This window comes from Tachysurus vachellii, chromosome 1 (genome assembly GCF_030014155.1).
Source record: "Tachysurus vachellii isolate PV-2020 chromosome 1, HZAU_Pvac_v1, whole genome shotgun sequence".
Lineage (NCBI taxonomy): Eukaryota > Metazoa > Chordata > Actinopteri > Siluriformes > Bagridae > Tachysurus > Tachysurus vachellii.
This window is the reverse complement of record NC_083460.1, coordinates 20,368,337-20,435,203: the sequence shown is the minus strand read 5'-3', so window position 1 is coordinate 20,435,203 and position 66,867 is coordinate 20,368,337. Positions and strand designations below refer to the sequence as shown.

Genomic DNA, 66,867 nt, shown 5'->3' with positions numbered 1-66,867 from the left:
TAGTCTTTGCCAGATCTGTTATCAAAATCATTATAACTGAAATGCTGTTATTCTTTATTTTTGTGTGCAGGTGTAGAGTGGTGTATTAATAAATTAAATGCAGATTAGTTTACAGTTGTCGCTGCATAATTTGACTGGTTTCAAGTCAAGTCAAGTCAAGAAGCTTTTATTGTCATTTCAACCATAAACAGTGATGCCTCAAGATACGAGTGCTTTGACATACGAATCTTTTGAGATACGAACTGTGATTCGACCATATTTTTGTCTTAATATACGAGCAAATTTTTGAGATACGAGCATCCGAGCCGCCGCCGCCGAAACAAAGCTCCCCAACAACCACGTGTGCTCTGTTTCCCCCGCCTCAGCTTCCTGCGTCTCACTCGGTTAAAGCCGCGTTTTCACTGCACACGATAAACGACGGCCGATAAACAGGAAGTCATTAATTTCCTATGGAGAGTCACAAAGGCGCTGTGTGAGGTGCCGACCACCTGCGGATCCGTAATTTTCGGATCCGTTTTAAGCGTTGGATCCGTTAAAAAAATTGAACTTGTGCGACTACACCGCATCTGATATGCTGACCGGACAGGTTTTTATTAAAACGACCGGCAGATGTTAGTGAGGAAAGAGTGACAAAAAAGGCAAAAACAAGTGAAGAGAAAAGTGATGAAGAAAATTAAGCAAAATTAATGTAAAGAAAACAGAAATTGTAGCAATTAAGTTCAGTTAAGTTAAGAGAATTTCAGTTCTGTCAGGACCACTTTGTCAAAAGAGAATTTATTAGATGATAGGCATACAGTTAGTGTTGGCGGTATGTTTCTGTTCTGGACAAAAATCCACGTGCCTGTCCGTACGCATGCATGGTCAGAGCGCGGAGAGCAGCGACTAGAAAATAGAATAAACCCCCCGTATAACAGAACCATTAATTTATGCATAGTATTAGATATGCTCGCTTACGCATTTTTGGAAAGTAATAAATAAATGAATGGATAAATAAATAATTAAATAATTAGAGAGATAGGGAGAGAGAGAGAAAAATATGTGGAGATTTATGACGTAAACTGGTACAAGGAACACAGGTTCCGGCATGGTGGAGTCGGGGTTGGAGGAGGGAGTTTAGATCGCGGCAGCAGCGAAGCGCTAGAGCGGCTCTATGAATAGGAATTTAAATGGTCATGTAATATGGAGGTCTTAACCGGACTGGTGCGTGTCGTGGACAGCTGATTAACAGCTGATGCACGCTTGACGACGTGGCCTGACAGAACTAACGTGATGCTTGATTTAAGTTCGTTAATTTTAGTGAAGTTTAGTTAAGTTTCATTTAAGTGTAAAGTAGCATTAAGAGTGTACAGTAGCGAGTAAGTGAACGAAAGCAAAAGTGTACGTATGAGACAAAATTCCTCCTGTTTAATCCTCCCTCAACCTTCGTGCGCATCTTCCGTAAAGTAAAACCAGTTTATTTTTTTTAACATTCTCTTTTATTATTGTATGTTTTTATACAACATTTGTCATTTATAAATACAGGTACTGTACATTTTTCATATTCAAAACATAAACAAAACAACTGGAGTGGAATTTTGCGAGCTGGAACGGATTAATGGGATTTCATTTCATTTAAACGGGGAAACAATTTTTGAGATACGAGCAATTTGAGATATGAGCAAGGTCACGGAACGAATTAAACTTGTATCTCAAGGCATCACTGTATAGCTGTTGCAGTACATAGTGACCCTGTTCAGACTGCAGGTAAAAGTGGCCCAAATCTGATTTTTTTGGGGTCAAGTGACCAGGTCAGACTTCTTCAGGAGTAGTGTGAACACTCAAATCTTGCCCAGATCTGATTTTTTCAAATCAGATTTAGACCACTTCCATATGTGTTCCTGAATCAGACCCAAATCTGATTTTTTCCAATGTGGCCGCAGTGTGAACAACCAAGGTGGATTTGATGCGACTTTTACGTCAATCTACATCGACATTCGTCACAATTATGCGCCCGCGAGTACGCACTCAAGAGTGACTACGCCTACAAAATGGAGAACAGTGAAGGAGCAAGTCAGCGGAGGGAGAGTGAGGTGTTAGACCTAATTTGTATATGGGGAGATACTTCAATTCAGGCAAAACTAGAAGGATCATACCGTAACCGCTATGTGTTTGAAAGGATAGCAAACGAAATGGAAGAACGAGGACATGCTCTCTTTCTCTTCATTCTTCTCATCCTCAGCACCTGCTCATTAATGTTACGGCTGCCATTACACAAACATTTTGAAAGAAAAGCCCAAATGCTTACTTCCTCCATAACCTCGCCAACTTTTTAGCGCAACAGCGTGCTGCGTGTGATGTCATTGTTATTGTTTGTTTGCGCATGCGGGTCAGTTCGAAACAGCAAACAGTTCACACTGGTATCTGATATAGGCCACATTTTAAAAGGTATTGTGAACAGCCAAACAAAAAAATCAGATCTGAGCAAAATATCCGAACTGAGCATTAAGACTTGCAGTATGAACGGGGTCAGTGAAATGTTTCTCCAGGATCAGGGTGCTACATAAAACAAAGACAGGGATAGGACTTAGTAAGTCGTCTTAGCCACATATAGTGCAACTGTGCAACCTGGTGCAAACAGTGCAAGACAAGACGGACAAGACAAAGAAAGTGCAGGACAATACAAACAAGACAGACAAGACAGTGCAGGACAAGACAATACACAAAATACAAAAAAGACAGTACACAAAAAACAGTAAACAAAAAACCGACCAGTGTCAATACTGTATGTAAATACTGTAAGTTCAGACAATATTGCGTGCAGTAATACTAGAATGAACACAGTTTCTTAGCAGCATGTCCCTGAGATAGTGTATAAGATTGTGCAAAAACAGCATCAACTGAAATATTGTACAGTATGAGCAAAATGACTGAAGTGTTAGACAGTGTGTGCAAAGAGCAAAAAAGTAAAAAAGTGTGCAAAACAGCATGTAAACAGTTTGTAAACAGTAAGCATGTAAACGGTTTGATGAATGTAAGCATGTAAACAGTTTGATGAATGTAAGCAGCATGTAAACAAGTTGATAGATGTACATTAGAAGCGTGTGTATGTGGTGTAGGTCTGTGCAGTCCATACAGATGATGTGATCAGTTATTAAGGAGTCTGATGGCTTGTGGGAATAAACTGTTACACAGTCTGGTTGTGCTTCGGTACCTTTTTCCAGACGGCAGGAGGGTGAAGAGTGTGTGTGAGGGGTGAGTGGGGTCATCCACAATGCTGTTAGCTTTGCGGATGCAGCGTGTGGTGTAAATATCCATGATAGAGGGAAGAGAGACCCCAGTGATCTACTCAGCTGTCCTCACTATCCGCTGCAGGGACTTGCGATCCGAGATGGTGTAGTTCCCAAACCAGACAGTGATGCAGCTGCTCAGAATGCTCTCAATGGTCCCTCTGGAAAAAGAAGTCAGGATGGGGGGAGGGGGATGTGCCTTTCTCAGCCTTCGTAAGAAGTAGAGACGCTGCTAGGCTTTCTTGTGATGGAGCTGGTGTTGAGTGACCAGTTGAAGTTCTCCGCTAGATGAACACCAAGTAATTTGGTGCTCCTGATGATCTCTACAGATGATCCGTTGATGTTCAGCAGAGAGTGGTTGCTCTGTGTTGTCTGGAAGTCAACAACCGTCTCATTGGTTTTATCAACATTCAGAGAAAGGTTGTTGGCTCTGCACCAGGTAGTTAGATGTTGCACCTCCTCTCTTTAAATTGGTGTAAATGATGTAGGATGGCATGACATAGATTAATTCAGAATTGATATGACAATGTACAGATGAGCAATGATCACGTCACAGACATGACAGTAAATTGCATCGTACGCTATTATTTTTTACCAATTACTTAATTACTTAAGTTATTTCATCGTTTGAGCATGTAAAACCACTTCTTATAAAGAGAATTTCAGTAGCTAGCTAGCTAATTACTTTGACCCCACTGTTCAGTTCTAGCATTAAAATAATAATAATAACTAGATTTGTAAAGTTTGTCACGACAAACTTTGATGTTGGCTTTGAAAAAGCAAGTATTCGCAAAGGCCGGTGTTTATTGGAGGCGAGTGGACATAAGGATCAGTGTTACATTTGGAGGCAAGTAGACAGAAAGATAGGGTGCCAAAACATTTGGAGGCACATGGAGACGAGCATGTGACGTCATCCGAATACTCTTGAGGAAGTTCCCCACATTGGGCTGAGTGTTTTGATATATGACATGTCAATGTTGTAAAAGGTTTTTTGATTTTGTATATATTGGGGGCGGGGCTGCGCTACAACCGAAAGGCCAGTCGGTACACCAAGTTAAATCTTTGTTCAGAGTATCACCCTAAAGGAGCTGGCCGAGTTTGGTGTAGGTAGTTCGAAAGCTTGCCGAGTTATAAACCTCCAATGTTTATAATGGGAGTCTATGGGGAAAAAAGGACAATTTGAGACCCGGTACCGGAAGAACCGGTACTCGGATTGCTTAGAAAAGTAATAGCAACAAACTTCAGACCAGGGTCTACAAGATATCCGAATTTGGTGCATGTGGCTCGAAAGCCCTAGGAGGAGTTACTCTTGATATATTTTTGTCTAAGCTTAAATAGGAAAACAGAATGTTGGCCTCTACAAGTCAACATAATAAAAAAATTGAGTTTTTATAATTCTTTCTATCAATTTAATTACATCATAGCCACACTGTTAAAATTCGATCCCTTATTTTAGTTCAGAAGAAAGAGCGAGCGTGTTAGTACAAAGTGATCATGTTTAACAAATATGTGTGTGTATGTGTGAATAAAGAGTGCTCGCTACATTGAAGACATTCAGCAATAAGCTGAGATGCAGGAAGCAGACAGAGTGCGGTCTTCAGACACTAGAAGAAGCACTCTGAAGGAAAAACACAAAAATACATCAGTTGATTGCCAGATAAATTACCCTTATCTAACTAAGGCCAGTGCTCCCCATCAAACTCTCCTCTTCCCTTGGATGGTGAAGATTTTATGCCACCGCTCTGATTGGCTGTCACTCTTGGCACAATCTGGCCTCTATTGCCCTGCAGCTGTAAGCTCCTCTGCAGTCCACAACACTGGCACGAGCATGGGCAGCAGTTGTGTGAGGAGAGTAGATGCTGCATGTATTCTGTAGTGCAGGCCCTGCCACTACAGCACCCCCACCCAGCTCCAGTCTCACTGGTGCTGGGCCAACATGGCATGCTTGCATAAGTTTTTTTGTGCATTCCTATATGATGCTGGACCTGATACAAGAAGTTCTGAAATAAACCGAACTACAGGTGTTGGTGTGTTTCACCTTTGCCACACGCTGTAGAGAGACATGGTTAGTCACTAGGGTGCCATGCTATCCACCTTTGCATTAGTTCAGATCCTTAGTTGACCACCTTTTTGCTAGGGCTTCTCTTTCCAAACTATGTTTTCTGGGAGCTATGCCCATCAAAGTTCTGAAATAGAACAGGCCCCAGTCCTGTTTCTAAGTCAATGTGCACAAGGAAGTGGATTCTGAAGCCGTTTTTTGCAGGACTAGCGAGCTGATGAGGGTCTATGAGTTTCAGAGAAAGGACTTTATCCCTTTCATTCTGAGACAAACAGACCCACCAAGGTTGGGTGGTTGCCTACGTTCTTCATTGGCATGTCTTTCTCAGTCAAGAACCCCTAACAATCCCAACAATGATGCAGAGAGATTGAGAATGAGCTCAACCAGGGACGTCCTCTTCCCTCCTGAGTCCATGTGGCCATGTGCTCCTTTGCAGTCCACAACACTGGAGGCGCTGAAGGTCCAGCACCTGGGCGGCAGTTGTGTGAGGAGTAAGTAGATGCTTTGTTTAGGCAGTAGTGCAGGCTCCGCTGTCACAGTGTTGACAATATTTTTTTTGATGTTTAGGTACAGTTGGTTTAGCATATAATTAGATATGTAGTACAGTTTGTGCTAAAAAATATATTATGCTCCCTTTTTTCACTAAACAGAGCACACAAATCGATCATTTTAAACTGTTGCCAGTTCTGCATTTATCACTTTATCACTATATTCTCTTTGCCAAACTTAATGTAATGTAACCTAAAGTGTCACCTATTCTGTTGTTTATATAGGTATACATTCCTTGTTGAAGATGTAGATTTATTGTTTACTTACACATATGTCAGGTAAAAGCAAAATTTACAGCAAGGGAGAAGCCCGATGGCTGCATTAGGCCATTGGGCTGGACTTTGTACACGAAATGCTTTAGACCTACAACTAAGCACATTTTAGGGTCACTGTAGTTTCAGTAAGCTTCTTCATTTGTCAAAACCAGATTGCTCTGCCGTTTATTGAAGGTCTGGCAAATGTATGCAAAACATGATTGCTTGAAGTGGATGGTGAAGTTTTCATACTTGAAAAGAGAAAGTACCTGAATTCACCTTCATTCCCATGAGCAGGAAGACTCCTATTTCTTTGGCCACTCATCTAGAAGACCAATAAAACCTCAAGAATTTTTCCACATAAAATGAGTTACTAATATAATAAACCAGAAGCCAAACATGCTTTACAAAACCTTGCCATTAAAATATCTATCTAATGATATTTATTTTTATTTTTATATCTACTGAGAACTATATTAATATAAAACATTTTCAATTGAATGTAAAAAACACTTAAATAACATTAACTCACCAAAAAAAGCCCTTATCTAGAGTGACACGCAGATGTGCTTTTGAAGTCTTTACCGATGAATACATCAATACCGGTTCACTAGGTCACAGCCGAAGAATACCACGAGTCTAAAGCTCTGTTACAAAAATACAACAAGAAGTGCAAACAGAATTTTTATAAACAAGTGCTAGATTAATCATTTATTCAGTACTTTGAATAGGCACCGCCTACTCGAGGAGCTGTTGAGTTTATGATTGGTCAAAAGCTTTGTGTGTTAAAGTGCATTGGTTTAGGGAAGATGGTCAGTCACTCTGCAGTCTAATCAGTTGTATTAGCATGGAGCATGGAGCTGCTTGCCATGTCAAATGTCGATCCTACAGGGTAAGTCGTTAAGAAGTGATTTATGATTCTTGGAATTTACGTATGAAAAGTTTTTAAGAGCAGTTCTATCCTTTTGCTAAGATTTTGTATGCTTTTTTGTGTAGTATTTTGAGTATTTATACAAAACCTTGGACTTTTACACTGCATACACTGCCAATGCCCTTTAAGAGAATGTTTTGCAGTTTAAACACAAATGTCTTGCGTTATGAACTAGTCACCTTCCTCATTTTTAAGAACTTTTATGTCACAAGAAAAATGTATCACGTTCAGCAGATTTTTGTTTTGTGAAATGAGAACTGCTGTGCTGGACTCTTTAGGTACAATGCAAGATTGCAATGTGTTAGTTTAATAAAGTCACTGATTCCCTTAACTCTATATTCATGTGTCAGATGCATTAATAAAAGCACCACATTAATTATATTTCTAACGATTATTGTCTGTCTCTTTCAGTAACCCCATGTCCATGAGCCTTGACCAGACAATGGAAGAAAGACTAAGAGATGACTTGAGATATTACTTCATGAGTCCCTGTGAGAAATACAGAGCACGGCGACAACTACCATGGAAGCTGACAGTACAGATTTTAAAAATAGTCATGATTACAACTCAGGTATGAAGATAATTACTGGAATGCCTTAGACTTCTTTAAGATGCTTTACTACTACTTTACTACTATTCTGTAGTACCAGGAAAATGAGAATAGATACAGTAATTGGAAAACCTTTTGGTTTTGATTATCACACAAAAATAAGAGGTGCCTCAAACTGCTATTTGTCTAGTTGACAGACACAAAATACAATTTATTTGTAAATATGCAGTATGCTGAGCAAAATCTGAGAATTAGATTGTCCTCAAGGATAATCAAGAGTGCTGTTTGAAATCTCAGAGGAAGAATTGTATACAGTATGTTGTCTCTCTTTCTTTTGAAGCTCATCCTCTTTGGGCTTAACAACCAGCTCGTAGTGGCCTACAAAGAAGAGAACTTAATGGCCTTCAAGAATTTGTTCCTGAAGAGTTACAGTGGTGTGGATGAGGATGACTATAGTCTAGCTGTCTATACTAAACAGAGTGTCTTCGATCATCTATACTTCATCATAGATCAGGTTTGTCTTTGTTTTCTAACATTCAAGTGCTTCATCTTCTACTTTCATTTGAAATTTCGGGTTTTTTTTGTTTGTTTACTTCAGATTCACACACAATAGTTCTTCCATGTTACAGAGTAGTTACAAACTGCATGATGTGATGGCTAACACATGGTAAGATACGAGCAGATCTGTTGACATCTTATTGAAACGCTGCTCGATCAACATCACACGGCGGTACACTCGGTGGAAAGTGCTTCCTGTTCTATATACACTAGGCCAAGGGGTCAGCAACCCGAGGCTCCGGAGCCGCAAGTGGCTCTTTCATCCCTCTGCTGCGGCTCCATGTAGATTTGGAAAATAAATATTTAATTGAAATTTATTTTATTTTAGTTAGTTAGTTTTTTAAAAAAAATGAAATTCTAAGATAATGATGCTCTTGTAACATTAAAATAAACCGTGTTTTTGTCACTCAAAATGTGCGTCATAACTGTTGACTTGCGAAATCCGACACACAGAAGCAGACGCATTTTTGGTTTGCTGCAGCCGGCAAGTTAATATTTTGATGTCATGAATACGAAGAGGACTCAATTAGACATTGAACATTTTATTTGAAAGTTACCTTCAACCGTGGGGCACTGTGGTTTAGTGGTTGGCACGTTTGCCTCACACCTCCAGGGTTGGGGGTTCGATTCCCGCCTCCGCCTTGTGTGTGTGGAGTTTGCATGTTCTCCCCGTGCCTCGGGGGTTTCCTCCGGGTACTCCGGTTTCCTCCCACGGTCCAAAGACATGCATGGTAGGTTGATTGGCATCTCTGGAAAATTGTGTGAGTGCGTGAGTGAATGAGAGTGTGTGTGCCCTGCGATGGGTTGGCACTCCGTCCAGGGTGTATCCTGCCTTGATGCCCAATGACGCCTGAGATAGGCACAGGCTCCCCGTGACCCGAGGTAGTTCGGATAAGCGGTAGAAAATGAGTGAGTGAGAGTGAGTAACCTTCAACTCAGCGTTCTTTTTTGTTAAGGTTAGTTCAAACTGTTCAAAATATTTTTGTTTGCTTGCAGAAATAAAATTTCGTTTACTCAGTAGCCGTATATTATTTTGTTTAGACAGGAATGACTGAACCTTAACACCAACAATATTTATCAGAACATACAGTAACATTAGGTGAACTTCAGCATGACCAGTCAGGACCAGATGCCCTGTTTACACTTTGTTTTTTTTTGGCAAAATAAATTTAAAGATGAAGATTAAAATGAACAGCCACCTAATTATAGTCTCTCAGATTTACTTCAGTTTGGGTGTTTGTTATATTCTAGTAAGAATGATCACTTCACCTAGCTAAATAAATATTTATTTTGTGAATTTGAGTTTGTTACGTAGAAATTATATTCATACATTATTCATACATTTACTATTTGTGTCATGTTGACACGTGCTTCATATTTGTGGCTTTATACTGTAGCTCACGTCCACATCACGTGGAAGTAAAAGCCTCCCTCTTGCACTACTCTAGAATCACTCTGTAACGCTGTATTACATTTTCCAGATTTTTCGTGGGTATCTTTGAGGTTCTCTGGTTTCCTCCCACCAGTACAGTAGGTGGCTATGATCATTTTACAGTCCTGCAATGTTCTTCCCCTTGAGACATCCTGTCCAGGTGTATTCCTGCCTCATGCCTTCTTGTGTTTAGATCCAACGTGACCCAGACCGAAGCATTTACAGCATTTGCAGATGCCGCTGTCCACAGAGACTTACATTTTTATCTCATTTTGTCTCACAGCAGTGGCAGTGACAGTCGGTGGACCTGGGATTTAATTTAACAATCCTATTGCTAATTCAACACCTTAGCCACTAGGCTACTACATCCCACATCAGTAAACATCAGGATTTGAATGAATAAATGAATGCTATTGTAACACACTTTATTGAATTTTTTATTTTTGATAAAAAAAATTTGATTACATGAAAACCTAACATGAATGTGTGACCATAGGGTCTGAAAAAACAGGAAATAATTTATTGTTTACAGTATGTTTAGTTTACAGGATGTTCTGATCTGATGATTGAGCTGTAGAGCTTAAAGTTAGAGAAACAATAAAATAAAAACATTTCCACTGTGGTTAGTGATCAGTATATATCCTGTATTATTAATGTACTTATTTAAGAGGGGAAGTCTTATTATTGAGGGGGAAGTCGTGGCCTAATGGTTAGAGAGTTTGACTCCTAACCCTAAGGTTGTGGGTTCGAGTCTCAGGCCCGCAATACCATGACTGAGGTGCCCTTGAGCAAGGCACCGAACCCCCCCAACTGCTCCCCGGGTGCCTCAGCATAAATGGCTGACCACTGCTCCGGGTGTGTGTTCACTGCTGTGTGTGTGCACTTTGGATGGGTTAAAAGGTGATGTCCAGGGTGAAAGGGGTCAGCTATAATCTTCCCAGCACACTTTGTGTCCTTGCTGTTGTAAATATCACATTTCGAGCGACTTCACAATGGAAACTGCAGAGCCAGTGTGTCTAAGTAAATTCAGTGTGTGTTATCTGTCTTGCAGTACTCTCAGTTAGACGAGCTGACTGTGGGCTCTGTCAGCTATGCCGAGGAGGATGGAAAGATCTGTCCTTTGGTCATCTGTAAAGAGTACTACAAAAGGGGCAGCGGGAAGCATTCGGAAAAAGCCTATGATATAAATGCCCAAACGGAGTCAGGTTATTACCGTGTCGCTCACTGATTTTCATTTTATTATATGTATTTCTTGGGGTGATGAGTTCTTTTTCCAAATCCTTTTTGAGGTAAAAGTAATACTCATTTAAGGAAAAAAAATATGAACACCACAGCACTAATGGGGTCACTATAAATACAATTATAAGTCAGTGATATAAGTCACTTTGGCATTTCACATCTTTTAATACGTATGTTTCAGTTTGCCTAACTTTGGATACAAAATCTGCTGAAACATGGAGAATAACCAATGCCTCTTTTTTTGAAATTGACTTTTACAGGTGTGCACATCTGAATATTGTTCTTTTTTCTTTCTTTGTCATTAAATCTCAACCTGCTTAAACCACATATTTTTTTTTCCAAACAGACTTGTCAATATAGAAATCTCATTCCGGGTTAAAGGAATCAACCTACAAACCGTCCTTTCACATGAGTTGCCTGATTGTTACACTTTTGCTGTTTTGGTAAGATGTCGTGTAGCAACATTTGCATATTTGCAAATTAATGATGGTGCGCTAATCATCTCATTTCCCCCCAGATTACATTTGACAATCAGTGCCATAGTGGAAAAGTGAAAATGACCCTTGATATTGATGCTGTAAGCAGTGCATGCAAAAACTGGAATATTTCAGGACATGGTATGGGAAGATATATTACCTCACAATAAATGGGAATTCTGTTTTAATTTAATTGAGTAATTTGTAGCGGTTCTTAACCTGCGAATGCCTGGATTTTGATGTTTTAATCATTTTTAAGTTCAGCGACTGTTCCAAAATTATAATAAATATTAAAGGTGGGGTGCACGATGTTTGAAAAATGCTTCAGAAAACTGAGTCGGGCGACTAATAAAACAAACGTCTAGCCAATGAGCAGAAAGGGGTGTGTCTTGTCAATATGCGGCGGGGAGAGTGTTCAGTGCGCATGTGTGACATTAGCAGAAAGCGATTGAAAGATTGACATGGCGGATACTTGCCGTTACCTCTGCCTCGGGTTCTAGGTGTTGAACGTCGTCTTCCACATAAAACGGAGCTAAACTTTTCATGGTACAACAGACAGTACTACAAAAACACATTTGTATTACCATAGTATTACTCATTGAGTTCATTTATTGATAAAAATATACCCTCGGTCAGCTGCCCCAGCAGGTTCCGCCATAATATTTGCCTGGGTTGAGTATGTATGTGTGGGGCGGAGCTATCAAAACAGGGGTGACACCCATTTGGGTTAGGGGCATGTTTGTTTTGGTAATTTCAAATGTCAACATTGGCTTTCAAACATCGTGCACCCCACCTTTAACATTTAAAAAAATTGTATACTCAATATAATTAAATTTCTATCCAATTAGATAGGAGAATGAAATACACTTGTTTAGCTATTTGTGGAAAACATGTTTGTTGGTAGAAATATTTTTTTTTAATCTCTGCTTATCTTTTTCAGCACAGAAGAACACTCACTATCTTGTAATCTTTGATGCTGTTGTTATCCTTGTGTGTCTGATCTCTTCTGTGCTTTGCATTCGCTCTATTTTTCTTGCAATTAGGTTACTTCAGGTAAATTACATAACTGTCCATGAAGAATTAGACACGTTTAAATATTGATGTCCCCCTCAACCATCACCACCAACCTATAATTAATTTTTTTTTTATTTGTTAAACTGGGATTTGTACCCTTTCAAAAGTGTCGTATCTTTGCATGAACTTTTATGATTCTTTCTCTTTTTTTACAGAGATTTTCCAAGTTCTGTTTCTGGAAGTATAACCATAAAGTATGTGAGGAGGACCAACGAGAATTTTTAAATGGCTGGTACATCTTGGTAATAATCAGTGATGTCATGGCAATCGTAGGGTCCATACTGAAGATGGAAATTCAGGCAAAGGTGATTGTGGAATATTAATTAATAAGGAATTAATTTTTATTTACTTTTATAGGCGTACTACAGATTTCTATGCTTCTTTTTTGCTTTACTACCAAGAGAAGTATTCACTGTTATTCCCTCTTCTTTTTCCTCACAGAGCCTAACCAGCTATGATGTGTGTAGCATCTTTTTAGGAACATCAACACTCATGGTCTGGGTTGGTGTCATTAGATATTTAGGTTATTTCCAGAAGTATAATGTGAGTATATCTTCTTGTATTTAGTCTATAAATGAGACCCCTTTAGCCAACACTGTGTCTTATATTAGGATCAGCATTATTTAGAGCTACATACTGTACAGTATACGTACATATATCTTACAACAGACATTGACGTTATTTATACTAAGACTTATAATAAACTCATCTCCACTGGTGCAGGTTCTTATCCTTACTATGCAGGCAGCTCTACCCAACGTTCTCCGCTTCTGCTGCTGTGCAGGGATGATTTATCTGGGCTACACTTTCTGTGGGTGGATCGTTTTAGGGCCCTACCATGAAAAGGTAAAAAAAAGTGTGTGTTGGTTAGAAGGTTAACGTACAGCAACGTACAGAAGGTTAACGTACTGAAATCTAATTGGTCCCTGATTGGCCCCCGTTCCAACAGTCGTCGACGAGAAGAGCAACCGGAGAATTTTTCACAACAATCACAGATGCAATTCCATCCCCAAACAATTGGCGGCACTCGAGCGTTTGAAAAAGGAATGACTGCGGAAATGTATTTGCACCGTACTGAATAAATTATTTTGTGTGCTTGAATGTACCCTGTACTTGGCCCCTGAATGCAACATGTGGCCCCTTAATGGCCCCTGTTACAGAAAAATCCTAGAACCGCCACTGACGTACAGTATAAAGAGCACAGCACCTCTAAATGTTTTGACTGTGTGTACTGTGCTTGAAGTTGCAGTCCTGTGTGTACACTGTGTGCCTCTTTTGACCATAAGGTGGCAGCATTTGCACTTTGATTGTGAAAACTTACTGTTGCCTAGTTTCAGCACTAGATGTATAAAAATGACTTTTGTTTTCTTAATTCTGTGCAATTTTTCATGTACGTAATTATTCATGCAATGTTCTGTATGTCTGCATGGATTTGTGCCACTCGGGACAGTTTGAGGATCTGAGCCGTGTGGCCGAATGCCTCTTCTCCCTGGTCAACGGGGACGACATGTTCCCGACATTCGCCGAGTTCCAGCAGAAGAACACTGTGGTGTGGCTTTTCAGCAGGGTCTACCTTTACTCTTTCATTTCTCTCTTCATCTACATGGTGCTCAGCCTTTTCATAGCTCTCATCACGGACGCTTACGAGAGCATTAAGGTATGACGCTACTGAGCTACAAGGCCTAATCACAAAGTCAAATAGATTTCCAGAAGCAGATGTGGCATCTTTTCCATGTTTAAAAAATGGAATATTTCACTTTATTGTCTTGTTGTGTAACATGACCGCTTGCAACATATGGCTAACCCTCATATTAACAAGCTTCTCCTTTCCCATGTGGCTTAGCGCTACCAGAAAAACGGGTTTCCCATGACAGAGCTGCAGCTGTTTCTGAGTGTGAAGAAGGAGTTCCCAGAGGGGGAGGATGTAGAGAATGGAGAGAAAAGCAGCTCCAATAGCTTCTCCTCCTACACTATGCTGTGTGGCTGCAGAAGGTACACAGTCTCAGGCTTGTCCCCAGCCAGGCTAGGCCACAGTGGAATAAGAAATGAAATTAGTGGTGCGATGGATAGGTTGACACGCCCAACTATGTGCTGATTACAGAGGCATGTATGGCTAGTCAGGGAAAAAAATCTGGAGGAGACTTCTCCTTGACTGTGGGCAGCACTTGTGATAAGCAAGCTCATGTTGTGACATAGCATTTTCTCTGATCAGTGTTTTTCAGACGTTTCAGTCGATTTCACATAGATAATTTCAGTCACATACACTATGTCTCGCTTTTTGGGTATTTTGTGAAAGGACGAGCTATTTAAGACCATTTTCGTGAGCATACATGAAGCCTGAAAGTTCTGCCAAAAAAAAAAGAAGAGTGCTCAGTGTTTATTTGCTTTGTCTGTAGGGAGTGTCACAGAAATCCTTCCCATAATCTGATGCTTTATATAAACCACAGATAAAAGCCACTTATCCACTTATGTAGTTAGAAGTGACAAGCTATCAAGACCCTGAGAAGATTGCAGAAGAGATGACATAAAAAGTGGGTTTTACATCTAATTTGGGTTTTGTGCAGAAATGTATATCACTGGTCATTAGATTATAGAAAAAAGTGATGCATTATGGCCATGTTAATCTCTGAGAAACCTTGTTTAGCCAGTCAGAAGATGCATGTCCCCTTTCTCACTTAACCACTGATTGTTTTTTTGTGTGTGTGCTTTGCTCATCAGATTAATGATACTAATGGTAATGTCTTGTGTAAATGTTGTAATTTCAAGTTATCTGTCTATAATATCAACTACTTGCTAAATCAGTTAGCATCAGTCTTTTCAGATGTTTAGGTTATGATCCAAATCCGGATTATGTTTTTGTTCATTTTTATAAGTTATTAGCACTAGAAATTAAAATAAGTTGTAATGACAGTGGTAATTTCTTTTAATTATTAAGAATTTCCTTTACATTGCTTTACAAGTTATTCATTTTTCATTGCATGCAGGTTTTCTCGCAAGAAAGATAACAAACTGACAGATAGAACTATATAAAAAAAATTAATATTAAAATGTAAAGAATGTGATTGTGCAATTATATAGAAATGGTATTTTAGCAAATAGAAAGATAATAAATACAGCTAAATTATGACAAACCAAATATAATATTATTAAATCTATTTCTAGATAGTTTTATTCATTTTATGCTTTAAATGTTTTTATTCTATTTGCAAATCATTTTGCTTCATGCGAGAAATAAATGCTAAACATTTTTTGCAGAATCTTTTCTGACATTCACAGAGAGGTAAAAAGTGATAAATCCATGTATATGCTTATATTTGTTTGTTTTCTGTTTGCAGAGTTTCCACAGATGATTATTCAGTTCTCATCAGTTGATCTCATGATAAAGAACGGCAGAGATGGGGGCCCCGAATCATATGACTTGAGCCAGACTTAAGTCGCATATTTGAGACTTGCTTGACAAATATTAAAAAAAGACTCGACTTGACTTTGACTTGACATTCATGACTTGAGACTTACTTGTGACTTGCACATGTGACTTTCTCCCACCTCTGAAGAACGGTTCCCTGAACTGAGGCAAGGCTGTCTTCAGTGGAATATCGGTGATTGTGGACTTTTAAAATGCCTCCATTATAATGTGTTGACTGTATATCATCTACCCTATCGTTTACATGGGTATTAGGAACGGGAACATAACCCGCATTAACCAAAGGAAGACGGACTGGAATATAATTAAGGCTGAAGAGTAAAAAGATTTGCTGGGAAATTAATCTTAATGGGCAAGCACAATGTTATCTCTGCCATACTGTATGTTACAAATACAGGAAAAGAGGAAAACTATTTTACATTTACTCGTTAACAGAAGTAAGAAGTTCTGATCAATTTCAAGGAAATGGCTTCAATGCATGTTATGCTTCATTAACTATTAATACAGCTTTTAGTTATTGTTAAAAAGATTTAGCAATTCAGCAAACTCTAAGAGAAATAAGACTCTGGATTTCTAATAGAAAATCACCACCTGTCGCTTTTATTTATTTGTTTATGTAGATGGAAACATCACTTCTTGCGTCTACTCTCACTTCTTGTTCTTACTTAACTCACTCAATAAAAAGAAAGGTGAGAAATCAAAGGCAATAATGCACTTGCACAAGACTCCATTTAAATTTTTAGCCACCATTATATGTAGCTTGTGAACATGCAATTATATATACAGTATATGCTTTGCAATTGAATTTAAAAATAATTAGTTTTGCTCTTCACTGCTCTTCATCACTGCACCTAAATCTTATCACAAAACAAACACATGATCAGCTGGTAGCTTTGGAGTAAAAAAACAAATCCAAAAATATTTTCACTTCCTTCTAGATTAAAAACCAGGTGCTTTTTCATTGGAAGGTTTCACTTCATATTAGCATTACCTTTATAGCATTACAGAACCTGTGGTACAAATAACTGTTGAGGTTGGAGGTAAGGAAATGGGCATCATTCTAGACCACTAAGCAACCAGAACCTGACAAACAGAAAGTTTGAAGTCAGTCAAAACAACCTGTTACATGTTTGTTGTGTACATTTGAAACAGTTGTCTGTTTTGGATAACATGGGGCTCCAATTACGTTCCAAAGATTAATGGCTCAAATGTTTATCGGACTAATTTTTTCATGGCTTATCTACATATAGACGATTGTAGTGATTTCTGGGAGGCTCATGGAGAACACATTCAGCAGGTTCTGCAGTGCCTCCATTCAGCAGGCTTGACTTGTCAATCCAGCCAAGTGTGCTGTTGCCAATAAAACGGACCGTTTTGTAATAAGTAATGGGATAATGATGTGGACCATTTACATTCAGTCTCTTTCTGCCTTAAATGTTTGCATATTCTCATCCAGAAAAGGCTGTTTTCAGTGTGAAGATCTGGGATTGCAGAGTTTGCTGTATTTTAAAGCTATGGAGGAAAAACTACTAATGTAGTATACTATTGTACTAAAATCACCTATTCAGGGCTCCATGGAAAAACAACCAATTCACTTCATCATATACTAAAAGCCAGGGACTTTCCCTGTGGGTTTATGACCTTCCATTTCTTATATTTATTTATTTATTTAGTTAGTTAGTTAGTTAGTTAGTTAACATATTAATTTAGAATATAACAATATAAACAAGTCCTGTATAGTCAGCTACAAAGCTCAGTTAACATGTGGTTGACTAATTTAATTGAAGGTTGAATTAATTGATTTGATTCATAAATGCAGAAAGCCAAGTTAACATAATCAGTCAGATGTCAGAGAAAACCTACATTGGCATGATGACAAACAAATGAGAAGCCTGGAGCTGAGAAAATGCTATACTTCCCTCTGCACTACGGTGCTGCCCAGGTAAAAGTGTACAGAAATAAAGTGAGAAAAATAGTGTGTTGCCATATCTGCTTTTAAGATAATAAAGTACAACAATCATTATGTTGGCTTTGTAGAAGCCAAAATTCTGTTTTCCTATTTAAGCTTAGACAAAAATTTATAAATAGTAACTCCTCCTAGGGCTTTCGAGCCACATGCACCAAATTCGGATATGTTGTAGAACCTGGTCTGATGTTTGTTGCTATTAATTGTGATCCGAGTACCGGTACTTCCGGTACCGGGTCTCAAAGTGGCCTTTTTTCCCATAGACTCCCATTATAAAGTTTAGAGGTTTATAACTTGGCAAGCTTTCGAACTATCTACACCAAACTCAGCCAGCTCCTTTAGGATGATACTCTGAACAAACCTTTAAATTGGTGTACTTTAAATATGGCCTTTCGGTTGTGCCGCAGCCCCGCCCGCAAAATATGCAAAATCAAAAAACCTTGTACAACATGGACAGGTGACATATCAAAACACTCAGAACAATGAGGGGAACTTCCTCATAAGTATTCTGATGACGTCACGTGACGTCACGTCACGTGAAAATTAAAAATTAGCACAACATGGACTTGTGACATATCAAAACACTCAGCCCAATGTGGGGAACTTCCTCAAGAGTGTTCGGATGACAACACATGCTCGTCTCCACTTACCTCCAAATGTTTTGGCACCCTAGCTTTCTGTCTACTTGCTTCCAAAAGTAACACTGACCCTTATATCCACTTGCCTCCAAAAAGCACCGGCCTTTGCGAATACTTGCACCGTCAAAGCCAACATCAAAGTTTGTTACGACGAACTTTACAAATCTAGTTAAAATTGTGATAAAGAACTCCTGGTCATGAACCTTCCTGGAAGAAAATGTGGAGGCTGATTAGAGAAGCAGTATAACTGCTTGAACTTTACAAAAGATGGTTCATGCTAACGGCTTCACTTCTCTTCCATTGATTTATTATTGCACCTGGTGGTCAAAGTGGGAATTGCAACAAGTGCTAATGGCGGTCAGTGCTTGCTTTTTTAGAGTTGAGTTAAATTTAAAAAAAATTATTCCATGACATACAACATAAATTTTATAGCAAATAATCGGAATTAAATGTAGTGAATATTCAGAAAAAAAGCAAATTAAAAGAGCAGACAGTATGTCTGTAATGAAGATTTAGTTGAATGTTTAGGAAAGGGGATTTGGAATAATGTCAGCACATCAGAAATGCATAGTGTAACAAGTATTTCACATACTGAGTAATGCTGTGAAAAAAAGGAGACATTTATTATGCCCTCCTTTTTAATGCCCTATTCTTTGGGCCAGTTGGACCTTTGTGTTTGGATTTTCCCAGTGGACTGATCCATTTTCCTCTGCTTGGTCTTGTCTGTCAGGTATCTCTCTCTCTCTTTCTCTCTTTCTTTCTCTCTCTCTCTCTCTGCCTCTCTCTCACTCTCTCTCTCTCTCCATCCTCCAGCACAGCTCAAGGAAGTTATGCATCGATCACTGGCTACTTAGCTGTGTCTGTTTTTGCAGATTATCTCCTACCAGAGTTTTAGACTGATGGTATATAGTTTGTGACCTTGTTATCCACTATTGATGTATTTGATGTATTGACTGATAGAGACTTCAAAGTACTTCTTTCACTCTGGAGAAGTTCATCTTCCCAGTGCCATAAATGTCCAATGTAAATTTGTGATGTTTTCCCAGGTCCACGTTTAACTGCCAGTCTTTTAATGTTCCTAAGACGCACATCAGCACACATACCAGAGAGTGAATATTCTTGCCTGATTTTTTTTCAAAGGTCATTTCTGGGACAAGGTCAATATTAAATTAAATTAAACCTAAAGGGAACCTATCCCTCCATCTCCATGACTTCAGGTGTCCTTTCTTTTTAATTGTTTTTTTCAGTCACAATAATGGTAAAGGTAAAAGGTCAGTTATACTTCACAAGAAAAGCACATTTGTTTTGTCATTCAGTCTGATGGCTCCTGGCTTGATATTACACTATTATACTATCCATGTTCAAATGTGATGGTATCCATGTAGACATATATAAACATTTATCTTAACTTTAGCTTTTTATACATGTGTTACTTCTGACATTAGATACACATACAAACATTGTTTTAACAGATGAGTCAACAAGTCAGTGTCAATGAATCAGCTAATATTAACTAGCTAGACTTTCACTTCTCATTTAAAGAACGGTGATCGAAGCCACTGTAGCCATCCAGTCTCACCGTTCTCCACTTAAGTAACTCATTAACATGACAATTTCAAGTTGTTCATGAAACTCCCAGGAGATCAGTAGTTTTAAAAATGCTGAAACTCATAGCCGCTCACACCTAGCATGTGCAGTGCATTGTTTTCTCAAGATAAAGGGTGCAGCGCATAATTAATACATTTGCCTGCATTTGCTTAATTAAAGGCAGAAATGTCCCACAAATCCTGTAAGTCTCATGTAGAAGAACATGCAAACTCCACACACACAAGGCGGAGGCATGAATCGAACCCACAACCCTGGAGGTGTGAGGCGAACGTGCTAACCACTAAGCCACCGTGCCCCCCTTTTACTATTATTTTCTTTAATAAAAAAATTATTCAATAAGAAATTCAATTAAAAACATCAAGAAATTTTCAAATGAGAATTTCTGTAAATATTGAAAAAAAATCCTAAAGTATCCTATATGAAATGTCTCATAAAAATCCTGTATTTGGTCCAACAGGATAGTTACGTCTTATAAGGATCCTGTAGGACCACTTTTAGGCTCCCTTTCAGGTTTACAGTATATGGGAATTTGAAACTGGTGTTTCTTAGTAAACAAAGAAATAGGATAAAATACTTTTAAATTCAATTCAATTCAAATTTATTTGTATAGCGCTTTTTACAATTGACATTGTCTCAATGCAGCTTTACAGAACATAAACATAGAACAGAAGGTTAATATAAAGAATAATAAATATTAGTAGAATTCAAAATTCAAGATTAATATTAGATAGATTAGTTCACAATGTGTATGTATTTATGCCCAATGAGCAAGTCTGAGGTGACTCAGGCAGCAGTGGCAAGGAAAAACTCCCTTAGATGGTAAAGGAAGAAACCTTGAGAGGAACCAGACTCAAAGGGGAACCTCATCCTCATTTGGGTGACACTGAAGGGTGTGATTATAAATATACAGTCAAACAAATGTTGTATTGATGTTAAAGACCACATGGAGTTCACATCTCCTCTTTAGTATAACAGAGTCTGGCTGAAGCTGGTAGATCTCTAGATGCCTCAGGATTCTCAGAGTCATGCCTCATCTCAGTGGAGGTCCAAAATCATTGCATGGAAGACGATCTGAGCTGGTACAGTTTCTGGATGCCTCGGGATGGGTAGAAAGAGAGAAGAAGTGGAGAGGGATTAACATATCTGCTGTTCATAAAATGTGCAAGTCTGATATAATAGTGCACAATATTGTGGGATGTATTATGTGTACGCCTGACTAAAGAGATGAGTTTTTAATCTACATTTGAACTGGGAAAGTGTGAAAACACGCCATAATTTCAAATAAAACACAATGGAAATGAATCCTTTCAGAAACTCTTCATTCATTGATTATACAGTACGAGACAGCAGTCTCTGTAATGCAGTCCCTGTAATACGGTGTAAAGCTTTTACCTGTACACAGGTGGTGCTTTTTGGGATGTCCAGTTATGTAACATAAGTTTGAACACACACTCTTCTACATGTTTTAATTTAATCAATGTATGTGTGTGTGTGTGTGTGTGTGTGTGTGTGTGTGTGTGTGTGTGTGTGTGTTTATCACGCATCTCTAATGAGCTGTTATAGGAATGAATGAACGAATGAATGAATATTCATGTTATAGAGGAGCGGCTTAAAGACACAGTACAACGTCTTAGCACCAAACTCCACACCCACATGGTGACAGCCTTCGTCTTCACAAACCATTCAGACTCTGACGCTTTCACTCGTCGTCTTTTTAGCTTACCAAATAAAAACCAGGAAGGAGTTCGCATGGACTGCAAGATTGGAGACTTTCACAAACGAATGCGACAGATCAGCTCATGACCCGGGCATTCTGCATGTGGTACTGGTAAGAATCGGTATCGATTACGAAATTCGGCACAACTTTGACACACACAGGAGTACCGACAAAACCTGTGTTTTGAGTCTTTATTATGCTTTTATTTATGCTTTCAAACCTACCTTAGTTCCAAAAAAAACTCTATTGTATTTTCATTTTGTTCTTTCTTTCTTTCTTTCTTTCTTTCTTTCTTTCTTTCTTTCTTTCTTTCTTTCTTTCTTTCTTTCTTTCTTTCTTTTCCTTGTTTTTGTATACTTTTTACTTCCAGGGTGTATCCAATCTTTTCCAATCATATTAAACCGAATTAATCAAATTAAAAATTTATCTGATTTCAAGATCCATTTATCTGATTTAGCCAATGGACCATTATAATATAAATAAAGAACTGAAATAGGCTCTGCAGCTACAATATGAAAAGGTTGGTTCAGGTTGAAACATAAAGAAAGATTCTGTATTAGAGATAGTATGCTTTTTTTTTCAAGTTCACTCACTCACTCACTCATTTCTACCGCTTATCCAAACTACCTCGGGTCACAGGGAGCCTGTGCCTATCTCAGGCGTCATTTTTCAAGTTGAGCTGTTCAATTTTTTTAAACAATACTATCTTATGTCTTGTCTGTTCCATTTTTTGGGGACATGTCCTTATTCTTTGTCATTACTTCTTCCAGAGTCATTTTATTCTGCACAAGATGTCAAGTCAGAACACATGTTACTATGATGTGCCGATGGAGTTTTTCTACAACAGAAGCCAACCGACGGTTGAAAACTGGGAGTTCACTCATCTCATAGTGCTTCGAGTTGTTGGTTGCCTCTTTTGTTGTTTCATCCTGGTGTCCAACGCAATGGTCATCACCGCTGTCATCACCAACAACCGCTTTCACTACGCATTCTATTACCTTGTAGCCAACCTTGCAGCCTCAGACTTTCTTGCTGGGATTGCATACGTGTATCTTATGTTCAACACCGGTTCAGTGTCCCAAACACTGAGTGTGCAACAGTACTTTCTTCGGCAGGGCCTTTTGGACACGAGCCTCTCAGCATCACTCACAAATTTACTTGTTATTGCTCTGGAACGCTACATCTCAATCATGAACTGGAAAGTACACAGTAACCTTACAAAGCGGCGGGTAACCCTGTTGATTGTGCTGGTTTGGGTCATCTCCATCTTTATGGGTGCAGTACCAAGCCTGGGCTGGAACTGCATCTGCAGTATCGAACAGTGCTCCATGTTGGCACCAATCTTCAGCAGGAGCTACCTGATCTTCTGGTCACTTTTCAACCTGGCGGTTTTCCTTATAATGGTAGCCATATACCTAAGGATATATGTCTATGTGAGGAAGAAAACAACTGTCTTAAATGGCCATGCCACTGGATCTTTGAAACGCAAGAAGACACCAATCAAACTCATTAAAACAGTGATGACTGTATTGGGTAGGTTTCTGTTATACTTTCTTAATAGAATTCAGCTTTTGTGTCATTCATCTGTATGAACCGTACTTTATTGGGTAGAAACACTACATTTTGATTGGCTCAAACAAAATATAATGCAAATACTTCAATTAATTGGTTACTCGGTTTAATCATAAGTGATAATGTACGTCAGAAAACTCTTGCATCAAACGCATCATAGCATAGAGCAAGAATGACAACCACAAGGATTCCTACAGTATATGTAGACGGTTGATGACGTGATACTACAGCTTAAGGTTAATTACAAATTCAATTGTAGCGATGTGAGAACCAGAGCTGTGGAGATAATCTTTGTTTTCAGTGAACCAAAATGCAATTTTCATGTGCATGGAAAAAGAATTCTACATTTTCAAAAACACAGGTGCTAAGGTTCATGTCCTATGTCCTACCCAGACATTTATGTTATTCAGTTTATTTCCACTGTGCACACTGAAAAAAAAATCTATTTTCTATTCTAGTCTTAGAACAATGGCAGTCCATTTTTTTTTCTCTGGGTGTGGTGAGTTACAGTCACGTAGTTGCCAGGCTATTTAAATGCAGTGTTAGTTGTGTTACAAAGAATTGTTAAGAAAAGATGATATTTATTTTCAGGTCAGAAGAGAGGGGGAATTCCTCTACCGAATAGAACTGTCTGATAGAAACAGAAGGAGTCATTCCTAGACAATGACTCTTTTTTTTTTGCATGTATAATTATGTTGCATCAAGATGGTGATTGCACTGCCTGCTGTCTGAACATGACAATTAGAGGGAATAATGTGTAGCTTCCTCAAAACACCTCAAAACACGTAAATAGCTTACTTGTGTGTCATAATCTTTTGTTTTTGTAGGAGTTTTTCTTTTTTTTTTTTTTTTTTTAACAGATAAGGATATTCCAATCTGGAGTTTACAGCAGGATGAGTTAACGTCTAAAGATACAATGATTCAAGTGCCAAAGTTCATTCTACTGTACCTTTGTTTGTGCCACCATAAGGGACGAAGGTTACATTAATCTGTATCTCACATATAGAAAAGCTTTACACTGTTAGAATGTTCTGTGTAAAGTATAAAACAGATAAAAGACTGATAAACAGTTTCATGGTCAAGTGTGGCCTATTCCCTCATTATTTCATGACAAATTAAGGAGATCTGGAGTTTATTCTAAGTGCTGAATTATGAGACCTTTCAATATGCTGTCCAAAGAGGTGCAAGTGATGAAGGCCATTATTAGACTGAAAAAGCAAAATAGAGCTATCAGAGAGATAGCAGAAACTTTAGGAGTTGCCAAATCAACATTCTGGTACAATCTTACAAAGTAGGAATGCATTGTGGAGCTCAGCAACTACAAAAGGCCTGAGAGATTTTTTTACAAAAAGTAAAAGTAAAGTAGATGATCAGATAATTCTCGACTTGGTAAAGTAAAATACCTTCAAAACATCCGGTAATGTCAAGACTACTCTCGAGGAGGCAGGTGTTTTAGTATCACCCTCAAAGTCAACAATCAGGAGACACCTTCATGAATGTAAACACAGAGGGTTCAAACTACTGGCAACACTCAAGAAACAACACTCTTTAGACAGATGAAACTTACATGATGAACTTGTAGCTGAATGATGGGAAGAGAAAAGGAAAATAAGGGCTTGTGACCCAAAGTATACTTGCTGATAGAAGTAGCAGGATGTATGTAGCTATGCTTTCTGCTTAGATTCAGTCAAATCAAGATACATTGATTTGACTCACATACATTGAAAGAGTTTTTTTTAAGCCTAGGAGCTTTTTAATGCAAAGAAATGAAACAACAGTCTTATCCGGTGACCTCAACCCAGCATTTTGAGCATGCTTTTCACTTACTGGAAATAAAACTCAAGGTAGAAAAAGTCATACAGTAAACATGCAGTAAAAATGGTCTGCTGCAGTAAAGGCCTGGTGAAGCATCTATAAAAAAGAAACTCTGTATTTGGTGGTCCTTTGGTTCCAGAACTCAGGCACTCACTGGACGTAAGAGTATTAAAATAATTCTTATATTTATCATCGTATTCGTTTGTCCGACTCGTTTTGTGCCTTTTATATCAGAGCAATTTGACAAAGATAGCAGCTATCTATGTCTAACCGAGACATGGATAACCTACAGACAAATAACAAGCACTGACACTGGAGACTTATTATAAAATAACTTATTTCTCTGCATATTATCATTAGTGCAAGATCATGTGGGCTGCATATATTCAGTCTATAGAAATGATAGGTGTTATAGAAAGAACATATTGGAGAGAAGGACATTAATATGAATATTAATATGAATTACTGCTTTACTACAGAGTGATGCTGTTTTAAATAATTAATTAACACCTTCTGACTAATCAGATTAAAGAATTCAACAGCACTGTGGTATAAAACTGACTCTATACAGATGAGAAAAAGGTCTGCTGTCATTTAACAAAGAAAAAAGTAGGCTATAAACTTTAGGGCAGGTTTTTTTTGTGTGCTTTGTGATTTTTCAGTAATATAAAAAGTTGCTTTTTTGGTTTTATAAAAATCTTTTGTGGAGGAAACATTATTTATATGAAATGTATGAATATGTTTCACAGATTTTCCATTATATTAAACCTTAAATGGATATTAACGGTTAATATTTAGCTAATGCGTGTTGGCGAGTTTCTGTGGTATAAATTAGAGGAATAAAACATTTAGCATATGCTATAAAATGATATAGAATTTGATAGAATTTGTTAAAATAGTCTTTTTAACGTTGTTTCCTGATGTCTCTTATTCCTTATACAGCTCTAACATTCCTGAAATGCTGCAATTGATAAACGTTCTAGATAACCATGGGGCAGTGGAAGCTCTTTTTATCTGACATACTTGGTGGCTATTCGAAAGAGTACTACTAAATAAGTAATTTCTGTCATGCTGATCATTTTAAGACAAAAAAAAAAATCTAGGGTATGTTTTGTATCAGAATTTAGAAGCCACTGCTTTAGGGGTTAAGCTTTATTATTTTTGGTACCACAGAAAACATCAGGTTTCATCAAAATGCCTTCAAACTGAACTGCCACATGTGCAATATGCATTCCTTGCCTTTTCCTGCAGATATTTTATTATAAGATTAGAGGGGATGGTAGCTTACATGTGGCACATACTAGCCACGGAGTATTCCCCAATTGATGTGGTTATGTTGTAAAATTTTAAAAGCTAAGCTTTTTTCAGTCTAGTGAACAGTGCTATAGTTGTGTATATTGTAGTAATTGGGCTAAATAAGCCAGATTATTGCCCCTTAAATGTGTAATTTCTGCTTTATATGTTAGCGTGTGCTGAAAAGAAAACCAGTGTTGAGTTCAGCTGCTGATTTGTACTCAGGAACAACAGTTTTTTTTTACTGAACACAAGCCCCTACATGCTATTCACCACTGATTTAGGTACATTCTCTTTTTTTGTATCATCCCTAAGGATGTTTCGAAATTTGCATCTTGTCTACATCTTCTCCGTTAATAATACGTTTTAGTGACAACAAAATTTGAACGAATAGCAAATACGTGTTTTCTAGGGAGAAAAAAGATAAACTTGAATAAATACCACTTCACAGCACATTTGTCTTTATGGGTAAGAGAATTGGCTGTTATATTCCACTCTTCCTGCAAAAATGCTAAATAAATTACAAGGCGATCTCCTATGCTATAGAGATTGTTGTGGCATGCAGGGAGTGACCGGTATTTGCCAGATATTCCTGATGTTCCTAAAATTTTGCTGTCTGTAGGCATCTTGGCAGACTCCCTGATGTATTTTTGACTTGTTGTCAATTTTGGATGGACTTCCTGTTCTTGATGAAATCCCAGTGTTGATGATAGGCTTCAGGATGTTCCCTGGTACATTTTACATTCCTGGCATTTGGCAGATGACCTTATCCAGAGACTTAGAGGGTTTTTTTTTTACACCTGGTCACTTCATGCGTTTTCTGTGATCCGATAGCTATCCGATGGTAAAAAGACCAGGGGTCTCGTTTATAAAGCGTGCGTACGAACAAAACGGGGCTGGAAAAGTGCGTACGCCAGTTTTCGCGCAAAGGTTGTGATCTATAAAAAACAAACTTGATGGGAAAATGTGCGCACCTTTAAGCAAACTTTGAGACGTGCGTACGCACATTCTAGAGACAAAGGGAATTGGCGACACAGATGGTGAGGTCGTGAAGTGAAGTTAGATTGTAGAAAATAAATGTGAAGAACGATTATAAGAATTAATGAGATTTAATTTTCACTCCATTTCATACGTTATATCCACATTATCATGAGGATTAAATCCAACAGTGTTATTTGTGCCGATTGTTTTAGGCTATATACATCTAGTAAAATCCAAACGTAATTCAAAATGTATTAAAAATAATAATAATAATAATCAGCGCTGCCTTACAGTCACATTGTCCACAACGGGAGCGCAGGAGGAGATGGCGCGACTACATGTGATACAGAAAAGCATGAAACACCCTTTTATTAGAACACAGTGTAAAAACGAAATATTTTCCTTAATGTACATATATCATAAAATGTCAAAGTCTGCAAATACAGTCATGAAACACAATCGCTACTCATCATCTGTCCTAACTATTACGGTGTTCATTACAAAACCATCATGAAGAAGCATGTGTTCACTATAACATTTTCGTCTTAAATTTTTGCCCACAAATTAATTCTGTGATTTTTAGGTGTTAACGATCAGTCTAATTGCTAGAAACATATAAATCCTCCGGTGACCCGGGTACGTAATGCTTCATGATGGCACTGTTAGAGGATTACGCCAATGGCAGAAGTTTTCAGCGACCATGATTATTTCCTGACCCATTATGATGACTGGCTAATAAGACGATTTAGATTCCCTAGAGCTGTGCTCTTGGATCTATGTGCTGAATTGGGTCCAGTATTAGACAGGGCAACATGCCGGAACCATGCCATCCCAGTCCAAATACAAGTCCTCACCACTCTGGGGTTCTTGGCAACCGGCTGTTTCCAGTGGGAATTGGCAGACAGGTAAATTATTTATATAAAAAAACTATAAGTAATCCTCAACTTTGTGTCTAAGACCTTTTTGTATATGAAATAATTCTATTGGAATCTATCATCTCACCCTATAGGTCTGGTATATCACAGTCGTTTTGAATGTTATACTTAATATGGGTAGTCGATACGTCAGGTTCCCCTACACTGTGCGAGAACAGGCCGAAATTAAAATGCAATTTGCAGCAATGTCTGGTTTCCCAAATGTAATCGGCGCAAATGACTGCGCTCATGTTGCTATAAGGGCACATCTGAAAATGAATTTGCTTATGTTAATAGAAAGCATGTGCATTCTATTAATGTGCAAATCATATGTGACTCCAACATGACCCTCACAAACATTGTGGCACGCTGGCCTGGTTCAACACATGATTCCTTTATCTTGACACATAGCAGTGTAGGGAACAGACTAAATGCAGGCGCAGTACATGATGGCTGGCTTCTTGGTGAGTTTAACAATATTAAAAAGTAGAAACTGTAACAATTTTGTTTTTAATATAATTATAACAATGTTGCTTTTAATATAATTATAACCTGCAGGCGACAGTGGCTACCCCCTGAGACGCTGGCTCCTCACCCCATTTTTAAACCTGCAGAGCGCAGAGGAAACTCATTATAACGAGGTCCACTCTCATGCCCGCGCAGTGATTTGCATTGACTATTTATGGTTAAAAATGGGCGTGTACAGGGCAGGATTTGAGGCTGGTTCACGTACGCATATCTGTCGGTGATCTGTGATTTATAAAGGGAACATTGCTTACAGGAGTGCGTACGCACAGTTTTATAAATCGGAATATTTTTTGGCGTACACCATTTTTGGCTTTTGGGCGTACGTAAACTTTTAGTAGGGATCCTACGCACAGTTTTATAAATGAGACCCCAGGTCTAAATGCCCTCCGAAACGTTTTCGAGATGGATATAAATCTGATTGCTCAAACCACTTCAGGAGGTGGTCTGGGACGCATTTCAGATGAAACTTGATAGGTGTAAATGAATGTGGTTGTTCAAGCCACATACGTCAGCGCTATACTCTTCCCAAATGGAAGTACGTCACTCGCAAGTGACTCACGAGTCGTGCATCGCGCCAGAAACAAATAACATGGACGACACGCAGGGTTGTTTTTTTTGTAACATAACCATCGTAACAAGTTTATTCGTCTTCTTTTTGATTGCGTTCTGAAATCCGCATACACCAAAGCGTGTTCCATTTCAATTACCCCGGAAATGAGGTAAAATATATTTGCATTTTGGGCGGGAGCAGAAAGATCGGATTGATATCCGATTCACCGAGACGCATTTATGTGGCCTAATGTAAATGGAACCGTTTTAACAAATCAGATAGCTATCGGATCAGAGAAAACACATGAAGTGACCGGGTGTAAAAAGGCCCTTAGATTTAAGGGCCTTGCTCAGGGGCCCAGGAGTGGCACTTTGGTGAACCTGGGATTCAAATTCGCAACCTTCTGATCAGTAGTACAAAATCTTAAACACTGAGCTACATCATCCCTTTTTCAAAATGTTTATTTATAGTTTTGAAAAGTCTCTTGTACTGCTCTCTCATTGTGGACCATGACTTCAGCAGTCAAATGAAACCAAAAAGAAAATCCCACAGAATGAGAAATCCTACAATCATTATTTGGGGTTAATCAGAAATATTTCATTGACTGGTGATTATTACTGTGGTAACTTCTTTTGAACAATCTTTCCTAGATCCTAGATCATTGGATGATAAAATTGTAATTTATTAAAAATGGGATGTTTGAAAGGCTCAAACTGGTCTGATGGTCAGATGTCTACAAACCTTTGACCTTGGTTTCTCCCTAAATGGAGATGCCTGGCAGAGTTGGACTAGTTCTTGTCAATATATTGCTTACATTGCTTTTCAGTTCATTCTGCTGAATAGCAATCCTAGGGCACAATGCTACCACCACCATGCTTGACCACCATGATTGAGCAATGGTTTCACCTTGGTATTACAGTAGGTTTCTGCGGAACATTATGCTTTGGCATTAGACCAATGACTGAATTAGAGACTCATCAGACCACAAAATCTACAAATTCTGAAATTTGAGATTCTACTTTTTCAGCCAGCATCTCTTACAATTGCCATTCTTGTCTGAGCACTTAGTTTGGCCTTGGTAGGGATTTTGCTGTTCCTTTTTGTTCCAATTTTTTATAATGGATTCCAAAAATGTATTTATTTTTTAATATTTTTTTCCCTGGTACTTGTCTACTATTTTATGTGAAACATCCCTCTCTCTCGCTCTTAAAAATACTGAATTCAAAATATCATTGTTTCTCCATTTTCCAGGGGTTTTTGTGATCTGTTGGACACCTGGCCTTGTGGTACTGCTCCTGGATGGCTTAAAATGCGAACAATGTAATTTACTGAAGTTTAAGCGCTGGTTTCTTCTTCTGGCTGTCCTCAACTCCGTAATGAATCCTATCATATACTCCTACAAAGACGATGAGATGTGGACCACCATCAAGAATTTGCTGCGATGCGTCTGTAACGGCACTCGTCGCCAGAGGTCATCTAGGGTCAACACTCGTACTACCACTTCAACTACAGAAATGAACACCAGTATTCGTGTTTCAGAGGAGAAAGACACAACACAGGACAAGCTGAAGACCTAATAGCTCTGCTTTGCTACATAGTTATTGATATTCAGAGCAGTGTATTGTTATGTACATTTTTTTTTTAACATTCTCATTGTTTTAAATAGTGTGATTTGTTATTAGCAAGAGACTTCAGAAAATAGAGCCCAATCGCATCTTTTTTCTTTTTCACCTCAATAATATGTTAGTACTGTACAGTCAGGGGTTTTTGTATAGTCGCAAAGCAGTTGTATGATATGTTAACCTTGAGCCTGAGTTGAATTTTATTATTATTATTTTTTTTTTTTTTTATGAGGTACTTCAAGTCAGTGTCTTTTAAGTCTAACAATTTTTATTATATCTGTAAAAATGAAATGCACAAATAACCAGAACTATGGATTTGTATCTACTGTATTTTATTTTTAAGCTAATTGTCTTGACGGTTGGTATAAAGTGCAATTTGTTCATACAAATGTATTTCTCAGTTTTATGTGGACTCAAAGCCAGACGTTCGTTAAGAGCGAGCTCCACCATCTCATTGACTAGAGGAATGGCCTGAAATCATCATTGTATCACAGACCAAAAAACAAGACCTGACAACAAGACTAGACAAGTAGACAAGATCTTTCTCATTTACAGCTTTAATACAAGCCTTTAACAAATCATTAATTCATGCATTCAAGGTTGCAGTCCTTGAGCATGAGATAAAAAATACACCCTTATACGGGAAGCCAGTCTCTTGCAGACTATTATTCAGTTCTCTCTGCATGCCTTGACAAGTCCCAACAATATGTTATTACATCTACAGTCATAGTTTTACCACGCAAAAAGAACTGTTGTGCAACCTGCATTGAAAACATATACAGTAAGACAATCCTCCTTCTCGTGTTTAAGCAAGTCTTTCCCACATTCCCATGTAGTAAAGCTAATATGGTCATTGGCACATTACAAGGCCAATGCTGTAAAAAAAAATAAGACAGCAATCAAAGGATTTCTTTTCTTTGGTGTTGCATTTAGAATCCGAAGCAAAGAGGAACACCACACCAGTGCATGGCTGCAAACCTGTTTTTCCTCTTCAGTCGGTGGGATGGTCTCCGATGTGTTACTCATTACACAAGTCTGAAGCAATGCCTGATGTGGCTGATTATGAGTCTGGCCGGTAATGCAGCATTCTGGATTATTGCATGCTTACCCTACGCCATGCCATACTAAAATCTTGTGAGCTTTTGTACAGAATATTGTGGAATAACGACCTTTACTGTCTCTCCCATGCTTTGATGTAAATTACAGGGCCCTTTTAACATGATCTCAAGCAACTCCCCGTCATGTGAGTCATGTCAATTTGTCACATTAATATAATGCATGATTAAGCGTATGTAAAGACCGCAGGTTCACGGAAATTAAGACCAACTGCAGACTGAAGGCCAGAGGTCTTCTCTTAAAATCTTCTGCACACAAAAAGTGTTGACCTACAGAAAACAAACCCACAATCGCCTTGTTTACAGAATCATTCGGTGGGCTGTATCTTGAGATGTCAAGGTGAATTGGTCCTTTTGAGTCTGGCTGCTTTTCTGTTCACAATAATTTCCTAATTGACTGCATTCAGAGAGAAGTTTTGATGTTTGGTTGCTATGGTAGCGCTGATGTATATATCCGGTGAGGATAGAAGAGCAGAGCTTATGTGAACAGAACCTCAGAAATAAAAGAGCAGAGACAAACAAATTCCTTTTACATTTGCGCACTTGGCCTTCTTCACAGATCAGACTGCAGATAACATACTGTCTTGAAAAAAAAAAGGGCATAGTTCTAGCATGTCTAACATTGCTCAAAGGAAATGTATTTTCCCATGGTAAATGAGTTCAGTACAGTGTGAAACTCGAATGAGGAACTGTCCCATTCACTGAATATCCCCTATGTTCCCTGTGTGACCGCACTAAGCATCCAGGCAGTGCTAGTCCACTAAGAGATCACTATTCCACTGAACACAGGTTTGCTCCATGATACGTTCACTCCTTTCATCACTACTAGATCCGACAACACCTTCTCTGGCTCATGCTCCAACTAGTCTTAAGAAAGCTTGTAGCTTAGGGACAACCTCAGTCACACAAACCCCAGACTTACCCATTTGCAGTGTTGGACAGTAACGTGTTACTGTAACGCAGTTACTTTTGAGACTAACTAATACTGTAACGCGTTACTTTTTAAATAAAGTAACTCCGTTACCGTTACCATATGGTGTGTTTGTCCGTTACTTTTTTAAATTAATTCATTTTGGCTCAAGTGTAGCCTACAGCCTAACCTGTTAACAGCAGCGACGCATTGTAGGATTGGTGGATGCCAACCTGTAAACACGAAGATGCCACACTGTGGGCATGTTTCCGTTTATTCAAGTATGTGCGGCAGTAATGGCGAGTCAAGGCGAGAGCAAGACAAGTTTCTCAAAGTGGAAACATGCTCATTATTTCACTTTAGTTGAGCATAAAGTCAAAAACCTTTTAGTCAAATGTAAGCTGTGTCTTTCTGGTTTGAAGGTCCTATCTACTGCGATAAACAGCAACTCCAATCTGGAGGTAGAAACAACATGCCTCGACGAAGCTAGAAGCTAACCCGGTGTCGGTGGACACACTCGAAGTGACTCAAGTCCCTCCAGCCAAACAACAGCGACTAGATTTTAACCGAACTGTTAGCCAGGGATAGATCAACAAACAGTTTTGTGTTTGTATAGACCATAACGCATAAAAGGGCATTAATGGGAACATTAAAGAACCTTCTTTAAAAAAGTAACTAAAAAGTGACTTTTAACAGTAACGCGTTGTAAGTAATCAACAAAGTAATTGAGTTACTTTTTGAATGAAGTAACTAGTAACTGTAACTAGTTACTCTTTCGTAGTAACTAGCCCATTTGTAGTCAAGAATTTTGTCCCCAAGAACGACATTCTATCCATGCCATATTATGAAACTCCCGTTGTTGATAATGGAGAATATTTCCTGTGCTCAGCCAATGATTTCTCAACTCCTGAGTGTCTTGCAGACAAAACATTTCCCCACATCCATGTGAGAGCAGGTAATACAATGACTACACACATTCCAGCTGCTCTGGGATAAAAAAGAAAAAGAAAAGCAACACAATTTAAATTGCCTACAGCAGCCCAATCTAAAAATGATGTCATGAAGGGGTCCGAAACCACTAGACACCTTCTGTAGTCTCACTATTTATTTTGTCACTGATTTTGATCTAATCCAAAATGTTTACTACAATCCCACAATAAATCCTAAATGAATGAAAACCTCCCAACTAGTTCCAATAGTAAAACTCTTCACTGCAATCAAAATAGCAGTGTTCTTTTTAAGGTTGCTTACAATCAGAGTTAGTCTTTTGTACCAACCCCAAGGCTCCTGGGAGAGTTGATTACTTCTACCAAAAGCTTTTCAGGACACTGGATACATTTCCAGTAAATTACATGCATAACACACTTATGCACTATACGGGTGTTTATCTTTGTAATGCATTTTAGCCCATGAGTCACCACTGAAGGTTGAAAAGTGAAAGCACCTGGGAAGTCCACCTGCAGTGTTAGATAGGTTGGCCAGAGGGCCAGTAGCCTTGGCTGTGCACTTAAGACGTCTGACTACAGCTCCCAGCAAAAACTTCCATTTCAGATTTGTCAGACAAATGTTGATTTTAAAGACAGATAGAACTACCGCCATCACATAACGAGCTTCCATGTTTTTCTCATCATGTTCTGGAACTGCTAGAACTGAACCACAGTTTTCAGTTCTATTTTATAGTTTAACCTCTAAAATGTTAACCTACAGTATAATCCCACAAACCCTCCCTGAAACCAGTGTAGGACAGAGCTTGGCCTGAAGCAGCAGTTCCTGTAGAAGAACATAAGTGACCTCAAGCCAGTGAACACCTTTGGGTTGAACTGAAACTGAAGGCTCTCCATCTAACCTCAGTGCCTGACCTCACTAATAATCTTATGACTGAATGGGAAAATCCACACAGCCACATTCCAATATCTAGTGAAAAACCTTCCTAGAAGAGTCGAGCTTCTTTAGGGCAAAGAGGACTACATCTGAAATGAGAAGTTCAACAAGCATATATGGTTGTGGTGGTTTGATGGCCACAAACCTTTGACCATATAGTGTAGAAAGACACATTAGGGTCAAAGAAGAAGTGATTTTATTTCATTCATTATCACTAACCTTATCATTATAACCACTAATTACTTACATTGCTTTAAAACACAGTACCACAACCCTGGTTAGATTGTGAAAATATTATTATATTTTAATATTTTATATAACATAATTGTTGGTCAGCAGCTGTTACGCAAATGACTGATAAAAGATCTATACACTTAATTGTTGTGAATAAACAGATATACATATTATACATGCATTCAAATAATAAACTAATAGCATATAACTTCTAGAGCTGCAAGACTGGTTTATAATCATAGTTTAATCCCGGTTGTTTTTTTTAACACTAAGTTGCATGAACCTTGTCATGTTGTGCTGTAAAAGGGCATTTCATTTGTCCATTCATTTAAAAAATGCTTTATCTTGGACAGGAATGCAGTGGATTCAGAGCCTCTCATCGGACACTGGATTAGAGATGGCGTATAGTCGTACCCTTGATTTTAGAAATTTACTGGCATGTTGCTGGAGGTGTCACGAATCTTGGAGGAAACCACAGGGAGAAAAGTCCTAATATTTTATACACAGTTAATTTTGAGAGATTGTAGTCAGTGTTTTGTTATGCAGGTCTTGCCAGGACTCAGCCAGGACGTTGGCCACGTGCACGTTTATGTTCCCTGTCACGTGTCTGCCCCACCCTTGTTTACTCCTCCCTGTCTCTACACACCTCTTGGATCTCATCGGGACCGTTTTCCCCTCGGATATTGCCATGGATACAGCATTGGCGCGTCAGGAGCCTCGCCTTGAGGGGGGGTACTGTCAGGACCCAGCCCAGACTTTGGCCACATGATCTTGTTTATATTCCCTGTCACGTGTCTGCCCCGCCCTTGCTTACTCCTCCCCGTCTCTGCACACCTGTTCCTTGTGTTCATTTTGCTGTCTAATTAACCGTGCCGCTTTGCCTATGGCAGCGCGGAATCCTTGTCATCTGATGTCTTCTGTTATGTCGTCTAATGTCATCTCTTGTTGCGTCCTGTGTCATGTCTTGGTTCATGTTTTGTGTTTTTTATTTAATAAATCCTGTTTTCTTTTACGCTATCCTGCATTTGGGTCTGTTTTATCCCCGCGTCGCTGACAGGTCAGTGTTAAATCTTTAGCTTTGGACTCAACATGGACCCCATGGGACCACATGGGACCCCCTGATATACCCTAATATTATACATTAAAGATGTGGTTTTAATGAGTAATATTATTTAAATGTGTAGCCTTGTGTTTGTATTAGTTGAATATTAGTGCTTGTGCAGGCTGAAGGTCAGTTTCCTCTCCTTGGGTGAGTGGAGGTGACTGTGGATTAGTGTGGGCTCTTTGCCTGATTGAATAATTAGAGGGCTATCAAGGAAGAAAAAAGTGGAGAGCAGTCAGCAGCTGTTTACCAAGTCAGTCTTCACCAAGAACCCACAGTGATGAGCAGTTTCCAATGGCTGTGTACAACATCCTGGCTTTTGTCTTCCTCCTGGTAAGCTTTGTCTTGAAACTTTCCTGTTTTTTCCTGGTGGTGACAGTCGGGATACAATATTCATGTTAGGGAATTCTTTAAGACACAAATAAACTATTTAAGATAAAATCAAAGGATGTATTTTTATTATTTGGTTTTATCTGCTTTGTTGAGTTACTGAGCAAAGCACAGTACAGTAAGTATAAATGATTAAATTGGACAGGTTCTGGCTTTTGTTCCTGTGTCAGGAACACTTGTGGTGAGCATGAAGAGTAGCTTAGTGAATGCGTCTTTGTGTCAAGTATGCTGCCACTGACAGAGCCATAAGGTTTTGCATGCAGAGTCAGCATGAAGGACATTTCCTGCATATTTTCTCTTCTTTCTTGGTTGTTTTATAGTTTGTAAGCTTTATTTCTTTGAATATATATATATATATGATTTATGTGGTATAGATTAACAAAAAAAACGTGTCTAAGCACGAGCCCAATTGATTACTCTTTCATGTAAGTAGCTTTTTTGATATATAGAAGACTTACGATTTCATTAGGTTTCTTTCCAGGTTATGGTAGTTGAATGTTGGCATGACTTGGATAATACTGAATATGACTGCTGGCCAATAACTGATCCAAATGATTACAACATGATCAGCTGTGGAGGTAAGAGTAATGTTTTCAGATAAATTCATTGTATATATCTTCTGAACTATTTGCGGATGATTATTGTTTTACTTATTGTTTACTCTCTCATCTTTCGACTATTGTGAGGTGCAATTTGTGACTACTAAATGTTTCTAATGCACTGTTACAGACTGTATATAAACTCTAGCATACTGTGCCACACCGGTAAGAACCTTAAGAATCTTCTGTTAGTGCACAGATGTATAAGTACGCCAGATAGAAATACCTGAATAAATGCATACCCGCTTCATGCATGCAGAGCAAGCTAAGTGTAACTGCAGGAAAATGGCTAACCTAGTGTATTTTAGTAGAGAGAACATTATCAGGTATCAATCAAGAAGTAAATTAATTTATAAAAAATTTATTTGTTACAAATTTAAAACTATCAAAATGGAAGGTAATTAAAGGTGGGGTGCACAATGTTTGAAAGCCAACGTTGACATTTGAAATCACCAAAACAAAAACGCCTCTAACCCAAATGGGTGTCACCCCAGTTTTTATAGCTCTGCCCCACACATACATATGTAACCCAGGCAACTATTATGGCGGAACCTGTTGGGCCATAGAGCATAGCTGGACGAAGGTATATTTTTATCAATAAATGAACTCAATGAGTAATACTATGGTAATACAAATGTGTTTTTGTAGTACTGTGTGTTGTACCGTGAAAGGTTTAGCACCGTTTCACGCGGAAGATGACATTCAACACCTAGAACCTGAGGCAGCGGTAACGGCAGGTATCCGCCATGTCAATGTTTTAATTGCTTTTGGCAGATGTCAGACATGCGCACTGAACACTCTCTCCGCCGCATATTGACAAGACACACCCCTTTCTGCTCATTGGCTACACATTTGTTTTGTTAGTCGGCCCGTCTCAGTTTTCTGAAGCATTTTTCAAACATCGTGCACCCCACCTTTAATATTTGACTACATTTTGACTACATGTTAAACACATCAAAACAGTCCTGAACATTTTATTTCCATATTAATTAACGACATCAAACTTCCTTATTTCAGTTAATCTGCTTGAGGTTTTACTTGAGGAGGTAAAATGAGCTTGTTTCCTGTACAAGTGCCTATAGAAATTCATCATACCCCTTTGAAATTACTTTATTTGTCATACATCCTAGAATCAAAACTATTAAAAAAATCATTTGCAGCTGTATTTACAAATTGTGCCTTATAACATCAAACTAATGAAAGTGACAGTTCTGAAAATTAATAAAAAACTGAAAAATTAGAATTCCAGGGTTGGAAAAGTTAGCAGACCCCTGATTTAAACTTTGTAGAGACACCTTTTGCCTCAATTACAGCCAGTAATCTCTTTGGATATGTCTGTACTAGCTTTGCACACCTAGATTGAGGAATATTTGCCCATTCTTCCTTCCAGAATTGCTCAATTTCAGTCAAATTGTGTGGTGAGTGGCAGCATCTACTTTCTCTTCAATTCTGACTAATCCCCAGTCCCTGCTGAAGAGGAACACTCTCACAACCTAATGCTGCCACCATGCTTCACAGTAGGTCCGGTGTGTTTTGGTGGTGTGCTGTTTGCTTTTCGCCCAATGTAGTGCTTGGAGTTCAGTCCAAAACAATCAATTTTGGTTTCATCAGACCATAGCAGCGTTTGCGCGATAATATCAGAGTCTTCTAGGTGTGTTTATGTATAGCGCAAATGAGACTGAGTGTGGCACTTTTTCAGGAAGGGCTTTCTTCTTGCCACCCTGTCATACAGGCCAGCTTTGTGTAAAGCTTGTGAGATAGTTGCCACATGCACAGACTGACCAGTCCCAGCCAGAAAGCTTTGTAAGTCCTTTAAAGTTGCCTTTGGCCTCTTGGTAGCTTCTCTGATCAATAGCCTTTCCACTTCTTAATGATGCTCTGTACAGTAAGGTAGAGGTAAATATTTTCAGGGTATGATGACTTTCTATAGCCACTGTATGTCCTTTACAGATATAGCAAGAATTTTCTCTATGACTTTCCATCATTAGAGGAAATTCCTGCCTACTTATCCAAGTAGTTTTCAGAATAAACATATTGAGTTAATATTGTACAAAATTGTGTTCTTTTGTGCCATAAAAGTGAAAATTAGAAATTAGTAATAAGATGAAAATGAATAAGAAAAGTACGAAAACGTTATTTCCACAGGGTTAGAAATGGCCTGGGTGCAGCGTCCTCCAGAGAAAGTCACAGATGGGGAAGAGTTTAATGTTACCTATTCTGTCACAGCCTCAGATTCCTTTTATGAATATGCAGTCAAAAATCACATCTTACATTTCAGGTGAGTCATCTTCATCCATATGTCTATGTATATATTTCCATTTGATTTGCACAATAACGTTAACATTTGAAGGTACAGAATTTAGCACATTAAAACAAATTATAAAAATAAAAATAATAATAATTAAGGGGGGCACAGTGGCTTAGTGGTTAGCACGTTCGCCTCACACCTCCAGGGTTGGGGGTTCGATTTCCGCCTCCACCTTGTGTGTGTGGAGTTTGCATGTTCTCCCATGCCTCGGGGGTCTTTAAACCCATAAAAACCTGTTTCTACATGATATTATCCAAGTAACATTGTTTATTGTTTTGTTAAAGTTTTGTGTTTTAAAGTCTTTTTGTGTATGTTTTTTATGTTTGTTCCTGTTATCTAATGATAGTTAAGTACAGTGTGAGTACACAATACTCCTGTGACTGCTTTCTGTTGAGGATCCAATACCTCCAATAAGTCCCATTCCAATTCCCTATTCCCTGTAACTCTAATCAAATAGAGTGAATGAAATACAAGGTACTCAGAACAACCTCGAATCATGCCCTTATCTGCACCCCCTTTTGAGCACTGATTGGACACTTGAATGAAGAAAACACAGTTTATGTCCTCAAGAACATTTTACAGCATTTAATCAGAGGTCCCTGCATAATGCCAGATTTTTCTTGCATTTCTCTTACAGTAATGCTTCAGAGGCTAAAAGATTTTGTTATGAACATGAATGTCCCTCTAACTGGAACAACGCCAATGAGCACAACTGCTGTGTGTATCATGCCAACATCCATTCATGTCCCCTTGGGCTTATGGTCAGTCAGCCCTTATGTGCTACTCTTAAGCACTGTACTCACTAATCTAATCTAGTCTAATCTAAATCTAGTCAGCTAATTGTGTATAATGTAGTAATATGACTATTACTGAAGAACAATTAAGCCTTTTTCTATCTTTTTTGTTTTTGTATTCTTTAATTTCATGTGTATTTGAATATCAAGAATAAAGCTTAAGCTTTACATTGACAAAAACACACACATTGTAGAGCGACTGGATTAACATTAAGCACTTGAATACGCTAATATAAAAGACCCCATAAGCTGCTTTTTACTGTCACAGAGAGGCAGAGGGATTTGTGGTCCATGGATCCCAGATGACGGCGAAATAGTCACTCATACTGTTTCTAAAGCAGGCAAGATGAGTCAGTTTCTCTGGACCTCAAAGGTAACCAAAACAGCTTCAGTGTCTGTGTTCATTCATGTTTCTCTTACATTTAAATGTAATTCAAAAACAATCTCGATCCACATACGACCGTTATGATATTTGTCAAGTATTCATCATAGGATAATCACAGAAGATCAATTATGATTCTCATTACACAGGTGGTGCTTGTGCACTTGGGAGTCACCTCAGTCATTGCTCATATTAAGGTAGGACAGATGCATGCTGCACTGGAATCCAAGGTGCTTGTCGTTAGCACCCAAGGTTGGTAGTCTTTCCATTCGGTCCTTTATCTTGTTGAGGTAGTAAATTACAAAAAAATGTATCTCAACAGTGTCTTTGTCTATCTCTGTGGGTCAGTGTGTGGAGATGACGTCTGTGAGTTAGAGGAGAGCTGTCTGACATGCCCTGCGGACTGTGGAGTCTGTCCTATGGCCACGTCCATCAGGGTCGCTATCGGACTCCCAGTTGCGCTGATCTGTACTGGCTTTGTCTTAACTGTAGTGGTGAGGAAGCTTAATTAACACTACTCTCAACATACATGCTATTACATTCAATAAATACAGTATTTTTATTCAGAGTTGTGATCAATTAAAAAAAGCATCTTATAGAATACCTGGTATGTCAGCATTAGAATATTATTTGCAATAAAATAGCTGTATTAAAAAAGCTTACGTTCTTTGTTCTAATGATTGCACTTTGACCTCTCTGTAGTGGCTGCAATATCAAAAGCAGAAGATGTTTTGGGATGAGAGTTGGATAATCAATTACAATAATATAATGTTTGGTAAGATCTTCCAGGACTATAATAAATAAATAAAGTTCTCCAGGAACTATCAGTCTGATGAACAGAATTTATTGTATGTCTTAAAGGTGGGGTCTCCGTTGTTTGAAAGCCAATGTTGACATTTGAAATCACCAAAACAAACACGCCCCTAACCCAAAAGGGTCCCACCCTCCGCCTACACATACACATACACACACATGCAACCCAGGCAACTACTGGAAAGAAATGTGTCTTTACCATAGCTGAAGGGAAGAACAATACGATTGCAGATAAACAAACAAGCAAAAATGACACACAAGCATAATCATGCAAAGGACGGCATATATTAGTTCTGTGAAGCAAAGCAAAAACAACGTTACTCACGTTTTTTCCTATCAAGAAGGAAAAAAGCGACCTCTGCGTCCCATCGCAGGCCTTCCCACTCCTTCTGTTCTCTCCAGCGCTGGTCCTACTTCTTGCCTTATCGTAAGCCTTTCTTCGCTTTCTTTCTTTCTTTTTATCCTCCATGTCAATGTTAAAACCACTTTCTGCTAATGTCACACTGAACATTGCACTGAACACTCTCTCCGCCCATATTGACAAGACATGCCCCTTTCTGCTCATTGGCTACACGTTAGTTTTGTTTTTGTTTTGTTTGGCGGCCCAGCACAGTTTTCTGAAGCATTTCTCAAACAACGGAGACCCCACCTTTAATTGGTAGATGAACACACATTATAGCTAAAAAGGCATGGCAGGGAATGTGCTTGCGTGTTTATCAGACTGGTCTGGGTGTAAAATAAAGGTTTCTCAAGATAGTAACAGCTTTGCTGTGCTCACAGGCAAAGCATGCTACATGGGCTTCTGTAGCACAACGAGTTTACAGCCCATAAAGAGCAACTCCAGCATCAGCCGAGCCACAGATGTTACAGTATGCACCGTTGTGAACACCAACTTCAAGCCAGGTTTCATTCAGCCAGGCATCTAGTGAGTAGTAGCAAGTTATTATATTTTCATGGAGTCTCGTGTAAGGTGGAATCCAATCTGCTTGTCTTTCTTGGTAGCGATGGAAGGACTGTAGCTGTGAAACACATCCAGAAGAAGCACTTTACTCTCTCTAACACAATCCGGAAAGAAGTGAAGGAAGTAAGGTGAGTAACCCTTAATGCTTAAGAATCAATAATTTTTTAGTCAGTGAGTTATAGCAGTATAAACAGTATGTAAAGAAGTATGTAAGGCAAAATATGGAATTTCCAAGTCCTTTAAAATAAGAAATGTTAGAATCTGTAAGTCTTTGATTTAGAAATAAAATATTTCTTTCATTCAATATCACATTTCATTCATGGCTCCCTTTGATGCCTATAAGCCTTAATTCACAAACTGGTTGTTCTAAATTAGGGAACTAGATCATCCAAATCTGGCTAAGTTCATCGGAGGCTCCATCGAAGTCCCGTATATTTGCATCATTACCGAATATTGTCCTAAAGGAAGCCTGGCTGACGTCCTTTTAAACGAAGACATCCCTATCAACTGGGGCTTTCGGTAAATCAGCCTTCATTTATTTTACCATCAAATATTTTACTAATGTTAAAATGTTGTACAATAAGTGCTTTTCATCTGTTTCTCTGTTTCTGTTTTTCTTCAGCTTATCATTTGCCACTGATATCGCCCGGGGAATGGCTTATCTCCACCAACACAAAATATTCCATGGACGACTTCATTCTCGCAACTGTGTTGTTGACGATCGCTGGGTCTGCAAAATATCAGGTAAAAAAAAAAAACAATGCAATCTGGGAGAAAAAAAATACACTTTCCATTTTTTTTAGTGTTCTCATTCTATGCTTTGTATGTTCTAAAAACTATGTCTCATGAGTCATGATAAATACCGAATTCCTCCATGATTACACAGACTATGGTTTGATGGCCTACAGAAAAGAGGACTCGGAAGCGTTAAGCAGTACTTTCCACTGTGGTGACCTGTGCCGCATTTACTCTGCGCCTGAAGTTTTGCTGGGTAACGCCAGCACCAACACTGCTACAGCTGATGTGTACAGGTGAGGAATATGCTGTGTAAACTCAACACATACTCCATGGACTACACACTTTATACTTTTGTACTGTTACTGTTACTACATCAACTATACAACTGTATATCTTATACATTGCTTTTTGCACTTTCTTTTTATTTTATTTTTTAGTTCATATTTTTTAATTCTGGTTATTTAAAGGCACAGTCTTTTAATTTTACTGCAAGTTGTATACTGTATATAACTTATATAACTGAGCATGTGACGAAACCTTAAATCTTTGTGACAAAATACGTTGATCAGTTTTACATCAATCGATGGAGATTATATGTATTACTGATATTTCTGATGATTACTGATGATTTCAATCATTAAAGGTGGGGTGCATGATGTTTGAAAAATGCTTCAGAAAATAGAGTCGAGCGACAAACAAAACAAACGTGTAGCCAATGAGCAGAAAAGGGCGTGTCTTTTCAATATGCGGCAGAGAGAGAGTGTTCAGTGCACATGTGTGACATTAGCAGAAAGTGATTGAAACATTAACATGGTGGATACCTGCCGTTACCTCTGCCTCGGGTTCTAGGTGTTGAACGTCGTCTTCCACGTGAAACGGAGCTAAACCTTTCACGGTACAACACACAGTACTACAAAAACACATTTGTATTACCATAGTATTACTCATTGAGTTCATTTATTGATAAAAATATCCCCTCTGTCAGCTGCCCCAGCAGGTTCCGCCATAATAGTTGCCTGGGTTACGTATGTATGTGTGTGCGGAGCTATCAAAACAGGGGTGACACTCATTTGGGTTAGGAGCATGTTTGTTTTGGTGATTTCAAATGTCAACATTGGCTTTCAAACGTTGTGCACCCCACCTTTAATAGGTACTTTTTGACCGGAAGTTTTAAAAATAAACATCATTGCACAGCGTCATTGCACTGCTAGGTGGTGCTGATCCGAAAGCTCGCTATCTAGCTTTTCTTATTTTTTCTGCATGTCTGCATTGGTTTACTTTAAGTTCTCTGTTACTTCCCGCCTCTCAAAAAGTAGACTGGTTACATTAATTTGCCTTGTGTGTACTTGTGTGTGTGGGGCAACCCATCCAGGGATTATCCTACTGATTGTTCCTGAGATTGAACCTCACCAGGATAAAGCGGTTACTGAATATTACATATGAACAACCTTTGTAATATTATCTTTAAACTTTCCTGGGGAATCTGGGTAGCTTGCAGTAGTTTCTCATTAACAATACCAGTCATATACATTTGACTTCATGAGCTAGGAACACCCCCAGGTTGTCGTGAGGTCGGTCACATGACAGGCCCTCGGGGTTGACCCGAGTCAACTAGGTACTGCAGCCGTCTCCTCTTGGAGTCCAGAATGGCATGAACTGGTGGTGTTGACCGTGTTGAAGATGCTGAGTGCAGGTTTATGGAGGGAAGTGTGGAATGACAAGGAAATGCGGTATGTTGATAATAATTGGAGGCGATATGTTACTGGGATGACTTGAGTGCCACCAGAAGCTATTTTGAACGAGCCTCAAGGTTCTGTGAATGCCTCTGTCGGCTTGGAAGGGGCAGTGCAGGTGATGCCGTTACAGTTACCTTTGTAGTAAATAGCAGATTCTTTTGTTCACATTTACATTTTGCTTAAAAACAATCAATTGAATTTACAGACATATACACTATACGTCTGTCACTATCCAAAACTATTACAGTCTTGAGTCAAAATTAGTTAAAGGTGGGGTGCACGATGTTTGAAAGCCAATGTTGACATATAAAATCACCAAAACAAACACGCCCCTAACCCTAATGGGTCCCACCCCTGTATTGGCTACACGTTTGTTTTGTTTGTCAGCCCGACTCAGTTTTCTGAAGCATTTCTCAAACATCGTGCCCCCCACCTTTAAGTATCACTTTTTGAAAATGTATATTTTAAGATATTTATCCGGAAGTATAAGTATTGATTGAAAAAAAAGGCACCATGATTGTACATCTGGCACATTTTATTTGCCAATATATAATTTCTTAGGTAAGCCAGTCCTGTGTACATCCTGGCATCTTATGAAACAAAGGATAAAATGCTGGTCGTTGTGTGAAATCAATATTTTCTTTTCTTATATCTCTAGCTATTCTATCATCTTGGTGGAGATTGCCACACGCAGCGATCTTATCTCAGTAAGTATCGAGGTGTTGAGTAATTAGTATTAGACAAATATTGTAAAACTGTAAAATCAAACTGTAAAAACTTAACTATGTTTTTCTGTTTCTGAAACTGCAGCAGGCACAAACTGAACCTGTGAAGGTTGAGTTCATGTGGCGTCCACCGCTTCCTGAACTGAAAGTCGGGAAGGCAGACAGCGATTGTCCTAATCAAGTGGAGTACTGTGAGGTTTGTTCTAAGGGTTTGTTCTATAAGTGCACAATACTGGGGATTTAAATACATTTCCTTTACTACATGTAAAGATTTGCTCTGTTCCTTTTGGATAAAACTTGTGCATTATCATAACTGTAGTTGATTAAGAAGTGCTGGTCCCATAATATCACCACAAGACCAACGTTTGAGCAGGTGAAAAAGATGCTGGATAAAATGAACCCACACAAAGTCAGTCCTGTTGATATGATGATGAACCTGGTAAGTGTGTAATGAGTCATCATTCACACACCTATATGATAAACATTTGATTTGTTTCAATCTGTAAAGTAATACTTTTATTTTTTTTTGTGCTTCTAGATGGAAAAATACAGTAAGCATTTGGAGGCTATCGTCGCTGAGAGAACCCAAGATCTTCTCCAGGAGAAACAGAAGACAGACCGCCTGCTTTATAGTACATACAGTGTGCTTTCTCATTCCTCCTTCACATATCAAATTAAAACAAGCATGAGGTTCCTAAAGTGACTGGTCATACAGTATGTCTAAGCAAATGCTCTCGACGCCATCTAGTGGAAAGATAAATGCTGCTCTTGTTACTGCAAGTTCAGTATCTCAGACAGCAATACGGTTAAATTAATACCTGAATATATTCATCAGGTTACATTTAATAAAATCTTCTGCAAACAAAGATTAATTCTGAATTGTGAACCATGTGGGGTTTCATTATGTGATAGGTATGCTGCCTAAACCAGTGGCTGATGACCTTAGACAAGGACGCACAGCGGAGGCCCAAAGTTACGCTAGTGCTACTGTATATTTCAGGCAAGTGACACAATAATGAGCGATTACCTCGTGCTGTTAAATAAAGGTCCATGCACTGTACAAGTTTAATCTTTTTATCGTATAATTACATACCCATGCTTTTTTTCTTTCTTCCTTTGGGCAGTGACATAGTGGGTTTCACCCAGCTCTCTGGCTCCAGCACCCCTCACCAAGTAGTCGATTTCCTCAATAAACTTTACACCACTTTTGATGACATCATTGACAACTATGACGTGTACAAAGTAGAGACTATTGGAGATGCTTGTGAGTCTGGTGACAAGAAAATTTGGGCTGTTTTCATCTCTAACCATTTGGCATTCACTAAATTCCAGGGGTTTCGTTACCACAACGTAAATTGGGCGTGTTTCCGGAGGTCTTGGAAAAACGTCCTCTTTCAAAAAAAGAGCATACTACGAAGGACAAAACAGTCATACAGGTAGATTTATTTTAGAAAACAAATAAACAACCAAAAACTACGGTTATGGTTAGGGTTAGGGATAGGGTTAGATTATCAAATAGGCCACGCCTACCCGATGACGCAATATCTGTTCCGCTGTTCTGAAATCCCTGGAAATAAGTGCATCCCCTAAACCATTTGAGACACCATTCCTAACTAACTTTTTTTTTTTTAGATATGGTAGTATCTGGTGTACCAAATGAGAACGGCATCAATCACGCTGGTGAAATTGCCAGCATGGCCTTGGATTTAATCAACGTTTGCCATGCGTTTAAAATCCCACATAAGCCTACTACGCAGCTGAAGATCCGAGCCGGCATACACTCAGGTCAGCATACTGTATGTTACATAATAATAATAACTCCTTAAATTGCCTCCACAACAGAATTTATACTGATCTTATACTGCCTTGTAGAATCCATTGTGACTCACTGTTTTATGTCTATATAACTAGACAACATGCACAAAGTACTGTTATGACATATCCTCATGAACATCTACAAAAATCATTATACAACACCGTACCACACCCTTACTATCACTGGACTGATCCGTGTTTACATTGCTTTGGGACGGTTAACATCTAACATCAACCATTCTTTTGTTAATTAAATGCTTTTTCTGTTTTGTTATGGGTTTGTTTACTGGTCTTTTACTGGTAAAACTGGATAATTTTACCTTTGCATGTCAGAGAAAAAGTTTACCGTCACACAATCGTCTAATCAGCCAATCGTGTGTCAGTAGCACATGCAGACAGTGTAGCGATTTTGGCTCGCAAAGCAAGGTAAATATTTATAAGGAATTATAACGTGTTATAGTGACTCCTAAATATTTTAACATAAGCTGAAATTGATGGTAATGGAATTAACGTTACACTTATTTGGTCTGTGCGTCCGGTGAACAGGCCGTATAACCTTTATTAATTCTATGAGGGCGCTATCTTCCCTTTTTCTTTATACCGTAATTTCAATTAAATGAACTTAATAGAGCATGTAGTTCAGACCAGATGTTGCAGGTACCTTACATTTGTGAGCGATACTCAGAGACAATCACTTGTGGAACAAAAATATGGCGTTTAATGAAAGAGACAAACACAACATAAAACTAACTACACGAACAACAAAAGAAATAGAGAAAACAAAGATGAAAATAAAACACACAAAAGGAATTGAAAGTGGGGAAAGGGAGGAAGAGACTGGAAAGGAAGAAATTAGAAAGGAAGGAAAGGAATGGCAAGCTTAGACTACAAAATTAATCACACCCTAACTGGGAAATCGTCACAGAAACTTAAATTTACCTTAAGATTCGATGCGAGATTCCTACTTGAAATACGCATCTAAATTGATTGGTAAAGGGAACGGTTACTTGCATTGGCTTGCTGCACAAGAGTCCGGATGCAACAGAGAAATCTCTGAAGAGTCAGTTAGCGTGGGGTCAGATGTTCTTCCAAGTTCTCCAAGATCAGAGCAGTTGTTGTTATTGGAAGTGAAGCTTGCTGGAAGTTCCTTGAAGGAAGATGGAGTCGTCTCCAAGCTGTTCCGAAAGACTGACCACGGATTGGTGGTGTTTGTGACAATTTAAAGGTCCCGAACTCCACCCATCTTTGGGGACATGGCCAATACTACGGCCCGGGTTTCGGAGGGAAAAACTCTCTTTGTTTCAGGTGTCTGTGGGTGTGGTTTAGCTATCAAACTTTTAGATAACTTTAAAGTTTTTATCCAAGGTGTATTAAGATGGTATAGCGCCTTTCGTGCTCAAATAAAATACACCATTGATTGAAAAATGAGTAACTGATAATTTTGTGGTCATTTGGATACTAAACATGAAGGGGAATGATGGTATAAAGGCATCGGTACATTATATACACAGATCAGTAATCAAAGTGTAACTGATGTTACTACGATATTGTGTTCTGATAAAGGAGAAAGAAACAAAAATGAAACACAAAACAAAATGCATTTGCATTAGGGAAGTGAAAAACATAATTTTGTATACATCCTGACATCAGACCTTAAAAGGACATACAGCTTTAGAACAAGTATACATTAACATGCCAGGATGGGTAATCAAAGTATAACTGATGTTAATCCAGTGTTGTGTTCTGATACCTAAATAAAATACACCCTTTTCAGGAAAGTAAGGAGCAAGTAATTTTATGTCAGGCAAGCCTTAACAGAAGAAACACATTACAACAGGGTTATAAGAATAAGAATCTTAGAGTATCTTATCTACTTGTTTTATTAGTAAAAGGAATGTCCCATTGTGTTGTGTGTGTGCGTGTGTATGCGTTTGCAGGGGAGTGCGTGTGTGTGTGTGTGTGTGCGCGCGCGCGCGTGTGTGTGTCTGGTTGAGGTCCCTATGAGTTCAATCAGAGAAACAGCGTGGTCTTATCTGGTCTTTGTGTAGGATCCCAGACCTCCTGGAGCCAGGTGTGTGTGACTCTGTGGAATGTGGCCCTCAATAAAATCGTAAAACTGGGTTGCTCATTGGTTGATTGAAGAGTAGATGCCGAAGTTTAGGGTGCCTAGGATATGAAATCTAAATGACTTGTACCAGACGCTACAACAGAATAATTGATCATTCTTATAGAAATCGTTCAGTTAATATTCATATTCAACACCAGAAGGGGCAGTGGTGGCTCAACTGGTACAAGGTTCTGGGTTGTTGATTGGATCAGGATCAGGGTTCAAGCCCCAGCACTGCCAAGCTACCACTGTTGGGCCCATGAGCAAGGCCCTCAACCCCTCCCTGCTCCAGGGGCGCTGTATCATAGCTGCCCCTGCACTCTGACCCCAACCTCCTCAGTTGGGGCATGTAAAGAAAAAGATTCCACTGTGCTGTAATGTAAATATGGTGATAATAAAGGCATCTATGCCCCGTTCTATAAGAATTGGGGGAAATTATTGGTGCTGGTTTGAGTATTTAAGAAGCAAATCTCCTGGGATTTTGATGCACAACGGGATCTTGAGTTTACACAGATTATGTGAGGTTTTTCCGACTTTCCAGTGTCTAGTTTTGTTGAGACAATGAATGCCCGCTGCAGCCTCAGATTCCTGTTCTTACAGTAGCTGACATTTTGTATTCCGCTGCTGTAGCTCATCTGCCCCAAATTTCTACATCTTATTTGTTTTAAGATATTGTTCTGCTGATCACTGAGAGGTCGATCTGCTCTGGCCAGCTCCAGAGCAAAGTCTTTCCTCTCTGTCTCTCCAGCCTTTTGCTAGAGATTGTTGTGTGTAAAAATCCTGGAAGATTAGCAGTTTCTAAAATACTCAAACCAGACCACTGATGATTAGCAAAAGCTCTTGACCTTTGAAAGTGTGCCTCCATGGGAACAAAATCAGACCCAAATTCATAGGTATGGGATAAGGATCCGGCACACATGAGGACACAAAAGAAACAAAAGTACACAACACAAGACAAACAAACCCTGCCGGAATGCCCCCTGGTGTTCAGGCAGGGAATTGTCCAAGTCATCATGACATCTGTATGATTTTATGCATTGTGATGAGCGATTGCTCTTCGAGGGACCGGTGAGTGTATGTACTGAAAATGTTAGTATCTCTCTTTTACAGGGCCTGTAGTGGCTGGAGTGGTTGGCACCAAAATGCCACGCTACTGTTTATTTGGAGACACTGTGAACACAGCATCCCGCATGGAGTCTACCAGTGAAGGTAACCGAAACAGGAGTCATTGTTCAACACACACGACTGCCATTTTAGACTATTTCTATAATCACCTCTATAATCAATTTCTATAATCACTTTTTTAATCAGTTTAATAAGATTATAATACTGATATTTTTCACCGTTCACAACAATACTTTTGCGTTGTCACTCTCATGCACATTGCAGCTTTAAAGATTCAGTGCAGTGAATCTACAGCTGATCTGCTGCACACTTTAGGAGGATATGTTCTGGTCTGCCGTGGCACTCTGAATGTGAAGGTAACGTACATGTAGCATCCGACTTTCACTGATTTTATGGGTCTGATAGAAGGAAGATTTCTATTCAGTATTTGTTTATGGTGCGAATAAAAATTCTCATCAAAATAATGCAGCTCTTTAGCTTTTGCTTGTTGTTTGGCAGCAAATCAATATAATCAGTACAATATTAATAGAAATTCTGAATAGAATTATGTTCTAAATAAAAAAAAGTCTGCAATGTTATTTGTAAGTTGATTTCATTGATTAGGGATTTATTTTAAGAGCGGTCCCAAGATTAGTACTGCATTTGACATAAGGTCATAAAGAAAATTTTTAAATAGATGAATATAAGTGTTTAATTTAGACCAATAGACGTAGATTTGCTTATTAGCATCTATCAGACAGATCAGATACAGATCAATGTATTAAAGAAGAAATTATACATCATTCATTACAGTTACATGGCTGGCTTGTTGCTTACAAAAGATAAACATGGAAGCATTTTTTCCTCCCACTTTGAAGCTAAAATGTACAAAAAGACTTCATTCCATGTGCCGAATTCCCACGTTTGTGTTCAGTCAAACGCAGCAAAAAATCTGATTTTTCAGCTGAAGAATTAGATCTTGCCTTCTTCTACAACTGTAATTATTATTACTGCTCTTCTGTCTGTTCTTACAGGGCAAAGGAGACATGACAACCTGGTGGCTGGAAACAAAAAGGGGCCCCACAGAACTACTTCATGATGAAGAGCCACAGAAAGGGCCAGTCCCAGTTAGCAACTAAACACACAAGTTATATTCGCTGTTGTGTTCTGTATTGGTCTGATGATTATGTAATGTATTGTACTCTAATCTGTATTCATGTGATTTATTAATCCAAACTGTGAGGTGATGTTCGCATACTAGAAGTATCGATTTTGAATAATCACCATGCTTTAGATCGGTTGTTGTTTTGTCAAAATGTTATTCATTATGATCATTTAATTATTTATTTTTAAAATATACTAGCTAGCTTTTTTTTTTTTTTTTTTATTTTACTTTTTTTTTTTTAAATTTTAAAAAATGAGCCACATTTCTTTGTGCCGTCATGCATTTAGAAGCAGTTTTCCAGTTTTCAATAGTTGCTAAACATGTTTTGTAAATATATGTGGTTGTTTATTTGCCTGATTGTTAACTAGGACATACATATATAAAGTACTGTGCAAAAGTTTTAGGCAGGTGTGAAAAAACACTGTAAACAAAGAATGCTTTCAGAAATATAAATAATGAGTGTTTATTTCTGTCAATTTACAAAACTTACTTTACTACCTTTTGCCTTCAAAACAGCATGAAGTGATGGCATGGCACCCACAGAGCCCTGATCTCAACATCATCGAGTGTGTCTGGGATTACATGAAGAGACAGAAGGATGTGAGAAAGCCTACATCCACAGAAGATCTGTGGTTAGTTCTCCAAGATGTTTGGAACAACCAGCCGAGTTCCTTCAAATACTGTGTGCAAGTGTACCTAGAAGAATTGCTGCTGTTTTGAAAGCAAAGGGTGGTCACACCAAATATTGATTTGATTTAGATTTCTCTTTTGTTCATTCACTGCATTTTGTTCATTTATGAAAATAAATGTTTAACACAAGTATTGTGCTACAGCTTGTTGATAAAAAAGGTGAAATGACCAATTGTTATTATTATTGTATGCTATTGTATTTCCAATAATAAAATGTTTTGATCTAAGTTTTAGACTATGCTATATAACTATACAATGTTACACAGATGGTATAATAATAATAATAATAATAATAATAATAATAATAATAATAATAATAATCATAATCATAATTTTTATTATTAATTTATTTATTTTTATTTAATAATCATCTGAGTCTTATATCATCTCAGTCCTGCTACTGAAAAACACTGGTCTGAACTGAAGAGTTTGAACTTCACACTAAAACCATAAAGGATCCTAAAGTGTAGAGGAGTGGATCAAAATTTCTCTTCACTTCACCTTATTTTCCACTTTTTGCTTTATTTTTCCATATTCAATATACACTACATGGCCAAAAGTGTATGTGAACACCCAACCATCACAATCATATGTAGTTCTTCCACAAACCTAGAAGCACACAATTGTATACACAATTGAACTGGAACACCGACTGAACCCCAGAGCTGAACAGTGTCTGATCTCACTAATGATCTTGTAGCTGAATGAACACAAATCCACACAGACTCTAACGTTTCAAATTCGTCACATATAGATTACGACATGCTTTAGGTTTTCGCATATTATTATGAGCCTGGGGTCAGAGTTAGTACGGCTCCCCTGGAGCAGGTGAGGTTAAGGGCCTTGCTCAAGTACCCAATGTTGATGTCTCATCAGCTTGTGGGCTTCAACCCCGACCTTCTGATCAGTAACCCAAAGCCTTAACCACTGAACCATCACATCCTCACATCTAGTGGAAATCCTTCTCAGAAGTGTAGAGCTTATTATAATAAATGTAAATAATATATAATATTATCAACCTTTGTTGCTCCCAGCGACCCTGTGCAGGATAAACAGTACAGGAAATGGGTGAATCCTTAATAGTATAATAAAAATACTAATAATGATAAACGGGCACTTTTTTTTGTTTGAATTTTATTTTTTTCTGTAATGTGTAGAAATGGTATTTTCCTCTACATTATCTACAGTCAAAGCGATAGGTGGAAGAGAGAGACGACCAATGACGCGCCTGCTGTTCGTGGCCACAAGGCGCAGACGCTCAGTTTATCTACAGTACAGCGCAGTTGATTCTCCGTCCATCAGCTGTTGAAGTCTACAGTATATGCGTAAATGCGTCGGTGTTTTTCCTGCTTTTCTGCAGACTGCGTGTGAAATCTCCGTCCCTGTCGTCTGCTCCAGGGTGGTGGATCATGCTGTGGTTCTCCGTTGCTGAAAAAAACAAGAAGTATGTGAATGCATCATAATTCATATACGACCATAGACTGTTTGGTCAAATTGCGCATGATCCTTGATTACATCAACACGTAGCCTACAGTTAGTGTTTAAATAATAATAAGCTGTAAATGTTCTGTTTTTAGAGGTTTGTAGGCTATGTCGCAGAAACTGGTCTCGTTTCCATGTTCTCCTTGACCTGATTTTTAGGGATGAACACGCACATCTCACATATTCGTGTGGATTAACGGCGGGTTTTTTGCGCATTTTCATTTTTGCGCCGCTCGTTTAATCTGTAAAAAATGCTGTGCTGACTTCTTCCAGATCAGATTGTGCTATACATGTCTTCTTGTAACTGACTCTTTAAATGCTGTGCTTGTTTTTAACCTATCTCTTTTTTGTGCTTGACAGAGCATTAACACCACCATCACTTAATTATTGTGTCTTGGATTAATGTGGATGAACTTTGGTACACTGAAGCCTGAGACAATAACAGATTCATTGTTTGGTAATATAATGATAGAATATTCTTATAAATACAGTACTATGTATGTGTGTTATGTTGTTTAATTATGGCACATTAACGTAAACACTCACCATCCATTTTAATAGGAACATCTGTACATGTGATGGTTCATGTAGTTAGGGTATAAACTGATCGTGTGACGTGGTGTACGTCTGTAGGTCAAGAGCTTCGGACAGTGTTCACGTCAAACATCAAAATGAAGAAAAATGTGACTTCTGTTAACTATGGCATGGTTGCCAGTGCCAGATGAGCTTGTCTGAGTGTTTCAGAAACTGCTTATCTTTAGATAAAAGGAAAAAAAAACTCTGTGGGGGGAATTGGCTTGTTAAGATGTTAAAAAAAATCTCAGCTTGCACAAAACTTCAGTGCTTGAGGTGGATGAGCTACAACAGCCGAAGACCATGTCAGGTTTGACTTTTTTCAACCAGGAACAGGAATCTCCCATCTATCATGGCAACAGACTCATCACAAAAAAAAAATCACCTGGATATTTTCCCAGTGTGGGTGAATCTTGGCCTTGTAGGTACATGATATTATACACCGTGTGACTGCCACATGATTAGACATTCTGCATGAACGTTCATTTGTACATATTCTTAATAAAGTGAACGAAGAGTGTACGTTATCGTAATGACTGTTATGGATTTAATGCGATTTTATACAGTTTCTATAAGAACATCAGCATTTTTCTTCTGCATAGCCAGTCAGTCTCATGACCATGACAAGACTAAAAATAATCTTGAAGTGCTATTTAAAACACGGCTGTGTCTCCTAACCTCAATTAAAGGTTGTCACATGGGTTGCCTTCACCTACATCCCTTTATCATGATTATAATAAAGGATTTATTATAATAAAGGATAAAAAGGTACATTTAAATATATATAATTCTTAAAAAAGTTTTAAACCTTTAGTATTATGTGACACACTTCTAGATTGTTGTTTACAAAATACAGAGAACAATAATTTAAACTTGTTTTTTTTTTTATTCTTATTTGTTCAGAAGACATAAATCTCACGATGCCTCCGGCGAGACCATACAGCCAAGCTATAAGACCTCCTCTGCCTTTTAGAGCTTACAGCCGTTCCAGTGTCTTCTGTACAGAGGAAAATGTCTCCGAGTGCATGCAATACATTGATAAGGTGAGTATAGTAAACACATTAAAAAGATGAATATTCATATACAGTAGATTCATGTTTTATTAAACTATTCTATCTTTTACATCCACAGGAGCTTTTATCTCTGGGTTTGCCGTCGATCTTCTACGACTCAAATAGTAATCAAGAACTTGATATCATTTTGACTCTTAACACCTTGTATGATCTTCTGCAGCTTAATCACTTTGCTGTCGGAAATGTGGACGAACACGAAGCGACACGGCTTAAGGTCTAAAGTGGCTTTAAAGCGACTCTGCTTTAAAGTCTAAACTTTTTTGTAGATAGGAAGAAAAGTTTAGTTTTAAAATGTTCGGTCACGAGTCATCTGTGTAACTCCGTTACGTCATCTCTGTCGTGTACGTCTTCCCTTTTCTAGGACCAGCTCGAACTTTCCGTGAAAGAAAACGGCAAATTATGTCAACGAGAACAGCAGTTAGAAAAGAATATAAAGGCTTTACAAAGATCTTTGAAAAATGAAAAAAAGGAGGTAAGGAAGTTAGCTATGAATAGGAGAGTAGTCATTTCAGCTCTATGTATTTCCAATATACATAGACGGCCTGCTTTTAAATAATTCACAGTAATTCTTGATGTACGGTTCTGTGTAAAAGTCTTGTGGTAAGAAATTTCCTAAAATTGCCTTGAAAACAGAGAAAATACTTTATGTATTTTCTACATAAAATATAAATTGAATAACAGCACTCAACTAGGGGATGTGTTAGCCTAGTGTTTAAGGTGTTGGGCTAACAATTGGAAGGTTGTGAGTTTGATTCCTACGTCCACCAAGCTGCCACTGCTGGGCCCCTGAGCAAGGCCCTTAACCCTCAATTGCTCAGTTGTATAAAAATGAGATAAAATGTAAGTTGCTCTGGATAAGTGAGTCAAAGAAAGTCAATATTTGGTGTCAGATTTTTTGGCTAAAAGTGATCTTTGTTTTTTACCACAGACTTTGAATCTTTTTGCACAGTGCTGTATGTCCTAGTAACGGTGTTATAAATGTCCGACAGGTTCAGAAGCTTCGGAACATCGTCGCAAGCCGTGCCACACAGTACAACCACAGCATGAAGAGGAAAGAAAGAGAGTTCAACAGGCTTAAAGAGCACCTCAGTCAGTTACTCACAGACAAGAAGGACATGAAACAGAGTATGGAAATGTTATGTTGTTATTCTGTGCTCTTTTATTTTTTATTTATTTTTGTGTATGCATATAGAAGTGTGCTGGAACGGAAAAGAGACCCTGGCTGATCGTACCTGGATGTCGATTATTAGGATCCAGGAACTGCTTTATTGACTTAAAACAATACTGAACCAACAACAAGACTTGGCCATAATACAAATCAAATGAAACACAATTAACGAAGACACGACTACTAAACGGATACCTGATAAACATAATAGTGTCACACCGTTCACGTACAAAAAAAACAATGACACGTAAAAAAGTGCTGGTATATATAAAAAGCAGGCTATTGCAAAAAAAAAAAAAAAAAAAAAAACAGCACGCCCTCTGGTGGTCTGGCAGTGAACTGTCCCAGGAGTGTGTGCCTGTGTTGAGTAGAATAGACCTCAAATGAGAGAGAGAGAGAGAGAGAGAGAGAGAGAGAGAGATACAGATACACCCTACAATCAGGGGAAAAAACAAGAAACATTAATGCATGTATGTTTCTGCTCTCTATCAGGGATGGAGGTGTTGAATTATTTTGAGAGGTCAGATGACAGTCTGAGGAAAACTGGAAGAGCAGATACAAGGTTGGTTTTTTCTTTGTATTTAAATGGCTGGACTAAAAAACAAGCTGTGTTACTGTAATATTGTATTTTTAGCTCGAGGCAAGGCGCTTTCAGTTTTATGCTGAATGTATTTGAACTTGATCGCATCCCCAACAGGTAGAACTGTCAGCATGGTATGTGAATTGTGCCTCTGAGAGCTCGACATAAGTTCAGAAATTATTCCTGACCAGACATTTAAAGAAATATAGTCAAGATAAGTGTATAACTGATGGCCTAAACGAATGCACCTTGAACCTGACCATCAGCTTACAAACATGATCCTTGTCCTTATATCAGACAAAATGGATTTTACTTTTCTTCTGTTCATTTGTCATTCATTTTCCTAATCAGACATGAAAGTGAAGTGTGCAGGACTCTTCTGAACGAGTTTGATAAACGCCAGCGGGAGCTGATGTTGGAAAATTTTGAGTTGAAAAAAGTGCTCCAGCAAATGAAACAGGAAATGGTGATCATGTTAAGTCCAAAGGACCGCATTCAGAAACAGGAGAAATTCACAGATCAGGTCAGTCGATTAGACGCATTATCCTCCAAATTCAATCGGCTGTCAAATTCAGTGTTAGCTTAATCATTTTTATTTGTTGTTCTTGGCATGTTGTCTCTCATAACTATGGATTCCTAGCAATTAGCTGATGAAGAAGAGACTTCTTTTAATGGGACTTTAGAGATGTCATGTGAGCACGCTCGTGAGAAGCTTACCAACAGCATTCGGCAACAGTGGAGAAAACTGAAACATCATATGGAAAGCCTTGATAATAAAGGTATACTTGAGACACCTAAAACATATATTATATGGCCAAAGGTTTATGGACAATCTTAACAGTTTCCCTTCACTGGAGAGACACTAAGAGACACAAACCCTGTTCCATCATGACAATGTCCCTGTGTACAAAACCCAGAGCTTCATGAAGACATGGTTTGTTAATGTTGGAGTAGAAGAACTTGAGTGTCCTGCACAGAGCCCTGACTCTGACTCAACACCACTGAACACCTTTGTGATGAACTGGAACCCCAGACCTCCTCACACTTACATCAGAGTCTGATCTCACTAATGATCTTGTAGCTGAATTAACAGAAATCCACACAGTCACAATCCAACTTCTAGTGGAAAACCTTCTCAGAAAGTGGAGCACATTATAACAACAAAAGGGAAATAAATGTGGAATGGGATGTTCAGCAAGCACATATGGATGTGATGGATAGATGTCCTCAAGCCTTTGGCCATATAGTCGACTTCCTCACTGATAAGCCATGCAACATTAAATCCACCTGTTTCAAGTCATCACCTGATTATTGTGTGCTTCATTGTGGTGAAGGAGAATGACCCCATCCTCAAGAGTATGGATATGATAAATCTTATACTTTGGTCCTTCACAATTAAAAGATCTTAACCAAATCAGACACCTATGGGAGATATTGGACTGATGCACTCAGTACCACAGCAAAAGAGTTCCACAGACTTGTAGAATCGATGGTAAAGCCATAAGATCTGATGTTCATGGCTGCTCAACACCTTTTGCAGACACTCTGTTGTATTTCCCTTTAATTTGGAACCTGTTTGTATAATAAAAATAATATTCACATTTTGATATCTGGACCATTTGTTTTGCAGCATTTGTTTTGCAGTTAGGAAAAGGGGTCAGTGAGGAGATGATTTCTAAACAGGTCCATCAGGAAGAAACAGAGAAACTCAAAATGGAGATCCAGCAATGCATGGACTTTATTCAAACTCAGCAGCAGCTCCTGCAGGTGAAAAGCTACACCATCATATGATGCATTTAAAGGTGGGGTTTCCGTTGTTTGATAAATGCTTGTGCGCATGTGACATTAGTAGAAAGCGGTTTTAGCATTGACATGGGGGATAAAAACAAAGAAAGAAAGCGATGAAAGGCTTACGATAAGGCAAGAAGTAGGACCCGTGTTAATATAGGATCAGCTTTCCAGCGCTGGAGAGAACTGAAGGAGCAGGAAGTTGGCGCATATTCACAGATTGGAGTTTCCCGAGTCAATAACTCCTGAGCTAAACGCTGTCACTACACAAATAACACCTCTTTTCTATCGTAGTATTGTAGAGAGGCAGCTACAACCGCGTTTTGCTAGTAACAGCGTTTAGCTCAGGAGTTATTGACTCGGGAAACTCCAATCTGTGAATATGCGGCCAACATTACTTAAGACGCCGAGTTCGCTTTTTTCCTTCTTGATAGGTGAGTAACGTTGGTTTTGCTTTGTTTCACAGAACTAATATATGCCGTCCTTTGCATGATTATGCTTCTGTGTCATTTTTGCTTGTTTGTTTATCTGCAATCGTATTGTTCTTCCTTCAGCTATGATAAAGACACATTTCTTTCCATTAGTTGCCTGGGTTACGTATGTATGTGAGGGCGGAGCTATCAATACAGGGGTGGGACCCATTTGGGTTAGGGGCGTGTTTGTTTTGGTGATTTCAAACAACGTAGACCCCACCTTTAATAGATAGGGAAATTAAATTCATCTTTAACTTCTGCGTGCTTATGTAATCAATAGCAACAGCTAAATACTCAGTGTGATGAAGAGACTGCAGCCGTCCTGAACGACTGCTACATGTTAGAAGAGAAGGAGCGCTTGAAAGAGGAATGGAGGACTTTCGAGGAGCAGAGGAAGAACTTTGAAATGGAAAGGAGGAGTTTCACAGAGGCAGCTATCAGATTGGGGCATGAGGTTAGTTCATTTGAGGAATATCAATAGTTTTAACACTGAGATTTAGACCTCAGTCATCATTATGTATTTACAGACTACACTGACAATTGCACAAGGTACTTAATTATAGGGAAAACAATTAAATTCAATTCAATTAAATTTTAAATTAAAACAAAAACTAAAATATGCTATTTACTATTCAGACCTTCAGCTAGTGCAGTATGAATGAGCTCAGGTGCATCCTTAGCTTGGATTACTAGATATTGACATGTCTCTAGAACTTGACTTAGGTACTGATATGAATCCATGAAGGTGTTGGTCAGATAACCTTTCTGGTTCAACTCCTAAAACCTAAACATGTGCTTTTTCTACAGATTTAGACGTCCTTTTACTTCCACTATGCATTAGTAAGGGAACGATAAAGCTTTGCATGTACCGTGTGTGGTTTATTGTTTGTAGTTTTATATTGGGTAACTTTTCAAGAATTGTTTCGGATTCATTTTTTTTTTACATATTGTAAAATGTAAAGTGTTAAAATATATAAGCTTGGATGGTTTTCTTTTCTAGAAGAAAATGTTTGAAGAAGATCGAGCAACCTGGCTAAAACATCAGTTTTTGAACATGACGTTCACTGAGCAGATGAGGTCACATAATGTCATATCAGAATGTAAGTCCTTGGCTTTATATTAAGGCAAGCGTCTGTATGTATATGTATATTGTCCCAAATATGTTACTTTTTTATTACAGATTCTGGTCAAGAACAGAAACACATATCGGCGCCTAAAACGCCACTCTAGCATCGTGAATAAAGGGCTAGCGAGGTCATCTAAGGGACGTACAAACTGCACAGAAGACCTTGACTAAACAAGAGCAAACATATAGAGTGATTATAGGGTGATATTTATCTCACGGATTCATGTGGCGTTGGCAAAGGTGGCTTACATTTGGCATTCGGTGTCATGCTTTGCTATGGTTTTGGTAAGGTACAGTATGATCTTTAGGAGAAGCTGCATAAACAAACACCTTGTTGGTTTACTGTTTTTAATGAACCACAGTTCTATATGATAGAAGATATAATTCCCGTTCAAGTGCTTTGGTTACATAGAAGATATAATTCCCGTTCAAGTGCTTTGGTTACATTGTACAACATGTGCAACAATTTAATGCTTAAGTGCAAAGCAGTAACTTGCGTATCTTGTTCAGTGCATACTGTTTACATATTATTAACTAATTATTAATATGATTTTAAAGGCTCTTTGAAGGCTAGGAACTGCCATATAAAATAGATAATAGAGACACACCTTTGTAAGCATACATCACATAAAATCACTAATTTTTCTGTTGGGTTAATAATATACAGTAGGAATTGTTTGCGATATAATTTGATTTATAATTCATTTATTTCAGCTTTAAGCTCATTAAATAAATTCATATTTTTGCGTGTTTAAGATGTATTTTAGTGTTTATAGTAATCGACTTTATTAGTTGAACTTTTACTGATAAGTTCTTTGAAATGTCTAGAGCACAGTTCCTATGAAAAGTTGAAGAAATAATCATATGGATATACTGAGAAATAAACTTGTTTTTTTTTTTAATTGGTATTCAGTTTTGTCATTAAAACGCTCATTAAAAATTTATCATTAAAAAGCACAAAGGTTTTCAGCGAATTAGAAAGGTTTTATAACCTATATCAGCGGTATTCAACTAAAATTTAAAGAGGTCCAGTAAGAGGACCTCCGTAAGATCATAATGTCTAACTAGTTAGTGTGATATATATTTAAGTAGCCTAGTAGTTGTTTCAACATCTGCAAGCAATCAATACCTGACTGTCAAATCAAATAAATTCAGTACAAGTCAAAAACCTTTTGACAATATTTATTGTCACGTAACATAGAACTTAACATATGTATGATTGTAGACATGTATAACGTTCTCTTATTAAATAAATAAAAGTAGGGCTACATTTCAAAATAAGAGAAAATAAATAAAATGTGAAAATTGTGCATGTTTAAATAAAGTGTTTAACTTTCCCTTTTATATCTCAGTGAGAGAACTGAGCTCTAGCTTGGCTTGGAAGGATGTTAAACCTGGGCTTGAATGGAGTCAGGGCCGCTCGCATACAGTACACATGTGGAGGTGCTCATTAGTGACCCTGAAATATTTAGTTTTGATTATGTTTATTGTAGACTCGCAGTTGTATGTAGAGCCAAACATGGTCAGGATGTATAGGGCTACTTTCGTCAGACCTGGGAAAGCTGTCTTAGGGACGCTGTCTTCAGATTTGAGCGGATATTTTTGTTCAAAACCTTTATGTTTTGTCTCATAATGGTGTTTCACATTGCCACTTTTAATATGAGACACACTGTTTTAGTGTGAAGTGTGAACAGAAATTAATCTGTCTATTCTGGATTAAATGCTCTATTTTCGCTGTCCACTTTTCTTCTTTTGGAGAGCGCCATTTGTTCTTTATTCTCCCTTTCTCCGTCTCACTCGTCTGTTTCCTTTTGATTGGCTAAGTGGTATCACGTGGGATGGCTTAACTCGCATGCAATTGGTCTGTGCTTTTCCACTACCGTAAATATTGCAAAAGCTGCACCGCTTAAATTAGAAGCGCCCCGTCAGGTTTTACATCATAACCTTTTGTTTTGGCTGTAGGTCCGGGTCCGTAATGGGCAGCTTCTGGGTCCGGACCATAGATATATACACTAGATGTCGCCTTGTATAGGGCAGTACGTTGGAACGAATGCGTCAACTGAGCCGCCATCTTGGTACGGGGGACCCCCTCCTCTTAATGCATTAGCGTCAATGTAGGCAAAGATATAGAATCACCATAAATCGTCATGAATGCTATTTTCTAGTTTTTTTTGGTCGTTCCAAAGATCAGACATGTGTTTATCATTAAGTCCAGAGAAAATTTAAGGTTTTGATATCAAGATAATCTTTTATATTGTGAAAATAGACTTTTTCACAATATAATGCATAGTGCTAGTAGGTGTAAGTTTATTACTTATATTCTTCCTCTTGAGTAAACTTCAACTGAACAATCACTACTTACCTTATAGCCTACTGCATGCGACACTGCTACAATGGTGTGACTATACATGTTCATTTAAACATTTAAATTGTATTGGTTTATTAAATATGATACACAAAGCAATTTGCAGGTGGAAGCAAATCACAAATTTGAGAGGAACATAATGTGAAAGTTAGATAGTTGAGGTGTCAAAGACTCTTCTTCTTTTTATTCTTTTCCCACAATATTTTTGCAACATTAAATAAGTAAAGTCACATAAACTAAAAAAAACCCCACAAAGTTTGACTTTGAGGCTGAACTGCCAACCTAACTGGTGACATCCTTCCAGGACTGTCAGCTGAGTTAATTATTTAAAAAAAAAAAAAGTGTTTAGTGTCCCGGCAAATTGTCCATGACTGATGTCTCTGTTTATCACTTGGGAATCTACAAGCAGATTCTGATTATTTTATTTAATGCCATGTCAGCAATCAAAAGCTATTTTCATGGCAAAAATTCAATTACAAAAACACAAATATCATATAAATACAATAAAAACAAAAATATAAACAGCAAGTCATATTATAATTTTTTTTATTAACATAAGATAAAAAAATCCAAAACCTTTTCAGACATAATCTCATTAAATGTGTCCTTAAGTGAAGGAATCTACAAACATTGTCTGTTTTCCTAACTGTCAAAAACTAATGGGTAACTAACATAGATTAGCTGCGGTCGTTAACCAAGGACTCAAACAAACCAACGGAACAAGAATTCCCTAACATTCAATATCATAAAACACATTCTCACTTGTGAAATGTAATCCTTTGCTGTCTGGTTTTTAGATTTCTTTCGTTTGAACAACCAAATGCAGCACAGAAGTCCGGCATCGTCCATGCATTTGAGGTAAAGGAGCACCGTACAAAGATGGCAGCGGTTTTGATGCATTTTTAGGGCCCCAATGCGACATCTAGTGTATATATCTATGGGTCCAGACCCGGACCGCGGTCCACCTGTTAGTGACCTATGACCTATATAATAACCTATATGTGGATATTGTGATGGCAGAGCATGCACCGCCACCTTTAAACGTTTTTTCGCTCCTCCTGTTACTACCGGCACGGTGCAGAAAGGACAAAAATGGCAATAAATTGGAAGTATCCACGAGAGACGTCCTGCTGGGGACCCTGTTGTCAACGAGCCCATGCCCAACCGAGCTGGTTAAGGCCGTGCAAGGCCCCTAAAGCCTGGCTAGTGGGCTGCGCCTTACATACTTCGCCTGTACACAGCCTACACTCTAGGTAGAGATAAATGGCCGACACCTCTAAGCCCTTTTGTACTCCGGCAGTACGATCACTCTGGCTCTGCCCTCCATCCTGAGCCACACAGTAAAGCCAGTGGGGACCGTATCGGTCTCATGCGTTCATGGTCATGTCCGCGAGGTCCACGCTGCACTTTTATGTCGGGATTGGCCCGTGTTCCCAGCAAGGATATAGGGCTCCGGTCAGGATTTATGGCTTTTATTTAGGGCAGGATTTATTTCTTCCTCTGCAGATTAGAAGGGCATCTGCAATAAATCCTGTCCCAAAATCAACATCAAACACCAGCCATGTCTGAAAACACTACTGAAGCCCAAACCCAAATCTCTTTTAACATATTTAGCACTGCTTGACTTTATAGTATTCAGTTATAGAAAAGAAGTTATGTATAATCTCATCGAATCTGGTGTCATCCAGATGATATGGGTTCCCTTTCAACCCTGGTTCTTCTCAAGGTTTCTTCCTCATACCGTCCTCAGGGTTGTTGTGTTTTCCCTTTACATCCCTGGCTTGCTCATTATGGATAAATACAAATCTGGATTTATTCAAATCACCCAATATTTGCCAATTTCATATCTGAACGTAAACTCAAAAGAGTCAGTAAGAAAACATGGTGGATTCAGTGGCTGTAATGTGTGTTGTGTTTGGGTTAATAACCAGGGGCCTGTTTCAGAAAGGTGGTTCAACCAACTCTGAGTTTAAATCCTGAGATGGGAAACTCTTGAGTTTTCGGTTACAGAACAGCTGAAAAGAGATAGTTTGATCAACTCTAAATTGACTGACTATGAGTTAAGTGCGTGCAGCACAACTAAAAAAAGCCATTATCAGTGGAGCGCAGATATAACGAGTCACCATGGCAACAGCGTCAGACAAAAGAAAAGTCTTCATATTTCTCACCAGCAGAACTGGAAGTGCTTATGCAAGCATATGGAGAATTTGAACACGTATTTTAAAAAAAAAAAAGCAACACTGCTGTATAAAAAATATTTCTCTTTAACATCAAATTTTAAAAGGTGTATTTTAAAAATATATTAAATAAATAAATACTTTCTAGAGATAGTAATTATTACAGAGTGGCACACTTTCCTGACCGCTCTGCAAACAGTAGCCTTATGTTATATTATATAACTAATATATTCTGCATCCCCGATGTTTACATTTACAGCATTTGGCAGACGCCCTTATCCAGAGCAACGTACATAAGTGCTTAAATCTCTAGCATTGAATACATTAATGCTGGCTCACTAAGTTACATACTTAAGATACCATGAGTTTAAAACATTTGTTCAAAGTTACAATGAAAAAGTGTCAAAGGTGTTTTTTTTTGTTTTTTGTTTTTTTTAAATGCAAAAGATAAGGAAAGAAGTGCTAGTTGAAGTGTTTCCTGAATAAGTAGGTCTTCAACCGCCGCTTGAAAATAGCCAGTGAATAGCCAGCTGTCCGGACTTCTAGGGAAAGTTCATTCCACCACCTTGGTGCCAGTACAGAGAAGAGTCTTGTAGTATACTTGCCTCTTACCCTGAGAGATGGTGGAACCAGTCGAGCAGTGCTGGTAGATTGGAGGGTGCGGGGTGCAGTGCGAGGAGTGATGAGGGCTTTGAGGTAAGATGGAGCTGGTCCATTTTTGGCTTTGTAGGCCAGCATCAGTGTTTTGAATCTGATGTATGCAGCTACCGGAAGCCAGTGGAGGGATCGCAGCAACGGGGTGGTATGCGAGAACTTTGGCAGGTTGAAAACAAGCCGGGCAGCTGCATTTTGGATCATTTGTAGAGGACTGATTGCGTTCATAGGTAGACCTGCCAGCAGTGCATTGCAGTAATCCAGTCTAGAAATGACAAGAGACTGAACAAGTACCTGAGCAGCCTGTGTGGACAGAAATGGCCGAATAGTTCTAATGTTGAAGAGAAGAAACCGACATGAGCGAGTCACATTAGCAACATGAGAGGAAAAGGACAGTTGATTGTCCATGGTTACCCCAAGGTTGCGAGCTGTGGCTGAAGGGGAGATCAGATCTTGCAAGGATATAGCAAGATCATGACCTGGGGATGAATCACCTGGGATGAACAGCAGTTCAGTTTTGCTAGGATTGAACTTTAACTGATGAGCAGTCATATATGATGAAATTTCTGCCAGACATGCTGAGATCTGGTCAGAAGCTGTGGCATCTGAGGGTGGGAAAGAGAAGATAAGTTGTGTATCATCAGCATAGCAGTGGTAAGAGAACCCATGTGAGGAAATAACTTCACCAAGAGAGTGAGTATACAGGGAGAAAAGAAGAGGACCAAGTACTGAGCCCTGTGGGACGCCAGTGGAGAGTCTGCATGGAGCAGATGTCACTCCCCTCCATGTTACCTGATATGAGCGTCCTTCCAGGTAGGAAGCA

General features: G+C 38.5%; 4 protein-coding genes across 7 annotated transcripts; all 4 read left to right on the top strand.

Moving 5' to 3' along the window:
* Nucleotides 1–6,890: 6,890 nt before the first annotated feature.
* Nucleotides 6,891–16,514, top strand: mcoln2 (mucolipin TRP cation channel 2). The gene is made up of 14 exons (XM_060876373.1): nt 6,891–7,020; nt 7,471–7,630; nt 7,950–8,123; nt 10,651–10,804; nt 11,020–11,098; nt 11,185–11,281; nt 11,356–11,455; nt 12,255–12,367; nt 12,544–12,693; nt 12,830–12,931; nt 13,112–13,234; nt 13,839–14,045; nt 14,232–14,380; nt 15,724–16,514. Exons 1-14 carry the CDS (start codon nt 6,983–6,985, stop codon nt 15,758–15,760), a joined length of 1,683 nt encoding a protein of 560 aa, XP_060732356.1. The 5' UTR covers nt 6,891–6,982; the 3' UTR covers nt 15,761–16,514.
* Nucleotides 16,515–21,685: 5,171 nt separating this feature from the next.
* lpar3 (lysophosphatidic acid receptor 3) lies at nt 21,686–34,052 on the top strand. Of its 2 annotated transcripts, XR_009648962.1 has the most exons (4): nt 21,686–21,852; nt 22,512–23,274; nt 30,646–32,091; nt 32,223–34,052. XR_009648962.1 is itself a non-coding variant. In XM_060876357.1 (3 exons), exons 2-3 carry the CDS (start codon nt 22,533–22,535, stop codon nt 30,969–30,971), a joined length of 1,068 nt encoding a protein of 355 aa, XP_060732340.1. In that variant the 5' UTR covers nt 21,686–21,852; nt 22,512–22,532; the 3' UTR covers nt 30,972–34,052. The 2 variants fall into 2 exon arrangements, 1 of the variants encoding a protein (XP_060732340.1); XM_060876357.1 differs by having other exon boundaries at nt 30,646–34,052.
* Nucleotides 34,053–37,089: 3,037 nt separating this feature from the next.
* LOC132841639 (atrial natriuretic peptide receptor 2-like) lies at nt 37,090–52,671 on the top strand. Its single transcript, XM_060864059.1, has 22 exons — nt 37,090–37,226; nt 39,393–39,525; nt 40,193–40,316; nt 40,618–40,722; nt 40,881–40,983; nt 41,080–41,225; nt 41,434–41,506; nt 42,325–42,469; nt 42,547–42,633; nt 42,881–43,024; nt 43,128–43,249; nt 43,392–43,536; nt 45,638–45,686; nt 45,790–45,900; nt 46,024–46,143; nt 46,243–46,336; nt 46,617–46,704; nt 46,829–46,968; nt 47,337–47,489; nt 50,737–50,835; nt 51,016–51,107; nt 51,765–52,671. The coding sequence occupies exons 1-22, from the start codon at nt 37,133–37,135 to the stop codon at nt 51,867–51,869; spliced, it is 2,472 nt and encodes an 823-aa protein (XP_060720042.1). The 5' UTR covers nt 37,090–37,132; the 3' UTR covers nt 51,870–52,671.
* Nucleotides 52,672–53,883: 1,212 nt separating this feature from the next.
* LOC132841622 (afadin- and alpha-actinin-binding protein-like) lies at nt 53,884–61,750 on the top strand. Of its 3 annotated transcripts, none has more exons than XM_060864046.1 (13): nt 53,884–54,029; nt 54,428–54,524; nt 55,547–55,683; nt 55,772–55,927; nt 56,075–56,185; nt 56,703–56,838; nt 57,374–57,443; nt 57,813–57,984; nt 58,102–58,240; nt 59,092–59,228; nt 60,003–60,176; nt 60,723–60,822; nt 60,903–61,750. In XM_060864046.1, the coding sequence occupies exons 2-13, from the start codon at nt 54,470–54,472 to the stop codon at nt 60,950–60,952; spliced, it is 1,437 nt and encodes a 478-aa protein (XP_060720029.1). In that variant the 5' UTR covers nt 53,884–54,029; nt 54,428–54,469; the 3' UTR covers nt 60,953–61,750. The 3 variants fall into 3 exon arrangements, with proteins under 3 accessions (XP_060720029.1, XP_060720011.1, XP_060720019.1); XM_060864028.1 differs by having other exon boundaries at nt 55,544–55,683; XM_060864036.1 differs by lacking the exon at nt 53,884–54,029 and having other exon boundaries at nt 54,364–54,524; nt 55,544–55,683.
* The last annotated feature ends 5,117 nt before the right edge of the window (nt 61,751–66,867 follow it).

Coding starts and splice junctions, on each gene's coding strand:
- lpar3 (XM_060876357.1), top strand. CDS start 22,533: ATGTCAAGTCAGAACACATGTTACTATGATGTGCCGATGGAGTTTTTC. Junction 23,275..30,645: donor AACAGTGATGACTGTATTGG/GTAGGTTTCTGT, acceptor TCCATTTTCCAG/GGGTTTTTGTGATCTGTTGG.
- LOC132841639 (XM_060864059.1), top strand. CDS start 37,133: ATGGTAGTTGAATGTTGGCATGACTTGGATAATACTGAATATGACTGC. Junction 40,317..40,617: donor CATGTCCCCTTGGGCTTATG/GTCAGTCAGCCC, acceptor TTACTGTCACAG/AGAGGCAGAGGGATTTGTGG. Junction 50,836..51,015: donor CATGGAGTCTACCAGTGAAG/GTAACCGAAACA, acceptor TGCACATTGCAG/CTTTAAAGATTCAGTGCAGT.
- LOC132841622 (XM_060864028.1), top strand. CDS start 54,470: ATGTGGATGAACTTTGGTACACTGAAGCCTGAGACAATAACAGATTCA. Junction 55,684..55,771: donor GCATGCAATACATTGATAAG/GTGAGTATAGTA, acceptor TTACATCCACAG/GAGCTTTTATCTCTGGGTTT. Junction 58,241..59,091: donor GGAAAGCCTTGATAATAAAG/GTATACTTGAGA, acceptor TTTGTTTTGCAG/CATTTGTTTTGCAGTTAGGA.
- mcoln2 (XM_060876373.1), top strand. CDS start 6,983: ATGGAGCTGCTTGCCATGTCAAATGTCGATCCTACAGG. Junction 10,805..11,019: donor AAATGCCCAAACGGAGTCAG/GTTATTACCGTG, acceptor CGTATGTTTCAG/TTTGCCTAACTTTGGATACA. Junction 12,932..13,111: donor GTTATTTCCAGAAGTATAAT/GTGAGTATATCT, acceptor CCACTGGTGCAG/GTTCTTATCCTTACTATGCA.